General features: G+C 37.9%; 1 protein-coding gene across 9 annotated transcripts; it reads left to right on the top strand.

The window, feature by feature from the left end:
• The first annotated feature begins 1,410 nt into the window (after nucleotides 1-1,410).
• RRAGB (Ras related GTP binding B) lies at nucleotides 1,411-38,714 on the top strand. 9 transcript variants are annotated; one of them, XM_082717457.1, is made up of 11 exons: nucleotides 1,498-1,595; nucleotides 3,074-3,107; nucleotides 5,419-5,518; nucleotides 9,833-9,916; nucleotides 11,775-11,841; nucleotides 14,107-14,329; nucleotides 24,935-25,030; nucleotides 27,208-27,330; nucleotides 35,713-35,804; nucleotides 36,862-36,977; nucleotides 38,195-38,714. In XM_082717457.1, exons 2-11 carry the CDS (start codon nucleotides 3,096-3,098, stop codon nucleotides 38,290-38,292), a joined length of 1,011 nt encoding a protein of 336 aa, XP_082573583.1. In that variant the 5' UTR covers nucleotides 1,498-1,595; nucleotides 3,074-3,095; the 3' UTR covers nucleotides 38,293-38,714. The 9 variants fall into 9 exon arrangements, with proteins under 9 accessions (XP_082573585.1, XP_082573583.1, XP_082573586.1 ...); XM_082717458.1 differs by having other exon boundaries at nucleotides 1,535-1,600; XM_082717454.1 differs by having other exon boundaries at nucleotides 1,544-1,595; nucleotides 3,033-3,107.
• The last annotated feature ends 22,234 nt before the right edge of the window (nucleotides 38,715-60,948 follow it).

Here is a 60,948-nt window from a genome sequence, read left to right as displayed (position 1 = left end):
AGTCCTGATTTTGGGTCATGAGAGTGAGTCTGGTATGGAGTTCTGTGCTCACCACAGAGTCCGCTTGTCCCTCTCCCTCTGATTCTCCCCCTGCAAGCTACACACACACTTTCTCTCTCTCCCTGATAAATAAATATGTAATAAAATCTTAAAAGCCTAGTCACCTCTGCACATATTGGAATGGAACTAAGCTTTCCCCACTACTGTCAGTAGTTATTAAATAAAGTCTGTTTTCAGTGCTTTAACTTAGAATTTGTTTATCACTGTCTGGTATGGAAGGCAATGAATCTAAAGTCACTTCCTGGTTTGGGACTCAGAATCTTTCACCATACAAGAAAAACTAGACCAATGGCTTGTTTGGGTGGAGTTGGTGGGGAGGATAGAGGAGACTACAGAGTGATAGGGATAAGGAAGCTGTGATCAGAATAAAATAAATTTTTCTTGAGGTATGGCAGTTGTGATGAGAAGGGATCATATAGAACAAAAGTTGGGGAAATCTGGAATCAGGGAGCACCCTAGTTCTATCTAGTTTCCCTTCCCTTTCTACTTTTCTTCCTCCCTCCCTCCCATCATTCTTTCCTTCCTTTCCTTTCTCATTGAGTAAAGTATACATGTGATATACCTATCTATCTGCATAGATGATAGATACAGTACAAAGGGGCTTCAGATGAAAGCATCAGTCCTCTCACTTCCTATCCCCATCTTTCTCTCCAGAAGGAGAACTGTTTGGGCCCTTTTATCTGGAGGTCTCTATATCTAAATATAGTATGTAAATACATATCAATAGCCCTTCAGTTATCAAGTGTAGAATTTATTGACTTCTTAAATAAATTCTATGAGAATTTATTTCCCTTGCTTCCAGTTTTAAACAAGTGGGGGAGATGAGTATGTGTCCTAAAATTCCCAGTGAATCCCTTTTCCCAGCAATAACTTCCATTGTGTGCTTAGTATTTGGAACACATAGTTGTAATCACTTTGGATGTATTAACTCATTTCATTACAAGCCCGGTTACAGGGGCTAGTAGTAAAAAGCAGGAAGACAAAAACAATGCTTGGCCTTCCTCACCACAAAATGTTAAGTTCGGTGAAATAGTTAAAAACAAGAACAAGAACTACAGCAACACACACACACAAACACACACACACACACAAGAACAAGAACTACAGCAACACACACACACACACACGGGCTAGTGTTGAAGCACTTAAGTTGAAAATGGCTCCTTTAATTCTGTGTCAGACGGGTCGGACTACGGGGGCCTTAAGTGAACACACACACACACACACACACACACACACACACACGCATTGAAGCACTGAAATTTAAAACGACTCCTTTAATTCCGTCCGTGTGCCGGACGGGTCGGGGCACGGGGACCACAAGCGAAGAGCCTATAGACTGAGAGCTCCCTAACCGTCTCAAAGAAGCGGAGGAACTGGAGCCACGTCACGGGGACTAGTGACACTCTTTCTCTGCGCAGTCTCTATGGTATTTCTTCCCAGTCGGCCCGCCCCTCCGGTAGCAGCTGTCACGTGACGGGCTCCGGGTTTACGGCAGGTGCCCACGTGATCCTGGCCTGCAGTCTCAGCCTGCGGTGAGGTACCTGGGCTCCTTAAGGGCGGGTGGTTGGGTCGTAACTACTGTTAAACGGCGGAGGCTCTTGGGCGGCCAGGCTCGGTAACAATAATCTGGCGGAAGCGTTGGCCACTTAGTGCCTACCGCACGGGTCTGCTCTTTTTGCCACCTCCGCCGTCCCCACCTCTTCCCGGGTGAAGTTACCTTTGCGTTTCGAGACTTTGGGGCCTGAGGCCCAAACTCGACACGAACCCTTGCCATCCCCACTTCGCCACTCATCCTCCGTCTTTTCCTTTGCGCCACCAACCACATCATTCAGCTTTTGAGGTGGCCAACTCGGCTGTGCCTTGAGGCCAAGTTTGAGGTGGTTAAGGTGTGGGGAAAACAGCCCCCCCAGTGGACAAAGGCGGAGGCAAGAATAGAGCAGGCCTCGCGGCCACAGGCAATAAAAATAAGCGACTGAGGGTGTGAACAAGGAAAAAGAAAAAAAAGAGAGAAAGAATACTACGGTCTAGAAAGAACTGGAAAGGACTTGTTGCACGATGGAAGAATCTGACTCTGAGAGAAAGATGGAGAAAGAGAATCTGGGGCCAAGAATGGATCCTCCCATAGGGGAACCGGAAGGATCGCTTGGGTGGGTGAAGTTTATTATGTCAAACCTGGAAGGTGGTGATGGAGTTCTAACTAAGAAAATACTGTGAATTAGAACACCCCACCTATGATAAATTGCTTTGATTTACCAGTAAGGTTGATTGGCATCATGCTTTTGGTGTCAGGATAAACTGGCAAGACTGGTTGGTTGGTAACTGGATAGAAACAGCCCTTGGGCTGGGCCTGATGTCAATCCCGAGGTTTGGGGGTGGGGTGGGGCGTGTTCTAATTGAGAAGGCAGTTCTGGGTTGCTTTGAATTTTCATTAAAGGAGATTTAACATCGTGTTGAGGATAAGAAGACTAGGAAGAAGGTTGGTATTTCTGGGGGCAGAGATCAGTGGCTTAAAAGGTGATTTCAGTACCTTTTTGTACCTGAATTTGAGATTTGTATTTTATATACTTTGGACCTGTAATGAGTGAAATCTTACTTGGAAGGACAGCTGGCTAAACATACCCACATTTTGAAAATAACCTAACTTAAAAATTATAAAGGACATTCAAATAAGATAATATTGTTTGATTTATTAAAGCACTTGTATGTGTTGCTTTGATGCATTTTTTAAGATGATAAAAAAATTGAATCTTGAATTTTATTGCTCATTTATATTAGTAAGCCAGTCTTCTTAGGACCCATCTCCAGAGTATTGTAATTACGGGTAGGGAATTTGAACCCAGTTTTATAATTTAGGAAGACAAGGGCCTCTTTAACTGAGTTCCTACACACAGCTGTACTCAGCCGTTGTGCTAAGCATGTTCTTTTGCACCTCCACATTTATTTGTATTTTTTAAATTCCAATTTCTAAGGCAATGGATCCTGGAAACTGTCTTTTGGTTTATATCTGCAGGTGGGTGCTACCAAATACAGCCATGAAGAAAAAGGTAAGACATATTAGGTAGATCAAATTCATGAAAGTAAAGGTAAGAAGTTATGATTCAGGAAATAGATTTTTGATGTATATGTACCATCTTTCCTGGACCATTGCAGGAATCTTCTATCTGTACTCTTTGACTCTTGTCCTCTTCTTTACTATTAGATTTAATTTTTCTAATATTTAAATGTAATTGGGTCATTCACATACTTAAGACTGTTTCATAACTTCCCAAGATTCAAAGAATAAAATCCAAATGATTTCATCAAATAGAATGCCCTTCTATTCCTGACTAAATTGATCTGCCATATCTGTACCACCGTATTATAGCCATACAGAAGCTATTTTTCTCCAATTTTTCTCCAAATTTATAAATTTTCATTTTGTGGGCCATGCACAAACACTACACAGGCCTCTTCCTGCACATTTATGCGGACCCAATTTAAATGATACGTATATAAGGTCTTTTTATGAGTTTTCCAGGTGGAATTGAGTGTCCTCTTGTGCTCTGCCCCACTTTGGGGTTTAGGCAGAATCAATAAGGACACAGTTGTGGTCTAAATTTCTGAACCTTTGGGACTTTTAGTTTCTTCATTTGTAAGATGGTGATAATAATATTACCTATCTCGTAGGGTCATTATGAAGTTTAAGTGAGTAAATGCATGGTTAGTCTTTCATAAGCAGTGAAGATTTCTTAAATAAAAACACAAGAAATATGCCATATTTACCCTTTATCTAACAATTCAGTTATATAACTCAATTTCCTAAAGCAATGTTTTTGATGAGCCTATCTAAGTTATCTAAAGTTGTTATCAACAAGGATGGCTACAAATACCAGAAATTTCTACATGACTAAGAATAAAACAAAAAAGAAATTGTAACTACCCTAGCCTGTCTTGTTAGTAACATTTTTTTAGTGAAATAAAGTTATGTGCCTAAATAGCTAGGTTAAATTGACACTGAGTGAAGTATACTTTCATTAATATTCCCTGTATTTGTAATTAGAAAATTTTTAAAAATTTCTTGGGAGTGAAGATACAACCTGTAACACCTTCATTTGAAAAGTAAGGTAATTGGAACTATAGTCCATAAATGTTAAAGTTTGAAAAAACTCTGAAATGTCACCTTACACAAGTTTCCTCCTTGTGCAAGAATCAATAGCATCTTTGATAGGTGTTTTTCTGTCTGTTAGGTGCTGATATTGACATAAAGGTTATTCACCTTCATAAGGTCACCTTTTCCATTAGACAGTTCTCATCATTAAAAACTTATTTGTCTTCTGTCTTTGTTTAGATAGCTTGTTCATTCTTTCAATGAATATATTTTAAGCATCTGTTATATATTTTGCACTGGAGTTACAAAGGGAATTCTCCCTGCCATTCAAGAACTCACAGTCTTGGGAGACACAGACAAAAATAACACGAAGAACAACAACAAACAAACAAACACACACAGCCCAAATAACTGCAGTGCAGTTATGTCTTTACAATACAATAGGAGTTTGATGGGAGGAAAGGCATGAAACACACCTACACCAGCCTAGGTCATTGAGGTCAGGGAAGCTTCTTGGGGAGACGCTTACTGAACCAAGTCTTGAGGGATCGATGAGTGGAGCTTAGATGAAGGAAGAAAAAGGAATGGGAAATAACTGACAGAGGGTACAGCATGAAACAAAGACATAGAACTGGGCTCCCTGGAATTGTGGGAGCAGTCATAGGGACTATAATAGGTTTAGTTCAGTTCATTATTCCTGGACTCTAAATGTTCTAGGCCAGGAGGTAAGGACAGAGGAGTAGATAAGCCAGATCAAGGAAGGTCTTTTATGTAGGCCATGGGACGCCTTAAAAAAAAGATTCAGAGTAATTAATGAAAAAAATCATAGAGTAAGTAGAAGAGATGAGATCAAGGGCAGAGATGGGAAGGTTGACCTTGAGCAGGGGAGAGAACTTTCAGTTATAATGAAATCTCCTGCCAGGTAGTTCAGTGCATAAAGCATTAGATTATGAGAGATCAGGGTTCAATTTCCTCAAGTTGTTATTTCTCTAACATAGTTCTGAATGAATGATAGTGTATAATACTACCATAATAAATTCATGTTATTTTATCGCTAAGAGGTGTGTGACATATGTGCCTGACTCCTGGAATTTTTGGTATCTCTGCATTTACCATTGGTCAGGGAACTAAGTTAGTTACAAGTACCGGCAATAGGTTGTTGGTACTGTCAACGTTGGTAAAACGTCAAGTACAAGAGAGAAACAGATCCTTTTAGACTTGATTTGCTCTAGATTTCTAAGTTTGTTTTTTTCTTACTTTGTCCTTAGGTGCTGTTAATGGGTAAAAGTGGGTCTGGTAAGACCAGCATGAGGTCTATTATCTTTGCAAATTATATTGCCCGAGACACACGTCGCCTTGGTGCAACAAGTAAGATGTTTTATCTAATTCCGAAATCAGATGATCTTAAATATTAATAATCTGCATAACACATTTGGTTGCAGTAACTTAGGGTTGCAGAAATTGAGACATTTGTTTTGGAGCAGGTTTTCCTGTTTTTTCGTTCTTTCTCGAAGGGGTACAGCCTAATTCTGGTTATTACTGCTTGCTGTCTGGGGAGCTTCTTTCTAGGTTGCTTACCAAGTGGGATACCCTTGTCCAACTTGCTTTTTTATCCTGGTCTTTATTAAACAAACATAGGGACCCTTTTGTTTGCTTTTTTATTTTTTGTGAGAGTCTGTTTTTAATTTTTTATATAAAGGGAAATTAATTGATACGTATTAACAAGCATAACAAAATCTCCTAAGATTTTTTAAAAGATTAGTCCTAATCTTCATTAAAAGGTCCATTCTGAGTGGGGTGGGCAGGGCTGTGAGGGGAAGGTTAACCTGATGTGTACTCTGCTGCTTCTCTTCCTGGATATACATAGATGTTCTCATTGGAGTTCCAGCTGACTTGAGAAATGTTTCATTGCCCTTTATAATTTGAATGTTAAGTCTGGTTTCTTAATAATGGCCTAGCTGGGCTACCATGGCTGCCGTTCAGTGGATCTATGCTTCTGGGAGACCTCTTCTGTTTCTAGTGTAATGCTATTTTGTTTTGCAGCATCCAGGCATTTCTGGATTCTGCCATGGTCCTTGGCCTATCAGTGATGAAAGCATTGCTCTACCTGGCTTTCCAAGATTCCTGATCTGAGTTTTTAGCATCTTGAATACTTTTAGGGACAAGTCACCCACTACTTCTTTTAAGGTATCTCACTCTGGTTCCAAGAAAAAACAAACATTTTTAAAACAACTTGTGTTCCAGACCCTAGGATATAAAGAAGGAAACCGTATTTTTCTTTATAAAGTGCTTGGAGTTTATATATACTCTCATAATTGGAGCAGCCTTAGTGGTTAGAAAGCTATTTCTTAGAACCCTGAATCTGTTTCTCTTTGTTTCTCTTAGCTGGTATCCTTTCTGCTCCACTGAGTCTCTACAAATATTTGAGTATGATTGATGTCTCAATCTCTCCTAGCCATCCTTGCTTCACAAATCTTATCTTCCTTAAGTTAAACATGTCCAATTCTTTCATCTATTCCTCATGCGACATCATCTTGAAACATTTTTAAAGACTTGTTTGAATATATCTACATTTTTTTAAAGTGCTGAGATTTGAATATAGATGTGATCTGATAAGGGCAAGGAAGGACTATTATATCTTTTATTTTGGGCCTCACACTGCTGTTAACACAGTCTAGTCCCCTACTCTTATTTTGTGGAGTGGCTTTCATTATACTGAGTCATACTAAAAAATAAATTCCTTCTCACATACATTGTTATTAAAACACATACCATCCTTCTTCTTCTTGTGCAGCTAATATTTTGAATCTAAGAATAAATTCTTACTTGATTAAATTATTCAGTTTTGTTTATTTTAGCACCTATCTTCTTGTATTCAGTATTTGTTAACTGTGAAGTCCAGGACCACTCATTATTTCTCAGGGCTGTAATTCCCTTATCTGTAGAAAAGAGATTATCAGATCTGTTTTCTTTTTAGGTGCTTATTATCTCATCTGATAGATTCTCTATTCTTCCTAACTTTGTGCATTTTGTACATTTGATAAGCCTCTCATCTAGTTTTCATCTAAGTTGTTCATCAAAAATTTTGGTCAGGACAGGGTCCTATAGCCTGTCATGCCTTGAGAGACTTCCTTCTAGAAAGGACCAGTCCAGATTTCTTTATCTTGATTTGGTAAATTTTAATTTTTTTCTATTATCCCAAGTTAAAGATCTGGACCTAATAATCATATGGTTTCAGTAAATTAGAGGAAGCTTCTGTATATTACATACTTTTTAATTTACTTTAGTTTTTATATTAACTTCATTTTGATAGATGATCTAGAAGGTGAGCTTATTCACCTAGCAAGCCTTAGAACTGGAATATCACTCTGTGTTCCTGCTCTCTCCACTGTGCCACAGTCACCATTCTTGGAGGATTTCTTTCTTTGTGTGGTTTAAGTTCTATACGTTTTATTGAAGCAATGGTCAGTTTTCTAGTCAATTAATATTTTTATTTTTAGGTGATCAGCAGAGTTGATTTACTACCCTTGGTCTAGTGAATAGTCATACAATCCAAATTTCAGAACTGTTCAAGCAACTTGAAATAGTTTTGAAGTAATCTAGCAGCATCATTAAAAATTATGAACAGAATATTGCAGATTATATGTACACTATACATTTTAGCATCCCATTCATTCAGTAAGTGCTTTTCTGGACCATCATATGTGCCAGGCACTGTGAATGGGACAAGGCTTTGTCTCAAATGGGACCTTTCCTGATATACTTTGTTAGCAATTACTGTATTTCCTTAAAGGTAATAAAAGTATGCTTTAAAATATTATGTTGGACTTAATGCTTTAATGTATCATTACCTAATTTGTCATTGTTGAAAAAAGGTCTGGGTTCTATTGCTAAACTTACAGACTATTTGAAAATACATATAGTGCATTGATTTTTACTTATTCTTCCTTTTTATGAAGTAGTTGATTTTCTTTAACAGTAGCAAAAGAGTACTTCTAAAATATTATATCACCTTTAATGCCTTAGTGTTTTTCTAGTCTAGCATTGCTGAAAAAAGATCCAATTTTATTTTGTTAAACTTAGAGCCTACTGTGTTTTAAAATTTGTGGTAAGGGTACAGCATGGTGATATAATTAATTTATTTGTGGGCTGTTAAAATGTGTTTGTTGGAATAGTAAGCTTCTCAATAAAAATAAGATTATAAAATATTTTAGTCACAAACACTGTTGACAGTTCCAAGATTTCCTACCTTCTCAGAATTCTCTGTTCCCTTGGCTTTTATTTAATGCTTTATTACTCTGGTTTTCTTCCTTTATCTTTAACCATCCCTACCCCCTTTAAAAAATATTTTCTTCTTTCTGCCCCATAAATGTATGTGATTTCCTAATGCTCTGTTCTGGTTCTTTTCAGTTGCTCTTTCGACAGCAGGACAGGAAGACTAGGAGAGCCAGAGGGCCACTTAGGAGACTTAAGACTAAAAAGGAAGGTAGAATGTGGGGATTGGATCATAAACTGCCTTATAAACCAAGTCAGATAGTTTGAACTGAGGGTAGAGGGTGGCCCATAGAGAGTTTTTAAATAGAAAAGTAACATGATCAGATTTTATTATTTTTAATTTTCAACTTTGATTACAAAAGTAATACTTGTGAAAAATTCAGACATTGCAGAAATAAAAAAAGTGTGCTCCTTCCCTTGTTCTCAGGCCTGCTTCCTGGGGACAACCACCGTTAGTAGTTTGAGATTGTCCTTTAGGCCCTTTTTTTTTCTGGGTATATATGGTCATATACACAGAGACTTTTTTTCTTTTTAAAGAATAATGGGGTAAAATCTGCATTTTGAAGAGACTATTATATCTAACACGGAGGATAGATTAGAGGAAGGCAAGGGTAGAAACAGATTGACAGATTTGGAAACTATTTTAGTAGACCAGGTAAGAGATGATGGGGCCTTAACTTGGGTTAGGGTAGTGGTAGTAGATATAATAAGCAAATACATTTGGGATATACTTAAGAGATAGAGTCAGTAGGACTTGTTGAAAGGTTTGGGTGGAATAATGGAGGAAAGACTGGACTCAAGGATGAAATTAAGGTTTTCGCTTAGGCAACTGGTTAAATTCACTAAGATGGAGAAGACTGAAAGAAGAATAGATTTTGTAGGAAAAAATGGGGAGATGAGTTATATTTGGATACACTGAGTTTGGGATACTTATGCATTATTCAAGTGAAAATGTCTAGTATATGTTTCAAAAAGGGAGAGGGACATCTATATTAGATATAAACACTTAAGTTAAAACAATATGAATAGAGTAGCTTGCCTGGGGGGAAGTAGGTAGCCAAAGGTGAAATCCTGAAGTGCTCCAACATTTAAAGGACAGAAGAAAGAATAGGAAGATACACCAGAAAGGTTATAGGTATGATATCAGAGGCCAAGAGAAGAGAATTTTTTGAGAAGAGAGTAGTCAACAGTGTCATGCTACAGAAAGTAAGACAAGGACTAAAAAGTCCAGTAGATTTGGTAAGGGGGCCATTGATCACTTGATGAGAACAATTTCTGTGATATGGCAGTAGAAACCAGATTTCTGTCCCATGTGCTTCATATCTAAACAGTTACTGAATCCTGTCACTTCTTTTGTTATTGTCTTTCCCTTTCTCAGTAGCACTTCTTTCCATTTTTTTTTTTTAGTACTAGACCGTTTACATAGTCTTCAAATTAATAGCAGTTTGAGCACCTACTCTCTCGTAGACTCTGTTGGAAATACAAAGACATGTAAGATATGATTCCTTTTCCAAGGATGGGGAAGTAAGGGGAGAATGGAAGTAGTTTGAGCACCTACTATGTGCCAGGCACTTTGTATATAACTTCTTTAATCCTCACAACAATCCTGTGAGGTCAATAACATCCCTTCCACCTTTTGTAATAGAAAAGGAAACTAATACCCAGAGGCTAAGTGACTTGCCCAAGGTCACACATGTTTTTTTTAGTACCCATGTTCTAATGCTTCGCTGCTTATGGTCTGGGTTATGAGAAGATAAAATTGCACAAAAGTTAGATAGCAGTCAATATAATCAATAGATTCAAGATGGTCATAGAAGCAACATCACTGTGTGATTGAGTGTCACAAAAATTGTAAAAATTATGATTGCTAGACTTTAAGAAATTTTTAAGATAAGAACTTTCATTATTTTTCCTTGTGATTTTTGGTGCCTGGCAGAGAGTAGATGCTTAATAAATGTTTGAATGAATTCAGAGGGAGTGATGACAGTAAGTGGGGGTGGCCAGGAAGGGCCTTTAGAGAAAGTGAATTTAAGCTGGGTCTTAATAGATGAATATAACTTTGAAAGAAAGGTGGGGAGAACTTTCTAGGCAGGTGAACAGAGTAGGCAAAGTATAGAGTGGGGAGGGAAGTGTAAGGCAGAGGTCGCAAACAGGCAGTCTGTAAGCTGGATAAGGCCTATAGATATGTTTTGTTTGGCTTCTACAATGTCTTAGAAAAATTGGAATTAGGTACTAATAGGTAAAAGTTTCCATAAAAATCTGGTTTCTCTCTAATATTGAAAAGTGTAAAGATATGATCATCTTGATCCCACATTCCTGCCTTGACAGATGAGCTAGAGCTGTGTAATTGCCACCTTCTCTATCACCCTCTTGGGTGGATATTCACTCTCCATACATGATCATCTTTGCTTTTGTACATTTACTGGCCTGGCCCATATTAGCAAGTTTGCGACCCCTGATGTGTAAGGTATGTTGGGGGTTGGGGAGGTAGTGGGATAGGGGAGGACTATAAATAAACCAAATTGGACTAGAACAAAAGTCTTTATTAATGTGACTCAATGGGGAATATAAAGGTAGATTAGAAGCCAAATTTGAAGGACCTTCCATGCCCCTCTGTAGGCACGGAGGAACCATTGCAAGTTTTTTGAATGGGGAGTGACATGTTCAAAGTAGTGTTAAGAAGATGAATCTGACAATAGCCTGTAAGAGGGTATGGCTTCCTGCTGGGTGGTAATTATGGAGCAATTGTAGTTGTGTAGGCTTGAGAAATTAAGGGCCTTCCTTATTGTTAGTGGCAGGTTGTAAAACAAGGAGTGAAATCGAGGAATTACGAAGAAATAGCAATGAATGTCAGACAGAGGAGTCGACAATGACCATCTTCCCCAAAATGGGACAATAATAGGGTCATTAATTGAAATAGGGAAACCAATAGAGGGAGCAAGTTGGGTTATGTTTTATGCTTGTTTTGTATTTGGTATTTGTTGTCATTTAAAAAATTTGTTTTATGGAGGGTGTTGGTGGGTCACTGAAGAGTTATTAAATAGTATATGTCTTTGTCTTACATGTAGAAATTTTAACAATATTATAATTGGAGATTGTTTCTGCTCTAACCACTAAACTACTAAAAAGTAAAATTACTTACATTGAGAGCCAATTCTGTAGCTCAGAATAGTTTAGGTGCCCACCTTGCCACTAAACCATATTACTAAGCTGAAAATCACCTTCTTGTTGAAGCTTTGAGCATTTCACTCCACTTTGGTCCTTCTAAATTCCATGGGTTAGTTCTTTGCTTATTTTGAATTTTACCTCATGTGCTGCAGTTACTAGCCTTGTCATATTTGTCTTCCAGTTGATGTAGAACATTCTCATGTTCGATTTCTGGGAAACCTGGTATTGAACTTGTGGGACTGTGGTGGGTGAGTACTGTTTGCTTGTTTGTGGCACCAGTGGCAGTAATCATGGCACCTAGTATAATCAGCATGGAAAATACATTACAGTAGCTATCATTTGTAATAGATACATTTGATAGAAATTGTTTCATAATTGGCACTTGATTAAATAAAGATCTCTGACTTTTATGTAATTGTGGAAATGCCCTCTGTGTGACATATTTAATCAGCACTAACATAGGCTGTGTCTAGGGATCTGTAGTATGGGATAGATTATCCCCCTCTCTTGCAGGAGAAGAAATTGGATTTTTATCTCAGGTGGCATAATATCAGTGCTGAGCTCTTAGCCATCATACCGTAATACCTTTTCATTCTTTATTATTTCAATCTCCAGGCAGTCTAAGCACTGTAGATCAGCCCTAAGCTCATATTCTCCAACTGAGTTACCAACTGTTGGAGAAGTAGGAAATAATTTTTCCTTTCATGGCTGAGGTACTTCCAGAATATTCCATCATAAATGCATATTCACTGTGCTTATATGGAGGTATTGCTCCTTACCCTATGGCCATTTGCATCTCCATGTTTCAGCAGCAGTGTGTAGTGCACAGTGGTTAAGAGCCTAGGGTCTGGAGATAGACTGGGGTTTGTAACACAGCTCTGTTAACTGTGTTACTTTGGGTAGATCATTTAAACTCTCTGAGCCAGTTTCTTCATCTGTATAATAAGGATAATGATGGTACTAAATCATAGGGGTGTTTTGATGATTAAGTAAGATGAGATACAAATGCATAGTAAAGTTCCTCACAAAATATAGACATTATTGTTGGCTCAGTGTTTACCAGCTCCTAGCATAGAACCAATCATGGATAGGTGCCCAATGAGTTGTTTGTTGAAAGAATAATGAAATAGCCAAGTATTCTATAAGAAAATGATTCCCATTATGGAACTAGAGGGTATCATGCTTAGCAAAATAAGTCAAGCAGAGAAAGACAACTATCATATGATCTCCCTGATATGAGGAAGTGGAGACACAACATGGGGAGGTTAAGAGGGTAGGAGAAGAATAAATGAAACAAGATGGGATTGGGAGGGAGACAAACCATAAGTGACTCTTAATCTCACAAAACAAACTGAGGGTTGCTGTGGGGAGGGGGGTTGGGGAAAGGGGGGGTGGAGTTATGGACATTGGGGAGGGTATGTGCTATGGTGAGTGCTGTGAAGTGTGTAAACCTGGCGATTCACAGACCTGTACCCCTGGGGATAAAAATATATGTTTATAAAAAATAAAAAAAGAAAAGAAAATGATTCCCATTATTGCTAGCAGATGGATCACTTAGTGCTCTAGAGCTCTTTCCATACAAATCCTTCATCTTTATCATTCTTCTAATTCTGTAATCTCTTTCAAGAGATTAGTCCAAGTTCCTTGCTTTTAGGCCCTAAGATGTTATCATTAATTCTGCAGATAAGGCAGCTGAGGTACAATGATATTAAGAATCCACCAAGGTCACACAGCTAATTAATAGCAAAAGTACAAGACTGAAAGCTAGGTACATGTTTTTTTTTTCCCCCATGACCAAACTCTACTGTTTTATTTATTTTATTTTATTTTATTTTAATTCCAGTACAGCTAATATAGTGTTATATTATATCCAATGCTCATCATGACAAGTACACTCCTTAATCCCCATTACCTGTATCACCCAACCCCTCCTCCATTAGTTTGTTCCCAATAGTTAAGGGTCTATTTCTTGGTTTGTCTCTCTGTATCTCTCCCTTTTTTCCCTTTGCTCATTTGTTTTGTTTCTTAAATTCAAACGAAACTACTGTTTTTTTTATTTTAAAAATAAAACAATGTAATTTTATTAGGGCCTAAGGTGACTGGATTTGCTCAAGACAGGGAGGTCAGGAATGGTTTCTGTGAGGAAATATGGATTGATTTGAAATCTAAAGGGACAAGTAGGAGTTAATTAGATGTAGAAATAGGGGAATAGCATGTAAAACAGATTAAATAGCATGTGTAAATGCTTCTTGGTGGATACATCACAGCCCAGTGGAACTGAGGGAAGGTCATAGTGTATTTGGAATACAAGGAGAGGGGCAAAGGGTGGGGCAAAGGGTGGGGCAGGTATGGCTCAACTAAGAAGTTGAAACTGTACCAATTTATTCTTACTTGCCTATTAATTTGAAGCCTTAAGATTATCTTTCACATTGATTAATCCAACACAAAATAAATTGTAAGTAGGAGTGACTAAACTGAGGACTTGGTTATTACCAAATTTTTTTTCCTATTAGACAGGATACCTTCATGGAAAATTATTTTACTAGCCAACGAGATAACATTTTCCGAAATGTGGAGGTTCTGATATATGTGTTTGATGTGGAAAGCCGTGAACTGGAAAAAGACATGCACTATTACCAATCATGCTTAGAAGCCATTCTGCAGAATTCTCCAGATGCGAAAGTTTTTTGCTTGGTACACAAAATGGATCTGGTACAGGAGGATCAACGGGACCTGGTAAGAAGCATAAAGGATGCTGCATGAAATGATTGACATGCTTTCTAAACTTCTTTTATAGAGAAATAGGTAAATAGTATGATTGTTTTCAGGAAGAATAAATTTCAGCATTAGTGCTCAAAGTTCTGTCAGGTTTTTAAAAACACTCATAAGCAAATTTTCTATGCAAAAAATGGTAAAGGGAATATAATATCCATTTGGCAAATAGTTTTCAGATTTAGGTAAGGAATTTGTCAATGTGATATCATCAATCAGCCTTTATGTATTTTTTTATTTGAGTAAAATTAACATATAGTGTTATATTTTAGATGTACAATATAATGATTCACTAATTCTATACATTTCTCACTGTTCAAGATAAGTGTTCTCTAAATCCCTTTTATCTATTTCATCTATTTCCCCCCCCCCCCGACTCCCCTCTGTCAACCAGGAGTTTGTTCTCTGTATTTAAGCATCTGTTTTCTTGTTTGTCTCTCTTTTTTTCTCTGTTTGTTGCTTTGTTTCCTTTCTACAGTTCCACAAATGAGTGAAGTCATATGGTATATATCTTTCTCTTGACTAACTTATTTCACTTAGCATTATACTCTCTAGGTTGATCCATGTTCTTGAAGATAGCAAGATTTCATTCATTTTATGGTTGTATAATACTACACTGTATGTACATATATATACAACTTATACATACAAAATATATGTATATGTATATAACATACATATATAAACATATCTTCTTTATCTATTCATCTATGGAGGCACACTTGAGTTGCTTCCATATCTTGGCTGTTGTAAATAATGCTGCAATATAGGACCCATATATTGTTTTGCATGCATATTTTCCTTTTCTTTGGGTAAATACCCAGTAGTGGAATTACTGGATCCTATGGTAATTCTATTTTTAATTTTTGAGGAACTTCCATACTGATTTCCACAGTGCCTGCACCAATTTGCATTTTACCAGTGGTGCATGAGGGTCCCTTTTTCTCCACATCCTCATCAATACTTATGTCTTGGTTTTTTAGCTTACCCATTCTGAAAGGTGTAAAGTGATACAGTGTTCTGGTTTTAATTTGCACTTCCCTTATGATTAGTAATGTTGAACATCTTTTTATGTGTGTTGGCCATCTATATGTCTTCTTTGGAAAAATGTCTATTCAGATCCTCTACTCCTTCCTTAAATTGGATTATTTGTTTTTTGGAGGGCTTGACTTGTTCAAGTTCTTTATATATTTTGGATTTTAACCCCTCATTAGATATATCATTTGCAAATATTTTCTCCCATGTGGTAGGTTGCCTTTTTGTTTTGTTGATGGTTTCCTGTACTATGTGAAAGCTTTTTATTTTTAAATAAAATTTAGATAAAAATTTAAATAAAATCAGTAGTTTGATTTTGCTTTTGTTTCTTTTTCCAGAAACCTAGAAAAATGTTTCTATGGCAAATGTCAAAGAAATTACTGCATATGTTTTCTTTTAGGAATTTTATGGCTTCAGGTCTCACATTTAGGTCTTTAATCCATTTTGAGTTCATTTTTCATTTTTGTGTATCATGTAAGAAAGTGGTCCAGTTTAAATCTTTTGCATGTTGCTGCCCACTTTTCTCAACAACATTTGTTGAAGAGACTTTTCCCTATTATATATTCTTACCTCTGTTATGGTAGATTAATTGGTCATATAAACACTGGTGCATTTGTGCTATTCTATTCTGTTCCATAGTTCTAGTGTATGTTTTTGTGCCAGTACCATACTGTTTTGATTACTACAGCTGTGTAGTATATCTTGAAATCTGGGATTCTGATACCGCGAGTTTTGTTCTTTTTCAAGATTGCTTTGGCTTTTCGGGGTTTTCTGTGGTTCCATATAAATTTTAGGATTACTTGTTCTAGATTTGTTAAAAATCCTATTGGTGTTTTGGTAGGACTGCTTAAATCCGAAGATTGCTTTGGGTAGTATGGACATTTCAACTACATTTGTTCTTCCAGTCCATGAGCATGGAATATCTTTTCCATTTGTTAGTGTCATCTTCAGTTTCCTTCTTCAGTGTATTACAGTTTTCAGAGTACAGGTATTTCATCTCCTTGGCTAAGTTTATTCCTATGTAGTTTATTCTGTTTAGCACAAATATAAGTGGGATTGTTTTCTTAATTTCTCCTTCTACTTCATTTTAGTGTATAGAAATGCAATAGATTTCTGTATATTAATTTTGTATCCTACAACTTCACTGAATTCATTTATCAGTTCTAATAGTTTTTGGTGGATTCTTTTGGGTTTTCACTATATAGTATCATGTTATCAGCATTGAGAGTTTTACTTCATCCTTACTAATAGGGATGCCTTTTATTTCTTTTTCTTGTTTGATTGCTCTGGCCAAGACTTTCAATACTATTGAAATACTATGTTGAATAAAAGTGGTCAGAGTGGACATCCTTGTCTTGTTCCTGATCATAGAGGAAAGCTCCGTTTTACACCATTGAGAATGTTAGCTTTGGTTATTTCATGTATGGCCTTTATTATGTTGAGGTATGTTCCCTGTAAACCTACTTTGTTGAGAGTTTTTATCATGAATTGATACTTCACTTTGTCAGGTGCTCTCACTGCACCTGTTGAAATGATCATACGGGTTTTATTCTTTCTCTTGCTAATGTGATATATCACATTAATTGATTTGCAAATATTAAATCCCCTTTGCATCACAAAACAAATGCCACTTGATCATGGTGAATGATTTTTTTAAATTTTTTATTTTTTATAAACATATATTTTTATCCCCAGGGGTACAGGTCTGTGAATCACCAGGTTTACACACTTTACAGCACTCACCAAAGCACATACCCTCCCCAATGTCCATAATCCCACCTCCTTCTCCCAAACCCCCTCCCCCCAGCAACCCTCAGTTTGTTTTGTGAGATTAAGAGTCACTTATGGTTTGTCTCCCTCCCAATTCCATCTTGTTTCATTGATTCTTCTTCTACCCACTTAAGCCCCCATGTTGCCTCACCACTTTCTCATATCAGGGAGATCATATGATAGTTGTCTTTCTCTGCTTGACTTACTTCGCTAAGCATGATATGCTCTAGTTCCATCCATGTTGTCGCAAATGGCAAGATTTCATTTCTTTTGATGGCTGCATAGTATTCCATTGTGTATATATACCACATCTTCCTGAACCATTCATCTGTTGATGGACATCTAGGTTCTTTCCATAGTTTGGCTACTGTGGACAGTGCTGCTATAAACATTCGGGTGCACGTGCCCCTTTGGATCACTACGTTTGTATCTTTAGGGTAAATACCCAGTAGTGCAATTGCTGGGCCATAGGGCAGTTCTATTTTCAACATTTCGAGGAACCTCCATGCTGTTTTCCAGAGTGGCTGCACCAGCTTGCATTCCCACCAACAGTGTAGGAGGGTTCCCCTTTCTCCGCATCCTCGCCAGCATCTGTCATTTCCTGACTTGTTGATTTTAGCCAGGTGAATGATTTTTTTTAAGATCTTATTTGTCAGAGAGAGAGCACAAGTAGGGGGAACAGGCAGAGGGAGAAGCAGGCTCCTCACTGAGCAAGGAGCCCAGTGTGGAACTCGATCCCAGGCCCCTGGGATCATGATTCAAGCCAAAGGCAGACACTTAACTGACTGGCCCACCCAGGCATCCCAGTGAGTGATTTTTTAAAATGTATTTTTAGATTCAGTTTGTTCATATTCTGCTGAGGATTTTTGCACCTCTGTTCATCAGTATTTTGTCTGTAGTCTTCTTTTCTGTAGTTTATGTGGTTTTGGTATCAGGGTAATGCTGACCTTATAGAATGAATTTGGAAGCTTTCCTTCCTCATCTATTTTTTTTTAATAGTTTGAGAATAGATATTAACTCTTCTTTAAATGTTTGGTAGAATTCACCTGTGAAGCATCTTACCTGCACTTTTTTGTTGTTGTTGTTTTTGGGATTTTAATTGATTACAGATTCAGTTGCATTGCCAGTAATTGGTCTGTTCATATTTTCTATTTATTCCTGTTTAAGTTTTGAGAGGTTATATATTTCTTGGAATTTATCCATTTCTTCTAGGTTGTCCAGTCTTTTGGCACATAAATTCTCATAATGTCTTATAATCTTTTGTATTTCTGTAGTTCTGGTTGTTATTTCTCCTCTTTCGTTGGTGATTTTATTTGAGTCCTCTTTATTTTCCTAGATAAGTCTGGCTAAAATTTTATCAAGTTTTTTGAGCTTTTCGGAAAACTCGCTCCTGGTTTCATTGACCGTACTGTCATTTTTTTAGTCTCTATTTCATTTATTTCTGCTCTGATCTTTATTATAATTTCTTTCTAACTGCCTTTGAGCATTTTTTTTCTAGTTCCTTTATTTTTTTTTTTTTTTTAGATTTTATTTCTTTCTTTCAGTGAGAGTATGAGCAGGGAAAGAAGAGGGAGAGGAAGGAGGGGAAAGAATATCAAGCAGACTCTGTGCTAAGTGCAGAGTCTGACCCTTATCCCTGAGATCACGATCTGAGCTGAAACCAGGATTTGGATGCTCAACCAACTGAACCACCCTACACTTCTGTAGTTCCTATAGGTGTAAAGTTTGGTTGTTTATTGGAGATTTTTCCTTCTTGAAATGGGCCTTTGTTGCTATTATCTTCCCTCTTACAACAGCTTTTCCTGCATTCCAAATATTTTGGATCATTGTGTTTTCATTTCTCTTCATGTAGTTTTTTATTTCCTTTTATTTCTTGGTTGATCCATTCATTGTTTAGTACCATGTCATTTAGTCTCCATGTATTTGGGTTCTTTCCAGATTTTTTTCTTGGGATTGATTTCTAGTTTTGTACCACTGAGGTCAGAAAACATGCATGATATACTCTCACACTGTTTTGATTTATTGAGACTTGTTTTGTGGCATATCATGATCTATTCTGGAAGATGTTCCATGTGCACTTTAAAAGAGTGTATTCTGCTGTTTGGGGATGGAATGTTCTGAGTGTATCTTAGTTGTATCTGGTCCAATGTCCACTGTTTTTTGGTGATTTTATGTCTGGATGATCTATCCATGGATGTAAGTGGGGGTATTAAAGTTCCCGACTTTTATTACTCTAAATTCTTGTCTTTATGTTTATGTTTATGTGTTTATGTTTCTTTTGTTTCTCTCTTTTTTTTAAGTGAGAAGCAAGAGCATGGGCAGGTTGGTGGGGGTTGCAGAGGGAGAGGAAGAGAGAGAATCCCAAGCAAGCTCCATGTGGAGCCTGAGCACAGAGCTCAGTATTACAACCCTGAGATCATGACCTGAATTGAAACCAAGAGTTGGAAACTCACCCTACTGAACTACCCAGTTACCCCTGTGTTTATGTTTCTCTATTTAGGTACTCCCATGTTGAATGCATATTTATAATTATTCTATCCTCTTGTTGGATTGTTCCCTTTATCATCATGTAGTGTGCTTCGTTGTCGCTTGTTACAGTGTTTATTTTAAAGTCTATTTTGTCTTATATAAACATTGCTATCCCATCTTTGTTTTTGCTCCCATATGCATGATAAATGTTTTTCCATCCCTTCATGTTCAACCTCCATGTGTCTTTAGGTGTAAAATGAGTCTCTTGTAGGCAGCATATGGATGGGTCTTGGTTTTTATACATGCAGTCACCCTGTGTTTTTTAATTGGAGCATTTAGTCCATTTAAATTCAATGTAATTATTGATAGATATGGACTTACTGTCATTTAGTTATTTATTTTACAGTTCTTGTACTTTTTCTGTGTTTTTTTTTCTTCTTTTGCTCTCTTCCTTTATGGTTTGATGGCTTTCCTTAATGATATGCTTGGATTCCTTTCTCCATTTATCTGGTTATCTATTACAGGTTTTTGATTTGTGTTTATCAGTAAGCTCATATATAACATCTGATGCATATAACAGTCTATATTAAGTTGATGGTCCCTTAAATTTGAGCACATTCTAAAAGTACTATATTTTTACACCCCTCTAACAATGTTTTATGCATATGATGTCATAATTTGTATCTTTTTATTTTGTGAATCCATAGACTGATTTTTATAGATATAACTGATTTTACTCCTTTTGTGTTTAACCTCCATATTGGTTTTGTAAGTGATTAGTCTACTACTTTCATTATGTTTTTATTTACCTATAAAATGTTTTCCTTTCATAATTTTCTTTCTCCTGATTATGGCCTTTTCTTTCCCCTCAAAGAATTCCCTTTAACATTTATTGTAAGGCTGGTTTAATGGTGATGAAAGCCTTTAACTTTTGTTTGTTTAGAAAACTCTGTCTTTCTTTCTATTCTAAATAATAGCTTTGCTGGGTAAAGTATTCGTGGTTGTAGATTTTTTCCTTGTAGTATTTTGAGTATGTCCTGCCACTGTCTTCTGGTCTGCCAAGCTTCTGCTGAAAATGCAGTGGGTAACCTTATGGGATTTCCTTTGTGTCTAACTTTCTTATGCTGTTTTTAAAATTCTCTCTTTATCACTACTTTTTGCCATTTTAATTTTTATGTCTCTTGGTGTGGACTTCCTCAGGTTGGTTTTTTTGGGTGCTCTCTGTGCCTCCAGGATCTGGATATCTATTTCTTTCTCCAGATTAGGGAATTTTTCAGCTGTTATTTCTTCAAATAAATTTTCTGCCTCCTTCTCTCTTCTGGAATCCCTGTAATCTAAGTGTTGTTACACTTGATTACATTGCTGAGTTTCCTTAACCTAGTCTTATTTTTTATTCTTTTTGTTTGTTTGTTTGCTATTTTGTTTGGTTGCTTTTTATTAACTACTCTGTCATCCAGCTCTCTGATCCATTCTTCTGCCTCCTCTAATCTGCTGTTGATCGCCTCCTGTGTATTTTTAATTTTGGTTATTGAGTTCTTCGTTTCTTATTTGCTTTTCTTTCTCTTTGGTAAGAGTTGCACTGAGATCCTCCACTCTTTTCTGAAATCCTGTGAGTATCGTTATGACCATTACTTTGAGTTCTTTATCACACATATCGGTTATCATCATTTCATTTAGCTGTTTTGCTGTTGTTTTGTCCTGTTTTTTTTTTTTTTTTTCCTTTCGGATCATATCCCTCTGTCTCCTCATTTTATCTAGTTTTCTGTGTTTGTTTCTGTGTATTAGGAACATTGTTTTTATCTCCTGATGTTGGAAGTAAAGACGTTATGAAGAAAAGCTCCTTTGGTGGCCTGTAGCCATGTCCCCTGTTTAACAGAACCAGGTGCTTCAGGAGTGGCTCCTACGTGGATTGTGTGCACCATGCTCTTCTGTTTGAGCTGCATTTACCTTTAGATCAGTATGTTACAATGGCCCACTTTGCTTGTTGTGCACACACTTGGTAGGATTTGGTCCCTGTGCTGTTAGGGGTCAGTCTGAGGCTGCTGTGGACTTATCATTATTGGATGCTTTCAGCAGTCAGATCAGACGCCTGCTCTCAGCTTGTTTTCAGGAGCTACAGTAATACCAAACTGCAGGGTGCTCTCCCTGCCTTGTCCCCTGAGAGGTTTTTGTTGGTGTGTAGGCCCAGGAGTCAGGCCAGTTTCCTGCAGGGGCTACAGGGGTACTGTTTGACAGGGTACTTTCTTTTCACTACCAGTTATAAGATTTGGCTGCTGGGGCTGTGTTTATTGTTATCTTCCCTTTTCCCTGAGACAGGAGTAACTTTGGAATTGCGCTAGCCCCTGCCAAGGCTCCCGTCAGGATGAAACATGCAGGAGCTGCTTTGGAAGGACTCCTGCTGCATGGAGCAGGTTGGATAGGATGGATCTGCAGGAGATTGTGGTGGTGAGGTACATAGTGCTAGTATGGAAAGTAGAGAGTGTTTGTGGTATTTTCTGCAAGTGTCCAGCTATCAACACTGGGGATGCAGAGAGAAATGGTGCCTACCAGTTCTTTTATTCTTAGAGAAGTCTCCTAAAGATCCCTTGCCCTCTTTCATGTGTTCTGAGATTAGTAAATTAATCTCTTTCATGTGTACCCCAGGCACTTTTCCACTGCTGTTTCTATACTGTATCTTCGTGGAGATGTTTGATATGCTGGCTCTTTGAGGATGAAGACTTAGTTCCCTATTACCTTCCAACTCTCACAGAGCTGAGCCAGCTGATTTTAAAGTACATGAAGTTAAGTTCCCTGGTTATAAAAGCTGAAAGAAATTAAGCCCTGCTTGTTTTCAAGCCAAATGTTATGGGGACTCGTCTTCCTAGTGCATCTAGTGCACCTAGGTCTGGGGTGCCTAGTGTGGGGTCTAGTTCTCTCCCTTCTTTATTCTTGTGGTGTCCCTCTCATTTGTGATTAGTCTGTCTGAGAGTTTGGTTCCCCATGTCTCTGCCCCCCCCTACCCTTTTCAGTGTGTTCTCTCCATGATTAGCTATAGAAAGTCTGTTTTGCCAGTCTTTGGGTCATTTTCTGGGTTGGTGGCACTGATGTGGCTGTTTTATACATATGTTTGTGGGACAAGATGAGCTTAGTATCCTCCTATTCCACCATCTTCCCCATTTATATCCTCCTTTATATACCTTTATGTTTGCTGCCCCTGTTTTATTTTTCTTCAGAATAGGCAATTATTGCCCAGGCTAGAAGACCCACCAGGGACGAGATGAAAAAAGATTATAGCTGCCACTGGGTTGACTTAGGAAACATGTATGCACCAGTGGAAGTGCAATCACATTGTGTTAAGCTCAATGCAAAGTCCTTTTTAATTGCAATGTGTGGTATCTTTGCCTTCTTTTCTAGCATGGGGATTAGTATACATAAATTTAAACCAAGAAACAAATATAGTCCAGCTTTAGTTTATATGGTATAAAATAGGATTTTCTCTTTCTAAGCTAAAAGAGAAGATCCTCTAAGAATAATGGTAAGAAAGGCAGTTTTAGAATATTTTGGTGATGTAGAAGAATTCAGTTCCTTTTTGGGTTGGAGCCTAGGAATCTAAGGATATCCTTTATTTAAATGACTTTTTTGGTAACAGCTGTGGTCAGGAATACTTTTTTTCTATAACTAGTTGCAGTATTGCCTCCAGTGTTTCAGTGTTTGGGCATGTTTTGGTGTTTCTGAGGAAGCTTACAGGCCTTCACAAATGACTTGGCAGGATTCAGTATTTGAAAAATTACATTTGAGTAGGTAGTCTTTTTTCCTTCTCCCTCTCTTTTTCTCACTAAGTATTAATTCCATTGTAACTCAGCAGAAAATTATGTATGTAGGCTGGGTTTTCAGATTGTGAGGGCTGTGTTATTATTATTCTTGCTGTTGTTTTGTTTTCTGTTCTGTTTCCTTTAAAAATGATTTCATTCCCTGGCCCAGTTTGCAATAGAAAAACAACATTCCAACAAATGAGGTCCTTATGGATTTTTTAAATTACTTTTCATTATTTGTTAATCAACTTATTGTTTCCTACATGCTTACATGTTATATCCTCAAAAATATATTAATGTTCTTTGTGGGATTCTAAACTCAATTAATAAAAGTATACCCCATTTCATTAAAGATTCAAACTTTCAAATCTTGAAGTCAGAGTGGCTAGGGTGCCTCCTTAAATCTCAATTTCAAGATAGATATTTCCCTCTGTATGTGTGTGGGTTCTCCAGATAAACAGAACCAATAAGAATGTGTGCGTGCGTGGGGGGGGGGTAAAGAAAGGGATTGGCTGATTGATTGATCGATGGATGGATGGATTTTTAAAGAATTGACTTACACAGCTATTGAGACTGGCAAGTCCAAATCTGCAGGGCAGACTAGTAGGCTGGAGATCCAGGAAAGACTAATGTTGTATCGCATATCAGAAGTCAGACTGGAGGCAGAATTCCTCCTTCCTGTGGGATGGCAGTCTTTAATCTCTTAAGACCTTCGACTAATTGCATAAAGCCAACCCACATTATGGAGGGGAATGTTCTTTGCTTCGTCTACTGACATAAATATTAATCTCACTTAAAAACACTTCACAGTAAAATCTAAACTGGTATTTGACCAGATGTCTGGGTACTGTGGCCTAACCACATTGATACATAAAATTGGCTGTCACAGTGTGTACATAATGCTTACTATAAATCCACCCAGTCATGGAAAATATCTGTAGATACATATTTGTATATATTAGATAGATATTCTTTAATGTGTATTTGGGTGTGTGTACATAAATATGTGTAAGATAGATATTTGTATTTGTGTGTGGGGGGGTTATATCTATATAGCCAAATAAAAAGTCCATTCAGAAGTAATATATATGAGTGTATGCATATATTTGTGTGAGAGAAAAATATCTACAAAAGTAAAACTATTTTATTTTACAATAATACTATCTAAAAATGACACAGATTAGGTGATTTGGAATGTTAGATATATTTTATTAACATTCCTCTGTATGGTGATTTTTTTTTCCCCAACACAGTGCTCTCAGTGAGTACTTGGCAGAAGCAGCAGAGACCTGAAGAATTCTAGTAGCTGTTGTACTTTTAGACCTGACCTGAAATGATTTCTGCCATCCTAGTTCATGAAGTAATGAAAAATTACTTGAAAAATTCCTCTGAGGAAAGAGGAAATGGTCCTGTTTAAAATACACTGAAATAGTTACATCTCAGATTTTGCAGTGAAAGAGAAGACCTGTTATATGCTGATCTATATTTGGACTTTTTAATTCAGATTTTTAAAGAGCGAGAAGAAGATCTAAGGCGTTTGTCTCGCCCATTGGAATGTTCTTGTTTCCGAACATCTATCTGGGATGAAACTCTTTATAAGGTGTGTATGTTTCCCTGAGCTCCCTTATTTTAAGATCATGAGAAAAAGTTAAAAGGGTATTGTCAAAAGTAAAAGATTTTAATCTCTGTCATATCCATTTAGATGTGTTGAATTTAAAAAAAAAAAGAAATAATCTACAATAAATTGTTTGAAAACTATCAAACTTTAAGAGATTTTGGTTTTGATCTTAAGATTGTGTTGCAATATCTACCAAGTCACACTGAATTAGTCAGTTTTATGATGATTAATTTGATACTGATGTTTGTGACAGCAGAGGTTTCACTGACCATCATCCATTGTGATCTGTTGTGATCTCAATGCTGATTGGAGCTGTATCAAATATTGAGGTACCTCTTCAGGATATAAACTAGTCTGCTTCAGTTTGGATGGCATTACAATAGCAATATTTAGGGAAGAGTTTGGAGAAGGGAGTCTTATAATGAGATACTTTATGCCTCGAATATGGTAGCTTCAACTTTCATGCCAAAGTGGGGATTAGCATTCTTCAACCAGGATTGTTTCCATTGCTGGGATGAATACCATACTGCCTGCAGTAGTTGTAAAGGTTACAACAGTAGCTGTGTTATGGAAAAAACTGAAATTACCTTATTAGCACATAGGCTCCTTATCCTGCTTCCTCTCTTTCTCCTATGAGGTCTGGTGATTTGAAAGACTGGCTTCTTTGGGGCCCTTTCATGGTCAGACCTTTCCTTCAGACTGCTACTAGTATCCATTGAGAAGTCTGACTCTGAGTGGGAAAGCATCCTTCTCTGTCATTGGTAGCTACAGCCTCAGTATCAACTGCATCTGACAAGTATCTACAACCAGAGAAGCACGAAAACCTGATTTGCCAAGGAGAAAAATCAATGGACCTTAAAAATAGCCATTGATTTATTTTTTCAACTAATTATTTTTTTCCCAATATTATGTTGACCCAGCCTCACTCTAATAGCAGATCATTTTGAGATACCTGTCTAGGAAATACTGCTCTAGATTAATTTGGGCCGAATTTCTCTCAAAGCCTTATTCCCATAGAACAGGTAACCGTGAATAAGGATGGACATGACGCACTGATAAGAACCAACTGCGGTGTGAAGGATGGCAATACATAACACGACCAAAGACAATTGGCTAATCACAACACTGCTGTGAGTGACAATGTCTCTGCTGTGGTTAGCTTTGGTGCCTTCTCCAAGGTAAATTCAGCAGTGACATTAACACCGACCTGGGAACTTGAAACCTGAACCCCCATGCTTAAGTAATAAAACTGATTGGAACAGAGACATAGCACTACTATCTTCTACATCAATGTTGCATAGAGCTGACTTAAATTTTTATATTGTTTTATTCTACAAGCACTCATTGCATATCTGCTTGATGTTTTTGGACACACGAATGACTAAGACCAGGTTCCTGCCCTCTAGTAGGGGAGAAAAGAACATTATACAGCTTACTAGACAAATTGGAAGGAATTACTACAATGGAAATGCAAATAAAAGAGCCTTAAGAGAATAGAGGGAGGGTATGGTTAATTCCAACTCCTTACGTTAGTCATATTTCTCTGGATGAAGTCTACTTTAGGGAAGCACACCACTGGACCATTTTTAATTCAGTTGGATCAATAACATATAGCTGACAATAAGCCTTTTGAAATGATAATGCTACTAATTTCTCTTATAATTTATTTTGTATGTTGAGGGGAGGGGCCATTTTTCTGTGTGACTCTGATATTTTTACAAAAGTGATTCTTAGATTTATGTTAAATATAACATTATTAAGTTCTGATCTTTAGAGCAGTCTGCATTATTGGACTTAAATATTTGTTCAATGGCTGGATTAGAAACTTTTTATTTGGCCCAGTAAATCAGAGTTTTCAATTATTCCTAAGGCAAATGTGGAACTAAATTAATATTTTTTTGAAAATTATCAATGGAAAGAAGTTTTCTAGCATTTTACAAATGTTTAGAACTTTAAAAAATTCCAGCTGAAAGATAAAAATCAAATAGTAGCTTCATCTTCTCATTTTATTTGTGTTATATCATATTTGTTACCAATGTTTGTTTGGGACTCATATTACTATATTTTGCTGTCCATATGTTGTAGTGTACTTACTCATTTGCAGAGGTCCAGGACTGGGTACCTGTTAGTAATATTACACTGTACTTCTGTTCTGTTAGGCTTGGTCCAGCATTGTTTATCAGCTGATTCCCAATGTTCAGCAGCTGGAAATGAACCTACGGAATTTTGCTGAAATTATTGAGGCTGATGAAGTGCTTTTGTTTGAAAGAGCTACTTTTCTGGTGAGAAATTTCTATTCTGCAGATATACTTCACACTTAACTTTCTTCTGTCAAGCAACAGAGAACAACACATTGCTATTTTCAGGAAAAACCTTTTCTCCTCTTGTCTTTACGTCAGCATGTATAACCTTAATTACAAAGTAGTATTGTTAGCAGGTGACCTCAAAGAAGTCCTTTGGTGTGTAGCTCTTTAGTAGTTAGTAAAATTTAGATTTTTACAAGCTGGCCTTACTATAGAGTTTAGATTATTTCTGCTAATACTTCATTTGTGTTAAAGAATTCCTAATTTCCTATTGACTTTTATTGTAAAATGAGGGGTATTTTCCTTTTGATAAAATTCTCATCCCACTCCTTTCTCCAAAAGACTGATATGAAGACTTTTAACATGGAAGAGATGTTATGGTTATCTCAGTGACATAACTAAGAATTCAGATGGAGAGGTGGAAGGGAAAAGAAGCACCTTGGTATTTTTATTTTTCTTACATAAATTCAGCTTAACTGAGGAGCCTACTGTATACATGGCACGAGGGGGATGCAATATTGTGTTTATAAGTAAAATTTTAAAGAATAATAACAAACTAATTTGAGATGTCACAAAGCACTGCATAAGTAATTGCTGATCAGTTTAATAAATATAACTCTAAGAGCAGCTCACAGTAAATAATATGCTTCTAAGCTCTATCAGTGCCTGGTGAATTTTATCGATTGATGGATTGATTAGCTGATTGTCTGGTAATTTTAAAACACATTTTTAAATTTCGAGCTTGGTTCCCCTTCTATAAAATGGAGATCACATATCTGTAAGTTTATTGTATGGGTTAAAATGGGACAATGTAATGTTAAGCCCTAATGAAAAACTTAGCATATAGGGGCGCCTGGGTGGCTCAGTGGTTTAGGCTTCTGCCTTCGGCTCGGGTCATGATCTCAGGGTCCTGGGATTGAGCCCCGCATCGAGCTTTCTGCTCGGCGGGGAGCCTGCTTCCCCCTCTCTCTCTGCCTACTTGTGATCTCTCCCTGTCTATCAAATAAATAAATAAAAATCTTTATAAAAAAAAAACTTAGCATATAGTCAGCAAACTATTAAATGTTGGTTCCTTCTGTTGTTATTACAGCAGAAGGCAGAGAATGCAAACTGTAATTTTTACTCCTTCCTTTGTGGAAACATTATTTGTAACTGTTGCCATGATTGTGAGTCATACTTCCTTCTAAGTGGTACAGCTATGGCAAGGAGTCCTAACTAGAGTGTCTTTCTGCCTGAGCCCATTGGCAGGGGTCACTTGCTTGCAATTATACTACCCTGTGTCTTCTTTTTCTGATAATGTAAAAAGCAACAAACAAGTAAGCTATTCTGATCATCTTGGTGTACACAACATGGCAGAATCCTCCTTTCAGCAGGACTCTCTTGCCTTATCCATCACATGTGATCAAAGAGGTTAACCTGGTATAAGCTCCCTATTCCTCAGTAACAGTAACAGGTGGCTTTGGTTTCTCTTGAAGACCAAGATTATTTGTGATGGACCATTTTCACTGAGGGGTTTGAAGTCAAGCAAGGGGAACCTGTTCCACCATTGATTTAGAAATTACCTTTTGAAAGTTTCACATGGTTTCAGTAAATTGCCCTGTGAATTTTCTTCTGGTGAGCAACTCACTTTTGCTTCCTACTGGAAACTGTATATCTGAATATTCAGCCTGTAAGAAATACATGGTTTTATTAAAATCTGAAAGTGTTAGAGGAAGTGTTTTTCTGTTTTTTTTTAATTTTTTATTTTTTATAAACATATATTTTTATCCCCAGGGGTACAGGTCTGTGAATCGCCAGGTTTACACACTTCACAGCACTCACCAAAGCACATACCCTCCCCAATGTCCATAACCCCACCCCCCTTCTCCCAACCCCCCTCCCCCCAGCAACCCTCAGTTTGTTTTGTGAGATTAAGAGTCACTTATGGTTTGTCTCCCTCCCAATCCCATCATGTTTCATTTATTCTTCTCCAACCCCCTTAAGCCCCCATGTTGCATCACCACTTCCTCATATCAGGGAGATCATATCATAGTTGTCTTTCTCTGCTTGACTTACTTCACTAAGCATGATACGCTCTAGTTCCATCCATGTTGTCACAAATGGCAAGATTTCATTTCTTTTGATGGCTGCATAGTATTCCATTGTGTATATATACCACATCTTCTTGATCCATTCATCTGTTGATGGACATCTAGGTTCTTTCCACAGTTTGGCTATTGTGGACATTGCTGCTATAAACATTCGGGTGCACGTGCCCCTTTGGATCACTACGTTTGTATCTTTAGGGTAAATACCCAGTAGTGCAATTGCTGGGTCATAGGGCAGTTCTATTTTCAACATTTTGAGGAACCTCCATGCTGTTTTCCAGAGTGGCTGCACCAGCTTGGTCTTGTGTTATTAATCTAATTATGTAATGCATGTGCTATGTGAATACGTATTCATGTATATAATATACACTTAAATAATTTTTAGAGCTAAAATTAATTTATTTATTTTATTTTTCTTTTCTTTTTCTTTTTTTTTAATTTTTTTTTTATAAACATGTATTTTTATCCCCAGGAGTACAGGTCTGTGAATCGCCAGGTTTACACACTTCACAGCACTCGCCAAAGCACATACCCTCCTCAATGTCCATAACCCCACCCCCCTTCTCCCAACCCTCCTCCCCCCAGCAACCCTCAGTTTGTTTTGTGAGATTAAGAGTCACTTATGGTTTGTCTCCCTCCCAATCCCATCTTGTTTCATTTATTCTTCTCCTACCCACTTAAACCCCCATATTGCATCACCACTTCCTCGTATCAGGGAGATCATATGACAGTTGTCTTTCTCCGCTTGACTTATTTCACTAACCATGATACGCTCTAGTTCCATCCACGTTTTCGCAAAAAATAGAGGAAGTGTTTTTAGCTAACACGGGTGTCCATAATGAATAAGTTCATGTATAAATAGTAAATCCTTTGAGCTGGGAAACCTTTAGTTAAAACTTTTATTGTTTTTTGTGCTTGTTTTACTTAAAATTTTCTAAATGTTTATTTTAACTCCAGTTAATATACATGTTATATTAGTTTCAGGTATAAAATACAGTGATTCAACAATTCCATATATCACACTGTGCTCATCACCATGAATTGCACTCCTTAATTGCCATCGTCTGTTGAATCCATCCCCCCACCCATCTGCCCTGTAGTAACCATAAATTTGTTCTCTATGATTGAAAGTATGTTTCTTGATTTCTTGATTTGTCACTCCTGTTTTTTCCCTTTGCTTGTGTGTTTTGTTTCTTAAATTCCACATATGAGTAAAATCATATATTTGTCTTTCTCTGACTGACTTATTTTGCTCAGCATGGTACTCTCCAACTCCATCCACGTCATTGCAAATGGCAAGATTTCTTTCTTTTTATGACTGAGTAATACTCCATTGTGTATGTGTGTGTGACATCTTATTATCTATTCATCAATTGATGGACACTGGGGCTGCTTCTATATCTTAGCTATTGTAAATACCACTGCTATAAATTTAGGGTTGGGTATGTATATCCCTTTAAATTAGTGTTCTTGTATTAATTGGATGAATACCCACAAGTGTGATTCCTGGATCATAAGGTAGTTCTATTTTTAACTTTTTGAGGAACCTCCATACTGTTTTCCAAAGTGGCTGCACCAGTTTGAATTCCCACCAACAGTGCAAGGAAGTTCTTTTTTCTCCACATTCTCACCAACACCTGTTCTTTCTTGTGTTATTCATTTTATGCATTTTAACAGGTGTGAGGTGATCTCTTATTGTAGTTTTGACTTGTATTTTCCTGATGATGAATGATGTCGAGCATCTTTTCATGTGTCTGTTGCCCATCTCTATGTCTTTGGAGAAATGTTTGTTCATGTCTTCTGCCCATTTCTTAAGTGGATTATTCATTTTTTGGGGTGTTGAGTTATATAAGTTCTTTATATTTTGGGGGTATTAATCCTTTATCAGATATGTCATTTGCAGATATCTTCTCCAATTCCATAGGTTGCTTTTTAGTTTTGTTGATTGTTTCTTTTATTGTGCAGAAGCTTTTAATTTTAGTTCCAGTAGTTGATTTTACTTCTGTTTTTCTTGCTTCAGGAGACATATCTAGCAACAGGGTTATGTGACCGATGTCTAGAAAGTTACTGCTTGTGTTCTCTTCTAGCATTTTTATGGTTATAGGTCTCACATATAGGTCTTTCATCATTTTGTGTATGGTGTACAAAAGTGGTTCAGTGTCATTCTTTTACATGTTTCTGTCCAGTTTTCCCAACATCATTTGTTGAAGATTCTGTCTTTTTCCCATTATGTTTTTTCCTCCTTTGTCAAAGATTAACTGATCATATAATTGTAGATGTATTCCTGGATTTTCTATTCTGTCCTTTTGCTCTCTGTTTTTGTGCCATGACCATACTGTTTTGATCACCGCAGCTTTATTATATAACTTGAAGTCCAAAATTGTCATACCTCTGGCATTGCTTTTCTTTTTCAAGATTGCTTTGTCTATTTAGCATCTTTTATGGTTCCGTGCAAATATTAAAATTGTTTCTTATAGTTCTTTGAAAAAGTCTATTGGTATATTAATAGAGGTTTCATTAAATATGTAGATTGCTCTGGGTATTATGAACATTTTAACAATATTTGCTTTTCCAATCCATGAACATGCAGTGTTTTTCCATTTCTTTGTGTCCTTTTCAATTTATCAGTGTTTCATTATTTTCAGAGTACAGGTCTTTCATCTCTTTGGTTAGGTTTATTCCTAGGTATCTTTGTATTTTTGTTGCAATTGTAAGTGGTGTTGCTTTTGTAATTTCTCTTTCTGCTGTTTCATTACTGGTATATACATGAGCAAGAGAATTCTGTACATTGATTTTGTATCCTGCAACTATAATGAATTTATCAGTTCTAACAGTTTTTTAATGCAGTCTTTCAGGTTTTCTGTATATAGTATCATGTGCCCCGCCAGTAATCAATTGTTTATGTCTTCCTTAACAATTTGGATAATTTTTTTTTCTTTTTGCTGTATGATTGCTGTGTTAGGACTTCTGTTGCTATGTCGAATAAAACTGGTGTGAGTGGACATCCTTGTCTTATTCCTGACTTTAGGGGGAAAGCTCTCAGTTTTTCTGTATTAAGGATGATGTTAACTGTGGGTATTTCATGTATGGACTTTATTATTTTGAGGTATGTTCTCTGTAAACCTTTTTTTTTGTTGAGGATTTTTATAATGAATGGATGTTGTACTTTGTCAGATGCTTTATCTGCATCTGTTGAAATGATCATATAGTTCTTACCTTTCTCTTACTGATGTGATGTGTCATGTTGACTGATTTGCAAATATTGAACTACTTTTGTAACCCAGGAATAAATCCCATTTGATCATGGCGAATGATTTTTTTAATGTATTTTTGAGTTTTGTTTGCTTGTATTTTATTGGTAGTTTTTACATCTATGTTCATCAGGGATATTGACCTATAGTTCTCTTTTTTATTGGTGTCTCTGTATGGTTTTGGTATCCGGGTAATACTGGCCTCCGAGAATGAATTTGGAAGTTTTCCTTCCTTTTCTATTTTTCGGAATACTGTGAGAATAAGCATTAACTCTTCTTTAAATGTTTAGTGGAATTCACCTGTGAAGCCACCTGGCCCTAAGCTTTTGTTATTGGGAGATTTTTTTTTTAAAGATTTTATTTATTTATCAGAGAGAGAGAGGGGGAGAGAGCGAGCACAGGCAGACAGAATGGCAGGCAGAGGCAGAGGGAGAAGCAGGCTCCCCGCCGATCAAGGAGCCCGATGTGGGACTTGATCCCAGGATGCTGGGATCATGACCTGAGCCGAAGGCAGCTGCTTAACCAACTGAGCCACCCAGACGTCCCTGGAGATTTTTAAATTTCTGATTCAGTTTCTTTGCTGGTTATCAGTCTGTTCAAGATTTCGATTTCTTCCTGTTTCAGTGTTGGTAGTTTATATGTTCCTAGGAATTTATCCATTTCTTCTAGATTGTCCAGTTTGTTGGCATATAGTTTTAAATAATACTCTCTTATGTTCGTATGGTCGGTTGTTATTTCCCCTCTCTCATTTATGATTTTATTTATTTTGGTCCTTTCTCTTTTTTTCTTGGTAAGTCCAGCTTAGAGGTTTATCAATTTTATTAACTTTTTTCAAAGAACAGCTCCTGGTTTCATTCATCTGTTCTATTGTTTTTTAAATGTCTTTATCATTTATTTCTGCTCTAATTTTTATTATTTCTTTCCTTCTGCTGGTTTAGGTTTTGTTCATTGTTCTTTTTCTACCTCCTTTAGGTATATGGTTAGCTTGATTATTTGAGATTTATCTTGTTGAGGTAGTCTTGTAATGCTATAAACTTCCCTCTTAGAACTGGTTTTGCTACATCCCAGAGGTTTTGGACTATTGTGTTTTCATTCTCATTTGTTTCCATGTACTTTTTAAATTCCTTCTTTGATTTCTTGGTTGAACCATTAATTGTTTAGTAGTATGTTATTTAACCTCCATGTATTTGTGGTCTTTCTGATTTTTGTGTGTGTGGTTGACTTCTGATTTCATAGCATTTTGGCCAGAAAATACACATGGTGTGACTTCAATAATCTTGAATTTATTGAGGTATATTTTATGGGCTAATATGTGATCTTTTCTAGAGATTGTTCTGTGTGTACTTGAGAAGAATGTGTATTCTGTTTTGGGACGATATGTTCCAAATGTATCTATTAAATCCATCTATTCCATTATGTCTTTGAAAGTCATTGTTTCCTTGTTGGTTTTCTGTTTGAATGATCTGTCCATTGATGTAACTGTGATGTAAAGTCCCCTACTCTTATTGTATTATTATTGATTAGTTCCTTTATGTTTGTTATTAATTGGTTTATATTTTTGGGTGCTCCTAGCTTGGGAGTCATGTAACTAGTTAACATGCCAAAGTCTTGTTCATTATCGGAATTAACCACGCAAATTACTCCACTGAGTAAGAACAGCCATGTACCACCATGCACAGAACTGGGAAGGACCTTTCACTGTCAATCCTGTCCATGTCCAGGCTGGGTGAGGTTTCCAGTGTTGAATCAAATTAAGCCACAGGCTCCTGGAAGGGTGGTGCCCTTTCCTCATTTCCTTTAAATTGCAGCTTTGTAACCTCTGGAACCCAAAGGTTCCCTTTGGAACCCAAAGACTTTGGTTTACTAGAAGCTACCTCACAGGTCTTGGTTATAATGCTGCTGCATCATCATTCAGCATCATTTGTGGTTGGAACTACAACAGTATCTGATCATCTTTGAACCTCTGACATTCTTTTGTTTATATACATCTGTATATAAATATAAATATAAATATAGATGTATATATCTCATGTTCAGTTAGCCACTGTATAGTATATCATTAGTTTTTGATACAGTGTTCAATGAGTCATTATTTGCATATAACACCCAGTGCTCATCACAACACTTGCCCTCCTTAATACCCATCACCCTGTTATCCCATCCCCCCGACCCTCCTCCCCTCTGAAACCCTCAGTTGTTTCCCAGCTATTTTGTCTCTCCTGGTTTGTCTTCCTTTCTGATTTCTCCTCTTTCAGATTTCCCTCCTTTCCCCTGTGGTCCTCTGTGTTATTGCTTATGTTCCACATATGAGTGAACCTCCAACATTCTTAATTAATGAAAACATTCTTGGCAAATGTTTTCACTCTGGTCTATGTCCATCCAAGAATTAGACCTGTACCAGTGCAATATTAATAGCCCTGTCTGTTCCTTTTAGTCATGCCCTTAATTCTGAAAACCAACAAAATGGAACCAGTCTTATTCCATTATTACTAGCTGCCTATCCAGGCAGCTATGGAAAAAATCTTGCTTATACTTTATGGTCCTGCTTTGAACACTCTGTTTCAAAGTAAATACTTCAGGCCCATGGGACACTCAGGAGTGTGGAGAGGGTGCTGATAAGAAAGAGGTAGGGACAGATGGGGGCTTTCTTCACTGCATACTTAAGATTTTTAAATGTAATACCAAAAGCCACTATAAGTTATAGCTTTCATTAAAATTAATACATTAGGTAATATTTAATGATTAAAAGTAAGTGAGGAAGAATAGCACTGAACCAAAATAAATAACACTTTAATTCTCTAATAAAATTATAATGAAACACTACTGTTTGGGTTATCTATAGGGATATTTAAATTGTACAGAACATTGGCATAATATGGGAAAGAAGAGACAGTAAGCCAGGTGCCAAGTCTACCTTGAAAATCTGAATTACCAGGAGACTGGCAGAGGTCTGCCTCAAGGAGTAAGTAGCAGAGGGTGATATAACTACATTGCATATTTAAAGGCATTGCTCTTTTTCATAGGTGATTTCTCACTATCAGTGTAAAGAGCAGCGTGATGCCCACAGATTTGAGAAAATCAGCAACATTATTAAACAGTTTAAGCTGAGCTGTAGGTAAGCTATCTTGTGTGATTTATTTATGTCTAGAAAGAAATTATTGTCATTTTTGAGAGGTTCAAATAACTATAGTAGACTGTACTTCTGTATTCAGAAAAGTTCATTTAATTGAAAAGAAAGCTAACCTCTAAGGGAGCCTGCAATTCACTTAGGTAAAAGTCATTGTCCTTTAATGCAAACTCAACTGATAGAGAAGAAGCATTGAAGAATAAGCAGAATACCCTTTGAGATACTTAATCCTGTTTAGGAAAAAATAAACAGAAAATGTCCAAGAAAGTTTTGAAAAAGAAGAAAGAATTTATCCTACCAAATAATAAGATTTACTATAAAACTATAGTAATTAAAATAAGTAATGATTCAAGAATAGTATAGAATAGATTCTAGAAATGCCTGATCATGTTGTCTCACCTTTGATAAAATCAAGTTTGAATCATAGCATTGTGAATATAGGAAGAAAGAATGATGGAACAGTATAATTTAGTAAAGATTTAATCAGCAAATTTCTTATCCTGGTAAAACTTTGATGCCCAGAAAAAGAACAGGTCTAAGTACTGGTATAAGTTTACTCTTTTTATGCCTTAGCACTCTCTGAGACTTAATGGTGTGTTTATTCCTACATTTTTTAGAAGAAATAGCAAATGACATACAAATATAATTACCTTATTTGTTTTTGAAGAAGTGGGAGCATTTCTTGAATTGCAATATAACTAACATTCAAAAATATAGTTATTAATCACAGTGATAGGAAAGGTTCAACTTAAGCTTCTTAAATATTAGAGAAATCTTTTGTGACATAATATTTTAACATGGATCTGGTTCTAAGCCCATTTTACAGTCAATATCAGGTCCTAATCCACTTTATGTCTAAGTTACTTTCCAGAACATACTAAATTCAGCATTAGAGTTTCCTTGGAAAACAAAGTGGGGTTAGTGATTAACTGTCTTAATGAAGTGGAGAATCAAGGTATAATGCTATGAAATTTTTAACATAAAAGGTAAAAATGTTTTATATTGATATTATTTTATATTCTTCTTTTTCTCGTTTTTCCTATAGCAAACTAGCTGCTTCTTTTCAGAGCATGGAAGTCAGGAACTCTAACTTTGCTGCTTTCATTGACATCTTTACATCCAACACTTATGTGATGGTCGTGATGTCTGATCCATCCATTCGTAAGTTTAAACTTAAATGACATAGACATAGGCTTAAAGCCACATTCCTTTTTTTAAAGATTTTATTTATTTATTAGAGAGAGAGAGAGATCAGAAGTAGGCAGAGAGGCAGGCTAGGGTGGTGGTGGTGGGGAAGCAGGCCCCCTGCTGAGCAGAGAGCCTGATGCAGTCCTCGATCCCAGGACCCTGAGATCATGACCTGCACCAAAGGCAGAGGCTGAACCCACTGAGCTACCCAAGCACCCTTAAAGCCACATTTTTTAATTGACCTAGAGGTAGTACTTTATTAGATAATAAAAAAAATTTGTAGTGGGGATGGTTGCAAAGCAGTATGAATATACTTAATGCCACTGACCTGTATATCTTGAAATGGTTAAAATGGTAATTTTTTGTTATGTATATTTATCACAATGAAAAAGCTATTTCAGTATTAGTAGTAAATAGTTTTTTGTTTCATAGACTTACATTTTGTAGCTTAAAAATAATTTAGACTCTAGGGTATTTTGTTTTTTCTTCATGGTATTTCAAAAATCTAGTTCTAAATCAAGGGATTTTAAAGAAAAGATAATCCAAATGTATGATTTATGCTTCATATAGTAACATTTTTTTAAAAGACTAATCAATCTAAGTTCTGAACGACTAAATATTGAACGATTTTGTCATTGTATATTCTTAAGTACGATAGTCCCATATCTGTGTTATTGGCGTATATACAGGGAGGTATTTGGTACTTCCATGCCATAGTAACCATATTCATTATAACCACTGAAATAAAGGCTCTAGCAGTATTTCTTTTTTTTAAAATTTAAGTTCAATTAGCCAAATTATATCATTAGTTATTGATATAATGTTCAATTATTCATTAGTTGAGTATATCTAGGATTTTCTCAGAAGTTTAAATTATCTCTGATCCACTTGCTTTTCCTATTTTAGGTTAATATTAAAATGCAACATAAGATAATGGGTTTTATTCTAAAAGTAAACCAAAAGATTTTGAAATTTTATTTTGGAAATGTAGTATTTAGTATATAAACAAATCATCTACTTATTCAGAAAACTTAAGTCATGGTTAACTTGAGACTTCCTATTTCTGTATGTTCTCTGTGACATACATTGAAAGATTTGGCTCTCTTTTTTCTATTTGTTTTTATTAGTCAGACATTGCTTTGGCTACCTGTATTTATTCTGTTGGCTGTCTCCTCCATCCCTACCCTCAGCTTCTGCAGCTACTCTGATCAACATCCGCAATGCCAGAAAACACTTTGAAAAGCTGGAAAGGGTGGATGGACCAAAGCAGTGTCTTCTCATGCGCTAAACATTGCCAAATGTTGTTTCAAAAAACTTAGAGATACTGTTTCTTAATCTTAAGGTATTCATATATGTAGGCTCTGAACTGTGATGCTTACCACTTCTGTATTTCTTTCTTACTCTCTAGTCTTAATGTTTAACCTTGAATGCTGTTTACTAAAATAGCCAGTAAGAAGTTAGAAGATGAGCTGTTCATGGACTTGATGTGACATAAAATTATGTGATATGTAAGTGTTCTGATAACAAGATTCTAATAGTGTGTGTTCTGATAAATTGGTTCTAATAGTTGTGTATGCCAAAGCCTTTCCCAACATCATCTTCTTTTCCTTATCCAATAATAATCTGTAAGTTTGGAATATTACTGTTTTCTCAGCATGCATTAAAAATATTACTTAACTTCAACTATAAATAAACATTTGCAGTTAGGGATTTCAGTGTCTGTTTTTCTTTTCCTTGTTTCTTCAAATTTTCCCTAAGAAAGAGCAAATGAATATCAACAGTTATCCTAGGGGGAGGGGATCTGCTGGTTGGGAAATATTACAGAATAAAGTAGGATAGGAAGGATGGAGGTAGATTATAGCCTTAAAGTTAGGTAGAAGAGTTTTAGATATAATGTGATAAGAAATAGGAAACCAGTAAAGGCTTTTGAGGAGGGAAATTACATGGAAGGAATTTTGAAAGAAAATTAACCTAGATTATATGGGCTGACTGGTGGCATTTGGGGAAGCTTTGGCAGTAATGTACACCTGAGGTGTGTTGAAAAGTCTTTTCCAGGATGCAGCTAGAGAAGGAATGAATAAAAAGTTGAGGGAAAAAAGGATTCATGAGATGTAAAACTTCCTTCTCTGTAGTCCATTACACCTAATGGGACATGCCTTCATTATGCTAGTCAAGTAATATTAAATATTAAAATATTTTTCAAGAAGTTCTGTTTTAGGAGAAGCACAGAAGATGGCGGAGGAGTAGGGGAACTTATTTCAGCTGGTCCCCTGAAATTAGCTGGATAATTTACCAAACCATTTTGAACACCCATGAAATCAGCCTGAGATGTAAGAATATATATCCGGATCTCTACAAGCAGAAAATCTCCAGTGGTCATGAGGTATGAAGGGCAGAGCCGTGATTCAGTAGACAGATGTTGGAAGATAATCAGAAGGGGGAGAGAGTCACCATAAGCTGGCGCTGGGAAGGTGTTATAACCCCAGAGGACAAAAACATCCAGCTCTGGAGACCAGGCACAGACTCGCAGAGTGGTAGCAGCGGGGAAAGGACTTTAGTACAGCCCCAGAGAGGATCCAGGAGCTGTGGGTGGTTGCGTGCATGTGAACTAGGGGCAACTCAAAGTTTTACAAGCACAAAGGCCAGAGACATGCCCAGCCCTGGGATTGACCTCTGGGAGAATTGCTGTGGGGTGCACCAAGAGGGAGGCTGTGGTTTTTAGCAGCATAGACAGAAATGGAGACTGTGTGTCCTGGAAGGCTCAGTGAGAAGAGGACTATGATTTCTCTGCTCTGGGTCAGAGGTTTGGGTGTACTCATTTCACCTCTCACTCTTGGGAGAGATAGAAGAGACACGGGAAGCTGCCAGAGAACAAAAGGTCAAAAAACTGGTTTCCACTGAGCCCACCCTGCTCTGACAGGAGGCAGGCCAACTCTGCCCAAGCAGAGTTGCATGAGTAACAGAGTGGCAGGCCCCTCCCCCAGAAGACAGGCTGGAAGAACAAGAGGATGACAGCCCTAAGGTCCTTATAAAATGGTGCATCGTGTTTTGGTCATGGTTAACACTCTGGACTCTACCTTCCCTCAACCACCCCTCAATAGAATGACTAGGAGGAGGAACCCCCAACAAAGAAAAGAATCAGAGACTGTGATCTCTACCACAGACTTAATGGATATGGATATAAGCAAGGTGTCAGAGATAGATTTCAGGGTAGCAATTATGAAGTCGGTATCTAGGCTTGAGAAAAATATTAGCGACTGTATAGAATCTCTAAGGACATAAATGAGATCTGATCTGGGCAAACTTAAAAATGGTATGAATGAGATGCACTCTAAACTGGATACCCTGACAGCGAGGGTAAAGGAGATAGAAGAATGAATTAGTGAGCTAGAACATATGATCATAGAAAAGAAGGAAACCAAGGAGGCCTGTAAAAAAGGTTTAAAGCACAAGAGATCAGACTCAGATATATTAATGACACCATGAAACATTCTAAAGCCAGAATTATTGGGTTCCCTGATGGGGTAGAGGGCGAGAGCAGAAGTTTATTAGAGCAAATCGTAGTTGAGAACGTCCCTAATCTGGGAAAGGAAACAAGCATTCATTCCAGGAGGCAGAGATCAGTGAGAACAGATCCCAAAATCAATGAGAACAGACCAGCACCCTGACATATAATAGTACAACTCCCAAATCTTAGAACCAAGGCAGCAGTCCTGAAAGCAGCTAGGGGTAAGAGATTTCTTACCTATGGAAGGATGAACATCAGAATAACATCAGACCTGTCCACAGAGACCTGGCTAGCCAGAATGGGCTGGCAAGACATATTCAGGGTAATAAATGAGAAGAACATGCAGCCGAGGATAGTTTATCTACCAAGGCTGTCATTCAGAATGGATGGAGAGACAAGGAGTTTAAAGGACTGGCAGAAATTGAAAGAATATGTGACAAACAAGCCAAACCTGCAAGAAATTAAAGGGGTCTATAAAAGAAGAAAGGCCCCCAGAGTAATATAGACCAGACATGTACAGAGACAATCTGTAAAACCAGGGACTTCACAGGCAACATGATGGCACTAAAATCATATCTTTTAATCATAACTCTCAATGTGAACAGCCTAAATGCTCCCAGGAAACAGCACACAGTTGCAGATTGGATAAAGATGTAACCCATCCATATGCTATTTACAAGATACTTATTTTAAACCTAAAGTTACATCCAGCCTGAAAGTGAGGGGATGGAGAGCAATTTTTCATGCCAATGGAACTCAAAACTGGGATAACCATTCTCATCAGATAAATTAGATTTTAAGCTAAAGACTGGAGTAAGAGATACAGAGGGATAGTATCATACATAAAGGGTCTGTCCAACAAGAAGGTCTAACAATGTAAATATTTATGCCCCCAACAGGGGAGCAGCCAACTATATAAGCCAACTGTTAGCCAAAATAAAAACTCATATTGATAGTAATACTTTAATAGTAGGGGACCTCAACACTCCATTCTCAGTAAAAGACAGATCATCTAAGCAGAAAATGAACAAAGAAATAAGAGCTTTGAATAACATACTGGACCAAATGAACTTCAGAGATATATAGAACATTACACCCTAAAACAACACAGTACTCATTCATCCTGAACACACATGGAACGTTGTCCAGAATAGACCACACACTGTGTCACAAATCAGGTCTCAACTGATACCAAAAGATTGAGATTATTCCCTGCATATTTTCAAACCCACAATACTTTGAAACTGGAAGTCAATCACAAGAAAAAATTTGGAAGAATTCAAACACTTGGAAGCTAAAGAACATCTTACTCAAGAATGTTTGGGTCAACTAAGAAATCCAACAAGAAATTAATTCATGGAAACCAATGAGAATGATAAGACATCGATCGGTCCAAAACCTATGGGATACTGCAAAGGTGGGCCTAAGGGGGAAATACATACCCATCCAAGTCTCTCTCAAAAAAAGTAAAAAGAATACTGAATGCACAAGCTAATCTTACACCTAAATAAACTGGAGAAAGAACAACAAATAGAACCTAAACCAAGCAGAAGAAGCCAAATAATAAAGATTAGAGCAGAGATCAATGAAATAGAAAGTACAAAAACAGTAGAGCACATGAATGAAACTAGAAGCTGTTCTTTTTTTTTCTTCGTTTTTATTTCAGTGTTCCAGAATTCATTGTTTATGCACCACACCCACTGCTCCATGCAATATGTGCCCTCCATAATCCCTACACCAGGCTCACCCAACCCCCCCTTTCCCTCCAAAGCCCTCAGTTTGTTTCTCAGATTCCACAGTTTCCTATGGTTCGTCTCCCTCTCCAATTTCCTCCAACTCACTTCTCCTCTCCATCTCCTCATGTCCTCCAAATTATGTATTATGCTCCACAAGTAAGTGTAACCATATAATAGACTCTTTCTGCTTGACTCATTTCACTGACCACAATCTCTTCCACTCCCATCCATGTTGATAGAAAAGTTGGATATTCATCCTTTCTAATGGAAGCATAATACTCCATAGTATATGGACCATATCTTCTATATCCATTCCTCTGTTGAAGGGCATCTTGTTTTTTTCCACAGTTTAGTGACTGTGGTCATTGCTGCTATGAACATTGGGGTACAGATGGCCCTTCTTTTCACTACATCTGTATCTTTGGGGTAAATACCCAGTAGTGCAATTGCAGGGTCATATGGAAGCTCTATTTTTAACTTCTTAAGGAATCTCCACTCTGTTTTCCAAAGTGGCTGCACCAACTTGGATTCTCAACAACAGTGTAAGAGGGTTCCCTTTTCTCCACATCCCCTCCAACACATGTTGTTTCCTGTCTTGTTAATGTTGGCCATTCTAACTGGTATAAGCTGGTATCTCAATGTAGTTTTGATTTGAGTCTCCCTGATGACTAATGATGAACTTTTTCTCATGTGTCTGTTAGCCATTTGTATGTCTTCATTGGAGAAGTATCTATTCATGTTTTCTGCCCAATTTTTGACATGATTATCTGTTTTGTGTGTGTTGAGTTTGAGGAGTTTTTTATATCTCCTGGATATCAACCTTTTGTCTATACTGTCATTTGCAAATATCTTCCCCCATTCTGTGGATTATCTCTTTGTTTTGTTGACTGTTTCCTTTGCTGTGCAGAAGCTTGATCTTGATGAAGTCCCGAAAGTTCATTTTTGCTTTTCTTTCCTTTGCCTTTGGAGACATATCTTGAAAGAAATAGCTGTAGCCGATGTCAAAGAGGTTACTGCCTATGTTTTCCTCTAGGATTTTGATGGATTCCTGCCTCATGTTGAGGTCTTTTGTTCATTTCGAGATTATCTTTGTGTATGGTGTAAGAGAATAATCGAATTTCATTCTTCTACACATAGCTGTCCAGTTTTCCCAGCACCATTTATTGAAGAGACTTTTTTCCACTGTATATTTTTTCTGATTGTTGAAGATTATTTGACCATAGATTTGAGGGTCCATATGTGGGCTCCCTCCTTTCTTTCACTGGTCTATGTCTTTTTATTTTTATTTTTTTTTCTGACAGTACCATGCTGTCTTGGTGATCACAGCTTTGTAGTAAAGCTTCAAATCAGGCAATGTGATGCCCCCAGTTTTCTTTTCTTTTTCAACATTTTCTTAGCAATACAGGGCCTCTTCTGGTTCCACACAAATTTTAGGATCATTTGTTCCACCTCTTTGAGAAATGCCGATGGAAGTTTGATCAGGATGGCATTGAAAGTATGGATTGCTTTAGGCATTATACACATTTTAAAAATGTTGATTCTTCCAATCCATGAGCATGGAATGCTTTTCCAACTTTTTGTGTGTTCTTCAATTTCTTTCATGAGTGTTCTATAGTTCCCGGACTACAGATCTTTTGCCTTTTTAGTTGGGTTTATTCCCATGTATCTTACAGTTCTTGGTGCTATAGTAAATGGAATCAATTCTCTAATTTTCCTTTCTATTGTTTCATTGTTAGTGTATTAGAAAGCAAGTGATTTCTGTGCATTGATTTTGTATCCTGCCACATTACTGAATTGCTGTGTGAATTCTAGTAGTTTGGGGGTGGTGTCTTTTGGGTTTTCCATCAAAAGTTATCATGTCATCATGAAGAGAGGGAGTTTGACATCTTTTGCCAATTTGAATACCTTTTATTTCTTTATGTTGTCTGATTACTGTTGCTGGGACTTCTAACTTTAGTTCATTAATATTTTATTTAGGAATTTGATATTTTGTTCATGAGTGAGCTTGGTTTCCAATTATTCCATGGTTCTCATATATGTCTATTTGATTTTAGTGGCATAAAATCAAGTGGGAATGATTTCCTTTCATTCTGTTTTCTGACAGATTATCCAAGGAACTATGTGTTCTTCAAATATCTGGCTCAACTTTCAAGTATAAACATCTGAACCTACTATCTTCTTTATAAGAAAAATTTTAACTGATGCAATCTTTTAAATTGTTATAGAATCATTCTAGTCTGCTATTTCTTTTTTTTTTAATTTTTTATTTTTTATAAACATATATTTTTATCCCCAGGGGTACAGGTCTGTGAATCACCAGGTTTACACACTTCACAGCACTCACCAAAGCACATACCCTCCCCAATGTCCATAATCCCACACCTTTCTCCCAAACCCCCTCCCCCCAGCAACCCTCAGTTTATTTTGTGGGATTAAGAGTCACTTATGGTTTGTCTCCCTCCCAATCCCATCTTGTATCATTTATTCTTCACCTACCCACTTAAGCCCCCATGTTGCATCACCACTTCCTCATATCAGGGAGATCATATGATAGTTGTCTTTCTCTGCTTGACTTATTTCGCTAAGCATGATATGCTCTAGTTCCATCCATGTTGTCGCAAATGGCAAGATTTCATTTCTTTTGATGGCTGCATAGTATTCCATTGTGTATATATACCACATCTTCTTGATCCATTCATCTGTTGATGGACATCTAGGTTCTTTCCATAGTTTGGCGATTGTGGACATTGCTGCTATAAACACTCGGGTGCACGTGCCCCTTTGGATCACTACGTTTGTATCTTTAGGGTAAATACCCAGTAGTGCAATTGCTGGGTCATAGGGCAGTTCTATTTTCAACATTTTGAGGAACCTCCATGCTGTTTTCCAGATTGGCTGCACCAGCTTGCATTCCCACCAACAGTGGAGGAGGGTTCCCCTTTCTCCGCATCCTCGCCAGCATCTGTCATTTCCTGACTTGTTGATTTTAGCCATTCTGACTGGTGTGAGGTGATATCTCATTGTGGTTTTGATTTGTATTTCCCTGATGCCGAGTGATATGGAGCACTTTTTCATGTGTCTGTTGGCCATCTGGATGTCTTATTTGCAGAAATGTCTGTTCATGTCCTCTGCCCATTTCTTGATTGGATTATTTGTTCTTTGGGTGTTGAGTTTGCTAAGTTCTTTATAGATTTTGGACACTAATCCTTTATCTGATATGTCGTTTGCAAATATCTTCTCCCATTCTGTCAGTTGTCTTTTGATTTTGTTAACTGTTTCCTTTGCTGTGCAAAAGCTTTTGATCTTGATGAAATCCCAATAGTTCATTTTTGCCCTTGCTTCCCTTGCCTTTGGCATTGTTCCTAGGAAGATGTTGCTGCAGCTGAGGTCGAAGAGGTTGCTGCCTGTGTTCTCCTCAAGGATTTTGATGGATTCCTTTCGCACATTGAGGTCCTTCATCCATTTTGAGTCTATTTTTGTGTGTGGTGTAAGGAAATGGTCCAATTTCATTTTTCTGCATGTGGCTGTCCAATTTTCCCAGCACCATTTATTGAAGAGGCTGTCTTTTTTCCACTGGACATTCTTTCCTGCTTTGTCGAAGATGAGTTGACCATAGATTTGAGGGTCTATTTCTGGGCTCTCTATTCTGTTCCATTGATCTATGTGTCTGTTTTTGTGCCAGTACCATGCTGTCTTGATGATGACAGCTTTGTAATAGAGCTTGAAGTCCGGAATTGTGATGCCACCAACGTTGGCTTTCTTTTTCAATATCCCTTTGGCTATTCGAGGTCTTTTCTGGTTCCATATAAATTTTAGAATTATTTGTTCCATTTCTTTGAAAAAGATGGATGGTACTTTGATAGGAATTGCATTAAATGTGTAGATGGCTTTAGGTAGCATAGACATTTTCACAATATTTATTCTTCCAATCCAGGAGCATGGAACATTTTTCCATTTCTTTGTGTCTTCCTCAATTTCTTTCATGAGTACTTTATAGTTTTCTGAGTATAGATTCTGTGCCTCTTTGGTTAGGTTTATTCCTAGGTATCTTATGGTTTTGGGTGCAATTGTAAATGGGATTGACTCCTTAATTTCTCTTTCTTCTGTCTTGCTGTTGGTGTAGAGAAATGCAAGTGATTTCTGTGCATTGATTTTATATCCTGACACTTTACTGAACTCCTGTACAAGTTCTAGCAGTTTTGGAGTGGAGTCTTTTGGGTTTTCCACATATAGTATCATATCATCTGCGAAGAGTGATAATTTGACTTCTTCTTTGCCGATTTGGATGCCTTTAATTTCCTTTTGTTGTCTGATTGCTGAGGCTAGGACCTCTAGTACTATGTTGAATAGCAGTGGTGATAATGGACATCCCTGCCGTGTTCCTGACCTTAGAGGAAAAGCTTTCACTTTTTCTCCATTGAGAATGATATTTGCGGTGGGTTTTTCATAGATGGCTTTGATGATATTGAGGTATGTGCCGTCTATCCCTACACTTTGAAGAATTTTGATCAGGAAGGGATGCTGTACTTTGTCAAATGCTTTTTCAGCATCTATTGAGAGTATCATATGGTTCTTGTTCTTTCTTTTATTGAGGTGTTGTATCACATTGACTGATTTGCGGATGTTGAACCAACCATGCAGCCCTGGAATAAATCCCACTTGGTCGTAGTGAATAATCCTTTTACTGTACTGTTGAATCCTATTGGATATTATTTTGTTGAGTATTTTCGCATCGTGTTCATCAAGGATATCGGTCTATAGATCTCTTTTTTGATGGGAACCTTGTCTGGTTTGGGGATCAAGGTGATGCTGGCCTCATAAAATGAGTTTGGAAGTTTTCCTTCCATTGCTATTTTTTGGAACAGTTTCAGGAGAATAGGAATTAGTTCTTCTTTAAATGTTTGGTAGAATTCCCCTGGGAAGCAATCTGGCCCTGGGCTTTTGTTTGTTTGGAGATTTTTAATGACTGTTTCAATCTCCTTACTGGTTATGGGTCTGTTCAGGCTTTCTATTTCTTCCTGGTTCAGTTGTGGTAGTTTATATGTTTCTAGGAATGCATCCATTTCTTCCAGATTGTCAAATTTATTAGTGTAGAGTTGCTCATAGTATGTTCTTATAATAGTTTGTATTTCTTTGGTGTTAGTTTTGATCTCTCCTGTTTCATTCATGATTTTATTTATTTGGGTCCTTTCTATTTTCTTTTTTATAGGTCGGGCCAGGGGTTTATCAATTTTATTAATTCTTTCAAATAACCAGCTCCTAGTTCCATTGATTTGTTCTATTGTTTTTTTGGTTTCTATTTCATTGATTTCTGCTCTGATCTTTATGATTTTTCTTCTCCTGCTGGGCTTAGGGTTTCTTTCTTGTTTTTTCTCCAGTTCCTTTAGGTGTAGGGTTAGGTTGTGTACCTGAGACCTTTCTTGTTTCTTGAGGAAGGATTGTACCGCTATATATTTTCCTCTCAGGACTGCCTTTATTGTGTCCCACAGATTTTGAACCGTTGTATTTTCATTATCATTTATTTCCATGATTTTTTTCAATTCTTCTTTAATTTCCCGGTTGACATATTCATTCTTTAGAAGGATACTGTTTAGTCTCCATGTATTTGGGTTCTTTCCAAACTTCCTCTTGTGTTTGAGTTCTAGCTTTAGAGCATTGTGGTCTGAAAATATGCAGGGAATTATCCCAGTCTTTTGATACTGGTTGTGTCCTGATATAGGACCGAGGACGTGATCTATTCTGGAGAATGTTCCATGTGCACTACAGAAGAATGTGTATTCTGTTGCTTTGGGATAAAATGTTCTGAATATATCTGTGATGTCCATCTGGTCCAGTGTGTCGTTTAAGGCCTTTATTTCCTTGCTGATCTTTTGCTTGGATCATCTGTCCATTTCAGGGAGGGGAGTGTTAAAGTCCCCTCCTATTCTTGTATTATTGTTTATGTGTTTCTTTGATTTTGTTATTAATTGGTTTATATAGTTGGCTGCTCCCACGTTGGGGGCATAGATATTTAAAACTGTTAAATCTTCTTGTTGGACAGACCCTTTGAGTATGATATAGTGTCCTTCCTCATCTCTTATTATAGTCTTTGGCTTAAAATCTAATTGATCTGATATAAGGATTGCCACTCCTGCTTTCTTCTGATGTCCATTGGCATGGTAAATTCTTTTCCACCCCCTCACTTTAAATCTGGAGGTGTCTTCAGGCTTAAAATGAGTTTGTTGGAGGCAACATATAGATGGGTTTTGTTTTTTTATGCATTCTGATACCGTGTGTCTTTTGACAGGGGCATTTAGCCCATTAACATTCAGGGTAACTATTGAGAAATATGAATTTAGTGCCATTGTATTGCCTGTAAGGTGACTGTTACTGTATATGGTCTCTGTTCCTTTCTGATCTGCCACTTGTAGGCTCTCTCTTTGCTTAGCGGATCCCTTTCAAGATTTCCTGTAGAGATGGTTTGCTGTTTGCAAACTCTTTCAGTTTTTGTTTGTCCTGGAAGCTTTTAATCTCTACTTCTATTTTCAATGACAGACCCTTTGAGTATGATATAGTGTCCTTCCTCATCTCTTATTATAGTCTTTGGCTTAAAATCTAATTGATCTGATATAAGGATTGCCACTCCTGCTTTCTTCTGATGTCCATTGGCATGGTAAATTCTTTTCCACCCCCTCACTTTAAATCTGGAGGTGTCTTCAGGCTTAAAATGAGTTTGTTGGAGGCAACATATAGATGGGTTTTGTTTTTTTATGCATTCTGATACCGTGTGTCTTTTGACAGGGGCATTTAGCCCATTAACATTCAGGGTAACTATTGAGAAATATGAATTTAGTGCCATTGTATTGCCTGTAAGGTGACTGTTACTGTATATGGTCTCTGTTCCTTTCTGATCTGCCACTTGTAGGCTCTCTCTTTGCTTAGCGGACCCCTTTCAAGATTTCCTGTAGAGATGGTTTGCTGTTTGCAAACTCTTTCAGTTTTTGTTTGTCCTGGAAGCTTTTAATCTCTACTTCTATTTTCAATGATAGCCTAGCGGGATATAGTATTCTTGGCTGCATGTTTTTCTTGTTTAGTGCTCTGAAAATATCATGCCAGCTCTTTCTGGCCTGCCAGGTCTCTGTAGATTAGTCAGCTGCCAATCTAATATTTTTACCATTGTATGTTACAGACTTCTTTTCCCGGGCTGCTTTCAGGATTTTCTCTTTGTCACTGAGACTTGTAAATTTTACTATTAGGTGACGGGATGTGGGCCTATTCTTATTGATTTTGAGGGGCATTTTCTGAAACTCCTGAATTTTGATGCTCATTCGCTTTGCCATATTGGGGAAATTCTCCCCAATAATTCTCTCCAGTATACCTTCTGCTCCCCTCTCTCTTTCTTCTTCTACTGGAATCCCAATTATTCTAATGTTGTTTCGTCTTATGGTGTCACTTATCTCTCGAATTCTCCCCTCGTGGTCCAGTAGCTGTTTGTCCCTCTTTTGCTCAGCTTCTTTATTCTCTGTCATTTGGTCTTCTATATCACTAATTCTTTCTTCTGCCTCATTTATCCTAGCAGTGAGAGCCTCCATTTTTTATTGCACCTCATTAATAGCTTTTTTGATTTCAACTTGTTTAGATTTTAGTTCTTTTATTTCTCCAGAAAGGGCTTTTATATCTCTCGAGAGGGTTTCTCTAATATCTTCCATGCCTTTTTCGAGCCCGGCTAGAACCTTGAGAATTGTCATTCTGAACTCTAGATCTGACATATTACCAATGTCTGTATTGATTAGGTCCTTAGTCTTCGGTACTGCCTCTTGTTCTTTTTTTTTTGTGTTGAATTTTTCCGTCTTGTCATTTTGTCCAGATAAGAGTATATGAAGGGTCAAGTAAAATACTAAAAGGGTGGCAACATCCCCAGGAAAATATGCTTTAACCAAATTAGAAGAGATCCAAAATCATGAGGGGGAAGAAAGGGGATAAAAAAAGGTTCAAAAAGGAAGAAAGGAAAAAAGAAATAAAAAAGAAAAAAAAAGAAAACACCTATGAAAAATGTAAAAAAGAAAAAATATATATATTAGATAAACTAGTAAAAAATCGTTAAAAAAGAAAAAGGTAACAGTTAAAAAAAAAAATTTTACCCGAAGGTGAGAAAAAAAAAAAATGAAAAAGAAAAAAATTAAATTAACTGCAAGACTAAAAAAAAATCACAGGGAAAAAGCCATGAGTTCCATGCTTGCCTTTCTCCTCCTCTGGAATTCTGCTGCTCTCCTTGGTATTCAAACTGCACTCCTTGGAAGGTGAACTTGGTCTCGGCTGGATTTCTTGTTGATCTTCTGGGGGAGGGGCCTGTTGTAGTGATTCTCAAGTGTCTGCCCCAGGTGGAATTACACCGCCCTTACCCAGGCCGGGGTGAGTAATCCGCTCGGGTTTGCTTTCAGGAGCTTTTGTTCCCTGAGCGCTTTCCGTTAGTTCCAGAGGACGGGAATACAAATGGCGGCCTCCTGGTCTCCGGCCCGGAGGAGCCGAGAGCCCAGGGCCGCACTCCTCAGTGTGCCCTCAGAGAACAGCGTCAGTTACTCCCGTCTGCCTGACCTCCGGCCGCGCTCCGAGCTCACCGAGCCTGCGACCGGTTCAAGGTCACCCCAAGCTGTGAGCTTACTGTCGGCTCTGTCTCTGCAGCCGGCTTTCTCGTTCCAATACCCGCAAGCTCTGCGACACTCAGACACCCCCGATCCTTCTGTGACCCTGCGGGACCTGAGGCCACACTGACCCCGCGTGGGCTTCGCCCCGGTTTAGCCTCTGGAGCCATGTCCCTCAGCGGAACAGACTTTTAAAAGTCCTGATTTTGTGCGCGGTTGCTCCGCCGCTTGCCGGGAGCCGGCCCCTCCCCCCGGGGTCTATCTTCCCGTCGCTTTGGATTCACTTCTCCGCCGGTCCTACCTTTCAGAAAGTGGTTGTTTTTCTGTTTCCAGAATTGCTGTTCTTCTTCTCTTCGATCTGCCGATGGATTTTCAGGTGTTTGCAATCTTTAGATAAGCTATCTAGCTGATCTCTGGCTAGCTGAAGTAGTCTCAGCCTGCTACTTCTCCGCCATCTTGACTCCTCCCTGGGACTTCTAATACTATGTTGAACAAGAGTGGTGAGAGTGGGCATCCTTGCCATGTTCTTAATATCTAAGGGAAGGCTGTCAGCTTTTCCCCATTGAGAATGATATTTACTGTGGGTTCTTCATAGGTAGGTTTTTATGAAGTTGAGAAATGTTCCCTCTATCCCTATCTTGAAGCATTTTAATCAGAAACGGATGCTGTATCTTGTCAAATGCTTTTACTGCATCAATTGAGAGGACCATATGGTACCTCCCTCTTCTCTTATTGATTCGTTCTATCACAGTGATTTGTGAATGTTGAAATACCCATGAATCCCATGGATACATCCTACCTGGTCATGGTGGATAATCTTTTTAATGTACTGTTCGATCCTATTAACTAGAATCTTGTTGAGAATCTTGCCATCCACATTCATCTGGGATATTGGTCTGAAATTCTCCTTTTTGGTAGGATCTGTGCCTGGTTTGGGGATCAGGATAATTCCAGCTTCATAGAAAGAGTCTGGAAGTTTTCCTTCTGTTTCTATATTTTGAAACAGCTTCAGGAGAATAGGTATTATTTCTTCTTGGAAAGTTTGGTAGAATTCCCCAGGGAATCCATCAGGTCCTAGGCTCTTGATTTTTGGGAGTTTTTTGATCACTGCTTCAATCCCATTACTTGATATTGGTCTATTCAAGTTTTCAGTTTCATCCTGATTCAGTTTTGGAAGATTATAGGTTCCCAGGAATGCATCCATTTTGTCTAGATTGCTTAACTTACTGACATATAACTGTTGATAATTTCTAATGATTGTTTCTATTTCCTTGGTGTTAATTTTGATCTCTCCCCTTTTATTCATAATTTTATTAATTTGGGTCCTTTCTTTTTTCCTTTAGAACAGTTTAGCCAGTGGTTTATCAGTCTTATTGATTCTTTCAAAAAAAAAACAGCTTCTAATTTCATTGATGTGTTTACTGTATCTCTAGTTTCTGTCTCTTTGGTCTCTGCTCTAATTGTGATTATTTCCCTTCTTCTGTGTGTGTTTGGCTTCATTTGTTGTTGACTTTCCATTTCTTTAAGGTGTAAAGAAAGCTAATGTATTCTGGATTTTTCAGGGTTTTTTTTTTTTTTTTTTTTTTTTTGAGTGAAGCTTGATGGGCTATGTATTTACCCCTTAGGACCGTCTTTGCCATATCCCTTAGGTTTGGTCCAAAGTGTGTTCATTCTCATTGTTTTCCATGAATTGTTTAAATTTTTTCTTTGATATCCTGGTTGATCCAAACATTCTTTAGCAGGGTGGTCTTTACCTTCCAAGTGTTTGAATTCCTTCCAAATTTTTTCTTGAGCTTGAATTCCAGTTTCAAAGCATTGTGGTCTGAGAATATGCAGGGAATAATCTCAGTCTTTTGCTATCAGTTGAGTCCTGATTTGTGACACACTGTGTGGACTATTCTGGGGAAAGTTCCATGTGTGTTTGAGAAGAATGAGTATTCTGGTTTTTTAGGGTAGAATGCTCTGTATATATCTCTGAGGTCCATCTGGTCCAATGTGTCATTCAGTGCCCTTGTTTCTTTATTGATTTTCTGCTTGGATGATCTATTACTGAGAGTAGCATGTTAAGATCCCCTGCTATTAATGTATTCATATCAATATGACTCTTTATCTTGATTAACAGTTGGCTTAGGTAGTTGACTGCTCCCATGTTGGGGCATACATATTTACAATTGTTAGATCTTCTTGGTGGGTAGCCCCTTGAAGTATGATGTAGTGTCCTTCTGCATCTCTGACGACAGTCTTTAGTTTAAAATCTAATTTTCTTATACAATCCTTACCCCAGCTTCCTTTTGAGGTTCATTGGCATGAGAAATCCTTACACATCCCTTCACTTTCAGTCTGAATGTATCTTTAGGTTCTAAATGTGTCATATGGATATGACAGCATATGGATAGATGTTGCTTTATACAATCTGCAACCCTGTGCCATTTTATGGGAACATTTAGGCCATTCACATTGAGAGAGATAATTGAAGGATACATTTTTATTGATATCATGTTGCTTGTGAAGTCCTTATTTCTATAAATGTCTCTAAATTTCTGTTTTATGTCACTCCTGGGTACTTTCTTCTTTTATAGAACCCTCCTTAATATTTCTTGCAGTACTGGCTTGGTGGTCATATACTCTTTTAAACCTTGCTGATCTTGGAAGTTCTTTATCTGTCTATACATTTGGAATGTCAACCTTGCTGGATAAAGTATTCTTGGCTGCATGTTCTTCTCATTTAGTGCCCTGAATATGTCTTGCCAGCACTCTTCTGGCTTGCCAGATTTCTGTGGAGACTTCTGACGTTATTCTGATGGACCTTCTGGTATATGTAAGGAATCTCTTCCCCTAGCTGCCCTCAGGAGTTCCAGTCTGTAATTATGATTCATAAGTTTCACAATCAAGTTCCTCAAGGATCTTTCTAGATTCGTTTATATTGGGGGGGGGGTGTTCTTTCTTCTGTAGGACTCGAATGCTGGTTCCATTTCCCAGATTTGGAAAATTTTCATCCAGAATTTGTTCAACTGTATCTTCTAGCCTTCTCTATCCACCCCCCCCCCCACAAAGGATCCTTGCACTTCTGACGTTGGAATGTTTCATGACATCATTTATTTCCCTAATTCTGTTTTCCTGGCTTCTAAGCTCTTTATTTCATACCTCCTCCTGATCCTTTTTCTCTATCATTTTGTCCTCTATTCCACTTATTCTGTTTCTGCCTCAGTTACCCTAGCTGTTAGAGTATTTAGATTAGATTGGATATCATTGATAGCTTTTTTAACTTCTTCCCAGATGGCTCTCACTTTTGCTGTTAGAAACCCTATGTTGTCATTAATGGTTTTCTCCAACCTAGCTATTCCCTGGATAATTGTTACCCTGAATCCCCTTTCTGACATACTGTTTATATCCATATCCAATAGTTCTGAGGGAGACAGCACAGTCTCAGAATTTTTCCTCTATTGGGTGTTCCTTCTCCTAGTCATTTTGGTGAGAGGTGGTTGAGGAGTTGTATAGCTGAATATTTCCACCACGACCCAGGCAAAGTGCACCCTGAAATGCTTCAGTGCAATCAGAAGTAACCACCAAAAGGAAATAAAAAATTTAAAAAGAGAGAGAAAGAGATGAAGAGAGAAGAGAAAACCCAGCCAGAGTGAACCCCAAAACTAATATTTATAAGGTATATAAACAAAAATGGACAAACAAAAAGACTGACAAAAGTAAATGAGTAGAATAAAAAGAACCCAGCCAAAATTAACCCAAAGGAAAAGATTTGTAGACTACCAGAACAAAAACAAATACACAGAAACACTGACAGAAGAAAAAAATGGGAGGGTGGTTATAAATCCTTGATGTGGGCATGGAAGGTTAGTTTGATTCTTCCTGGGTGTATATTGATATCTTTTTTAAAGGACTCAACTTTCCAGAGATAAATGGCAATGAAAACTGGATTATATATAGGGGTAGTATTGATTAGGGATAGAGGATTACCTTGAAGCTTATACCTATATGTATATTAAGAAAATAGGAGAGAGAAGAACACAGGTATATGTATGAAACAAGTTCATGTTAAAACGTTATTATGGAATATGTTGTCTTAAACCTCTAGTTGTAATGGTAAGTAGGTTTAAAAAATTAAAATAACAAGAATTGTGAGAATGAATTAAAACAAAAAAGTTTTATCTATGAAATATACAGGTTTTAGGGCAATACCGGGAGCTTAATATTTTATTTTCCCCTGATGTTGGGGTTTAACAGTTTTATGGGGATACTGTGGTGGTTGTCTTCTCATTCTTTTGGCTTGCTATCTCAGGGAGGGGCCTGCAGCATTGTTTTCCATTCAGTCTTGTTTGGGTTGAGTCATCCTGCCCCCTATCAAGGGGCTGGGCTCTGTGGAAACCGGTTTTTCAGGCTTTTGTTCTCTGGAGGTTTTAGATCTTTGGTGGCTTTTTGTAGCTTTTGGGAATTTAGTGGAAACAAACTGCACCCAGACCTCTGCCTCAGTGAGAAGCCTCAGTCTGCTCCCCCTCTGGGTGGTCCAGAACACACAGATTTCCCCTCCAAAAACTGTGCACAGCTGGGCCCGTTCTGGGCCCGAACACTGCAACCTCCCACAGGCAGTGTGCACCCCCAGCCACTGTCCCATGTGTCGCCCACAGTGTGTGCTTCTCTCTGCACCCCTGTGCCACTAAAACTGTGAGCAATATTGGTCCAGCGATTCCACTTCTGGAGGCTGCCTTTGCTGGTACTGCTGTCTGGGGTCCAGACCTCTAGGTTGTGCAGGTCGCAGAAGACTGATGTGGCCAAGGAATGCTGAACAGAGACCATACCGAGTTCCTTCAGGTGCCATCTGGGAGTGTCCAGACACTTGGCCTGTTCTAGAGACCACTGGCTAGTACCCATCCTGAAGTCTTGCAGGTGTGGGCTGGGAGAGCGGTCAGACCCTGGTTGCGCAGTGTGCACAGTACTCAAAATGCTGTGATTCTAGAGAGCACAGGCTGGCGCCCACACCAGACTGCCTCATGCGCATGCTGGAATGGGCCCAGCTGTGCAGCGGTGCAAGAAGCGCAACAATGGGGCTCAGGGACCAGGAAATAGAGGCTACACCTCACCCTCTGTGGTATGGGTGGTAACCAGCAGCAGCCATCCTGGGTCCATGGACTTACGCCCGTGCCTGTGACTGCCTGATTCCACCAGTTTCCCCTTAAGATCTTTTGTTCATTTTGAGTGCTTTAAAACAGATTCCAAGTTAATGCTTGTCCTCAATCACAGGGCACTTTAGTATTGCAGTATTACTTTCAAATGGGTCACTTCTGGTGGTTCCCCCCCCCTTCTGTTTATCCTCTAATATCAGTATGAGCATTCCCACTCCACTTTGCCTCTCCACGGGTGTCTTCTGTCCCCATGGAGATACAGAAGTGTATAATCCTACATCTTGGGCTGATTTCATGGGTGTTCAGAGTGTTCTGGCAGATATTTGGCTCACTTTCAGCAACTGGTTGAAACAGGGTCTCCTACTTTTCCTTCATCTTGCCCCTCTCCAGCAATTTTATAGACAGAAAATGAGTACTTTCTCAATGTACAGAAATCAGTTGCTTTCTTATACACTAACAATGAAAATACAGAAAGGGAAATTAGGGAATCAATTTCATTTACTATAGCACCAAGAACCGTAAGATACTTGGGAATAAACGTAACCACAGAGGTAAAGGATCCGTACTGGAGGAACTCATGAAAGAAATTGAAGAAGACACAAAAAGATGGAAGACCATTCCATGATCTTGGATCGGAAAGAAAAACATTGTTAAAATGTCTATACTGCCTAGAGCAATCTATACTTTTAATGCCATTCGAATCAAAATTCCACTGGTATTCTTCAAATAGCTGGAGCAAATAATCCAAAAATTTGTATGGAATCAGAAGAGACCCCGAATCGCTAAGGAAATGTTGAAAAACAAAAATAAAACTGGGGGCATCACGTTCCCTGATTTCAAGCTTTACTACAAAGCTGTGATCACCAAGACAGCATGGTACAGGCATAAAAACAGACCCATAGACCAGTGGAACAGAGTATAGAGCCCAGATATGGACCCTCAACGCTATGGTCAATTAATCTTCGACAAAACAGGAAAAAAATATACAGTGGAAAAAAGGCAGTCTCTTCAATAAATGGTGCTGGGAAAACTGGACAGCTCTATGTAGAAGAATGAAATTCGACCATTCTCTTACACTGTACGCAAAGATAAACTCAAACTGGATAAAAGACCTCAACATGAGACAGGAATCCATCAGAATCCTAGAGGAGAACATAGGCAGTAATCTCTTCGATATCAGCCACAGCAACTTCTTTCAAGATATGTCTCCAAAGGCAAAGGAAACAAAAGCAAAAATAAACTTCTGGGACTTCATCAAAATCAAAAGCTTCTGCACAGCAAAGGAAACAGTCAAGAAAACAAAGAGGCAACCCACGGAATGGGAGAAGATATTTGCAAATGACAGTACACACAAAAGGTTGATATCCAGGATTTATAAAGAACTCCTCAAACTCAACACACGCAAAAGAGGCAATCATATCCAAAAATGGGCAGAAGATATGAACAGACAGTTCTCCAATGAAGACATACAAATGGCTATCAGACACATGAAAAAATGTTCATCATCAATAGCCATCAGGGAGATTCAAATTAAAACCCCATTGAGATATCACCTTACACCAGTTAGAATGGCCAAAATTAACAAGACAGGAAACAACATGTGTTGGAGGGGATGTGGAGAAAGGGGGACCCTCTTCCACTATTGGTGGGAGTGCAAGTTGGTGCAGCCTCTTTGGAGAACAGTGTGGAGATTCCTCAAGAAATTAAAAATAGAACTTCTCTATTAAGTGGTAAATATACCGCAAAGATACAGATTAGTGAAAAGAAAGGCCATCTGTACCCCAATGTTTATAGCAGCAATGGCCACGGTTGCCAAACTGTGGAAAGAGCCAAGATGCCCTTCAACGGACGAATGGATAAGGAAGATGTGGTCCATATACACTATGGAGTATTATGCCTCCATCAGAAAGGATGAATACCCAACTTTTGTAGCAACATGGACGGGACTGGAAGAGATTCTGCTGAGTGAAATAAGTCAAGTAGAGAGAGTCAATTATCATATGGTTTCACTTATTTGTGGAGCATAACAAATAGCATGGTGGACATGGGGAGTTAGGAGAAGGGAGTTGGGGGAAATTGGAAGGGGAGGTGAACCATGAGAGACTATGGACTATGAAAAACAATCTGAGGGGGTTTAAGTGGTGGGGTGGGGTGGGAGTTTGGGGTACCAGGTGGTGGGTATTAGAGAGGTCATGGATTGCATGGAGCACTGGGTGTGGTCAAAAACAATGAATACTGTTATGCTTAAAATAAATAAAAAATTTAAAAAAGAAAGAAAATGAGTGCTTTCTGGAAGGTAAAATGTATGAGAAGGGAACCGTAGGTGATATATGGGAGGATAGACCATGGGGATGGGAGACTCCATCAGCCAACTCCCAGCAACTTTTAGAAGTCTGCTCCAGAGGTACACCACTCCAGTGGCTAAGCAGGGAGTGGAATCCTCACTGGGTTAGTGTAGTGTGAGGACCCTCAGGGTCATAGAAAGACGAGGAGTGACAGAGTGTGGCAAATGCCCCAGGTATAGGAGCAGAAAAGCTTGGTTTAAAGACAGAGCCAAGGGGTGGGCTCTCAGCTTGGGGTTGCCATAAACTGTGATCTGAGGCACAGTTGGGCCACCACTCTTTGAGCAGAGACCCCCTCCTTCCTCCATCAGGAGGTGCAGTGCAGGATTACATTGCAGGAATCCACTAGATTTGGAGACTCCAAACAGGGCTTTGTGCCAGAGATTGAAACTCTCAGTCACAGTCTGGGTGAATTCAGAATGCAGCCAGAGACCAGGGAGACAGGAGTCATTGACTGCTTTTCTCTGAGGGCTCACTGAAGAGGGGGCTCCCTAGCTCTTGGTTCTCCTGGGGCTGGATACTGTGAGGCCACCATTTTGATTCTCATCCCCCAGGGATCTACAGTAACCTTTCAGGGAATGAAAGCTACCAAGAACAATCCTGAGCTGATTACATAGCCTGGCCCCTGGCAAGGATGGTGTTATTCTGACTTGGGCAAAGACATTTGAGAATCACTGCAAGAGGCCACTCCACCAGAAAATCAGCAAGAACATTCAGCCAAGACCAAGTTTACTGATCAATGAGAACTGCAAAATAGCAGCACTAGGGTAATACAGTACATAGAATTCATTGCTTTGGGGGTGCCTGGGTGGTTCAGTTGTTAAGCATCTGCTTTTGGCTCAGATTATGATCCCAGGGTCCTGATATTGAGCCCTACATCAGGCTCCCTGCTTCATGGGAATTATTCTCCCTCTCCAACTCTCCTGCTTGTGTTCCCACTCTCGCGGTGTCTCTTTCTGTCAAATGAATAAATAAATTCTTTTAAAAAATTAAATAAAAAATTCATGCCTTCCCCCCCACCCATGATTCTTTAGTCTTTCAAAGTTAAACTTTTTAAATTTGGGGGGTTTTTTTCTATTTTTTTTAATTTTTCCTCATTCCTATTTTAACCATTTTATCAATATCTTTTAAAAAACCTTTTTTTAATTTCCTTTTTATAGTCATATTTTATTCCTTTATTGTATTTAACTTTATTTTTTTTATATACATATGTTTTTCTTTCTTAAAAAGTAACACATGCAGTTTCTTCTAATAGGCCAAAATACACCCAAAATCAAATGTGTGGCTCTGTTCTATTCACCAGCATAATTTTTTTCCCATTCTTTTCCCCCTGGTTTTGGGTCTTTTCTGATTTAGTTAGTGTGTATTTTGGGGGGGGGTCATTTTTACCCTTTTGACATTTTGTTCTCTCATTCACTTGTTCTTCTCTGGGCAAAATGACAGGGAAAAAAACAAACAAGCCAGAGTACCAACTACTAGGGACCTAATCAATACAGATATTAGTAAGGTGTCAGGAATAGAGTTCAGAATGAACTATAAAGATGCTAGCTGGGCTTGAAAAATGCATAGAACATATTAGAGAATCCCTTTCTGGAGAAATAAAAACTAACATCTAGCCAAGTTGAAATAAAAAAAAGTTATTAATGAGGTGCAATTAAAAAATGGAGGCTCCTAATGCTAGAATAAATGAGGCAGAAGAGAGAATTAGTGATATAGACCAAATGATGAAGAATAAAGAAGCAGAGAAAAAGATAAACAATCACTGGATCACAGGGTAGAATCCGAGGGATATGTGATACCATAAGATGAAACAATAATAGAATAATTGGGATCCCAGAAGAAGAAAGAGAGGGGCACAGAAGATATATGGGAGAAAATTATAGCAGAGACCTTCCCTAATTTGGGGAAGGAAACTGGTGTCAAAATCCTAGAAGCACCAAGAATGCCCCTCATTATCAATAAAAATAGGTTAACACCCTATCATCTAATAGTGAAACCTACAGGTCTCAGCGACAAAGAGAAAATCCTGAAAGCAGCTCAGGACAAGAGGTCTCTAAGCAACAATGGTAGAAATATTATATTGGCAGGAAACCTATCCACAGAGACCCAGCAGGCCAGAAAGGACTGGCATGATATATTCAGAGCCCTAAATGAGAAAAACATGCAGCAAAGGCTACTATATCCACTAGGCTGTCATTGAAAATAGAATGAGAAATAAAAATCTTCCAGGACAACCAAAAACCCAAAGAATTTGCAAACACCAAACCAGCCCTATAGGAAATATTGAAATAGGTCCTCTAAGGAAAAAGAGAGCCTAAAAGTAACAGACCAGAAAGAAACAGAGGCAATATACAGTAACAGTCAACCTACAGAAAATACAATGGCACCAAATCCCTATCTTTCAGTAGTTATCCTGAATGTAATGGGCTAAATGCCCCCAATCAAAAGACACAGGGTATCAGAATGGATAAAAAAACAAGACCCATCCATATGATTTCTGCAAGAAACTAAATTTAGACCCAAAGACCCCTCTGGATTTAAAGTGAGGGGCCGGAAAAAAAATTACCATGCTAATAGACATCAAAAGAAAGCTAAGTTGACA

This window comes from Mustela nivalis (genome assembly GCF_964662115.1).
Source record: "Mustela nivalis genome assembly, chromosome: X".
Classification (NCBI taxonomy): Eukaryota; Metazoa; Chordata; class Mammalia; order Carnivora; family Mustelidae; genus Mustela; species Mustela nivalis.
This window is presented reverse-complemented; position numbering and strand designations above follow the sequence as displayed.

What these genes read in the sequence shown, in the direction of transcription:
- RRAGB (XM_082717453.1), top strand. Translation starts at nt 2,119, where the DNA reads ATGGAAGAATCTGACTCTGAGAGAAAGATGGAGAAAGAGAATCTGGGG. An exon ending in TGTTGGAAATACAAAGACAT is followed by an intron (nt 9,917 to 11,774) that starts GTAAGATATGAT and finishes TTTGTCTTCCAG; the next exon opens with TTGATGTAGAACATTCTCAT. An exon ending in GGGATGAAACTCTTTATAAG is followed by an intron (nt 25,031 to 27,207) that starts GTGTGTATGTTT and finishes CTGTTCTGTTAG; the next exon opens with GCTTGGTCCAGCATTGTTTA.